This window comes from Mytilus trossulus, chromosome 5 (genome assembly GCF_036588685.1).
Source record: "Mytilus trossulus isolate FHL-02 chromosome 5, PNRI_Mtr1.1.1.hap1, whole genome shotgun sequence".
Lineage (NCBI taxonomy): Eukaryota > Metazoa > Mollusca > Bivalvia > Mytilida > Mytilidae > Mytilus > Mytilus trossulus.
The window spans coordinates 7,877,477-7,949,565 of record NC_086377.1 but is presented as its reverse complement, the minus strand read 5'-3'; the positions used below and the strand labels follow the sequence as shown (position 1 = coordinate 7,949,565).

The window sequence follows — 72,089 nt, the reverse complement described above, 5'->3', positions numbered from 1 at the left end:
ACACAAAGCAATACTAAACGATAGGTTACCATCCACTTTACCTACCATCTCCGTCAGAAGTAATCGAAAATAAATTGACTAACTTCTGGTTGCGTTACGTTCAGTGGCAAATATTGCATACATGTTCATTATGTAATGTATGTAGACAATATTGGGTTTTTAATTTGGCAAGTTTTATGATCAATTTAGAAATCAAATCTCCTTACGTTGATAGAAACCAATTAAGTTAATTTAAATTAATATACCTTTATGAAAAAAGAGGCCCATTGGAATAAGCAAATGAAAAAGAAGAGCGAGACAAAAAGACAAGAAAATAAGTTCTTTAACAATAGACAATTTTCGATACAAGATGATCAGCTCAAAATTTAATTCTAAACTATTGGTGAATGAAATCAAAGAATGTCAAAGATTGACGACTAATAGCTAATTATCTAAATGATGAAAATAAATTTTAACGTATTACAGTAATGGAATAAGTTCTTCATTTGTAACAGGTACATGGCAGAGGATTTAACTATTTTTTTTTAGATCTAAATTAGTGGAAAGTATTTTTTTAATTGCATTCAATGCTCTAAACTTCTAATTTTATTTGGCTTTTTAACTATTTTTTTATTCGAACGTCACTGGAAATTCTTTTATAGATTAAAATTAAGATATTTGGAATTTCTTTTGATTTTACAAGTACTTGTTGTATTCGTAGAAATCGTAATTTTGTCTGTTTGTGTCATCATTCAGTACAATCTTTACTCAATTAAAAATATAAGATGGCCAAACATAAATATAGCTCTGATTGTTTAGACCAGATCCCCCTAAATATACCTGAAATATTAAAATGAATTGTTTTACACTAGTGGTTTGGGGGCCCTTTATAGCTTGTTGTTCGGTGTGAGCCAAGGCTCCGTGTTGGAGGCCGTACATTGACCTATAATGGTTTACTTTTTTTTTAAATTGTTATTTGGATTGAGAATTATCTCATTGGCACTCACACCACATCTTCCTATATCTACTCAGTAGAACAAAAATCAAGTTATATAAGGTATATAGGAAATTATTTTTCTGCGACAAGTGCCTGTGGACCTGGCAAACACATTGCTGCTCTCCACTAATTTCTATAAGTAGTTATATAGTGAGAGTTTATATTTTTATTTATTTTTTGTATATTAATTTATTATTCTTATGCTGCGTGTCGGGTTTCTGTCCAATTAAAGTAACCCCGCATCACCTACACTTAATGATGAATAAAAAAACATTTCAGATTATATCTACATGCAACAATAAAATAATATTCGCCAATAAAGTGATATTATTAAAATATTTGGCGTGATCCCATGCCATCACCGAAGTCATAAATCTACAAATTATCTCCAATCTATTTTAGTTTTATGATATCTCTGTCTTACTGGTAATTTATAAGATATACTCCCAAATTAGATCAAGTACATACAAGAATAAACTTTGCTAAATATAGCAATATAATATTGCATGGGCACGAGAGGTTATTGTTCACTTGTATCAATGTATAGTCAAGTACATAGATTGTCCTCTGCTTCAGACAGAACAGATTTTTTTCATCAATTTTGGAATTGAAAATTTTTTTATAAAAAAGAAAAATACCATACCCTCTCCTGCCTTTGAAGTTCAATGACCGTTCCCTAAACATTTTCCATCTGAACATATTATTTTATTTTAGACAAAAATATATGCTTATGAAGCCTAGGACATTCTTCCTGAATATGCATGAAATATTTGCCACTGAACAATAAGCAAACAACAACCAATCAATATATAGGACAATGTCTTAGTATAAAGCTGGCATTCAAGGTAGCGCCTTCCTCATATTAAATATATTTAAAAAAAAAAGTCGGAATCAACAACAAAACTTCACAGTACAAAATACCACATCATACACAGCACCTGCCTCTTCTAGAATTTAAAACTAGACGTATAAAAAGGAAGATGTGGTATGTTTGCCAATGAGACATCTTTCTACAAGAGACCAATTAACACAGTAAATAATTACTATAATAGGTCATCTTATGTTGTTTTATTTCTTCCTTTTTTCACGTAAGTTTCGAATCTAACTTCCTATGCAGGACTATCATAGGCTTACTATACGATGATAGAAGCAAAACATGGAAAGTGGAGAAAATATTAAAAAGTAGGTCCGGTAAGAGCCGATTTTGACTTCAAATTTCGGAATCATCTAACGAAAGATTTTTGACACTTTTTAAACACTTCAGTGTCTATTACAATTGATTCAATTATTTTATTTGAAAGATTTTAACTGATTTAGTCATTAACAACGCTCCTGTTCAAGCTTAAATATGAAAAATCTTTCAAATATGCCAAAAACGTCACTTTTCAGATGTTTTTTGTAAAAAAAAAATGAATGTGGCCGAATCCGTGTTCATCTTCAACCTTCATACATGTTATGTATTATCCTCAAAGACAACATTTCAATATTATGAATGAACACAAATGCGGCAACTTTCTTTTAAGACGGAAACTGTCTAAAATTTCACTAAAATGCTCAAATTGTGAAGATTTCAGTAATTTAGCATGACTTTATGATGCTAGTACCCGATATATGTGCATTGTATTTTTTAAAGCAGCCCATATTAATGTAGCAAAAGCATTCTTCTTTCCAGTAAATAGCTAAAAAAATACATTTTCACAATTTTGTAAAACTGCTTTATTTTGGGGCCAAAAGGGGTCTTACTTAACCTACTCCTTTGTCTGAAATTAGAATTTTTAGCCTTAACAGATATATCAAATCAAATCAAAATCAAATAATTGTATTGCCATATAAATCAAAAGCATGATCTGTGACAAAAATAACATATATACAAAAATACACAATACAATATTAAAATACAAAATGTATCAGTTCAAATTAATGTTTGGGGTCTCCCGTCCTCAGTTCTAATGATTGTCTTATAAAGGAAACTGTATTTTTAATTTGACTGTGAGATGTGGGGTTTAGTATTATTTTAAGCATGTCATCTTTAACATTATCTTTCCACTCTAAATTGGTTTTCATTAAATCAAAATATTTGTTTCTATAAAAGTTATATTTAGGGCATTTGAGAAAGAAGTGTTTTTCGTCCTCTATCTCATTACAGAATTTGCAATATCTCTGATCTCTAGGGATCTTAAGATGTCTACTCTTTTCTATTAAAAGAGTGTGTTCGCTAATTCTGAATTTTGTAAATAGTTTTCTGGAGTCAGAATGGTTATGTTTTAGGTAAAATTCTTGTTTCAAGTTAATCTTAATATTTTTGTAAAGGAAAATTTTATTACTGTCATTTAAGTCCTCTATCTTTTCCCCAATAGATTATTGAAAAAGACATTGCAATAAGATTTTATTTGCTTTTTTATGTTATTTATTGCTGTACCTGTATTTTGTACAGTTGTTATTATTTCTGGATCAATATCTAATTCTGTTAAAATATCAGTAAGGTAAATATACCAGATATATAATCCTTCTGAGTGCATTTTTTTACACATTTCAGACGCCTCTTTTAATAAGGGGTTTACATTTTGGGTTTCCAGACGGGAAAAATATAGCAATGTTTGTGAGAGTATATACTTTTCAATAGGGAGTCGACCAAGCTCTGTTCGTGTCGCTATATTTGACGAGGATTTTCTTACCCCAAGTATATGCTTACAGAATGAAAGATGGACTTTTTCAATGGGACTTTTGTCAATAAAAGATAACTTATCAACTGTCTGATTGGTTTTCTTTGCTCTCTCTCTAGCTCTATAATAGGTTATATATGTGTCCTAAACATACTTCAGAGTTGTATGTTAACACTGGTTTTACCATTGACAAGATGTGGTTTGAGTGCGAATGACACAACTCTTCATCCAAGTTACAATGCTACACGTGAGTTAGCACGTAAACGTCTGAGTCATGTGTTAGCAAGTACAGCGCAGAATCTTATAAAGTATGACTTATATTAGAATATAGTCCAGACTAGCCATATAATATATCACGCCAGAATTGAGCACCAATCAGTAAAATCTATAACATAGAGTACTTCCTGGTTAGACCCTATCGTATTATCATATTCTTTTCAAAATTGTAATAAGTCTAGAAATCATTTAACCTCTTTGACCAATCCTAGGAAAATCCGAGCCAACTATGAATGGTAATACCGAGAACACGTTGACATTCGATGTTATAATGTGTATTATACTTTAACATAACTGCTTAGTCAAGGAGTGTTTTAGTTATGAAACTACAAAAATAGAACTTTTATGAATGAACCTCATTTTCGTAATCTGATAACCTTATAACTACTTTCCAGTTCATTTGAACAGTAAAGAAAGTCCCCACACCAATTATGTAAATGTAGGATATTTCTTGTTCACATTGTACGCAATTTACATATAGTTCGTCGCTGGTCATTGACTTCCGCAATCAAGTAAGATTAATTAAATGGTCAGTTATTGACCATATTCATTATTGATAATAGTTGATGGGGGAGGCTGATGTCATATTTGCACTAGGTAATACATTGTGCGGGTTTTTTCTACATTATCTAGAGATACAATGTACATTGTATAGGGGGAGCATTGAGATCTAAAACAATATGTTTAACCCCAACGCATTTTTGTCTCTCGCCTGTCCCAGGGTAGGAGTCTCTGGCCTTCGCTAGTCTTGTATGATAGTTAATTTTAGTGTCTTGTGTATAACTCGGATACAGTATGGTTAGTATGACGTCCGTTATCACTGAAATAGTATACATATTTGCTTAGGAACCAGCTGAAGGACGCCTCCGAGTGTTGGCGTTTCTCGTTGCATTGAAGACCCATTGGTGACCTTCTGCTGTTGTCTGTTTTATGTTCGGGTTGTTGGCTCTTTGACACATTTCCCATTTCCAGTCAAAATTGTATTCCTAGTAACATTTCAGTTTATAAACACAGACAGGTTATATTGACGGGTACTCTTGCATAAATTTATAAAGGATCAATTTATGTGTAATTTCATTGTATTATTCCGATTTGTAATTATTGGTTAAATACAATACAGGGGGGTGATACCAGGGGGATATTCAAAAGTATGTCGGTAATACATTGACAATGGCATGGCAAAAAAGACAAACGACCAAAAGACAGAAAACAACATGCGCACGCAACATTGAAAACTAAAGATGGAGCAACATTAAAAAAAACGTTACGTAGTCTAATTCGGTACGTCATGTTCTCAGAAAAGACGACTATAATATTTACAATCATTGTATACATTGTATTTATTTTTAACGGGAAAATATCCGTATAGAATTTTGATTCTTCAACGAAGAAAAAAAAAACAATAATTATCTATCAATATATCCAAAATTGGTAATATTCAACCTTGGGAGTATTTTTTCCCGAGTTGATGGGGTTAAAATATTTCAAGAAAAAATAAAAAAATAAATGTTTATGTAATACAGATATTAATCAAATGCAAATTACTTACTAGACGTTTTACATAAAGAAAATTACAAAATTCACCCATAATAAAAAAAAAATGCAGATCATTTGTACATGTAATCTAGGATGACGGTAAAATTTGTAAACTCCCTCGCCATATCTTAAACAGTCACAATAATTCTATGACGTTGTCAAATTATAGTGCTTGGTTTTTTTAATAATTTTTTAACGAATTCCAACGCGTTGCTGGAAGATACCATAAAATCTGTTCATAACTTCATGGCATCGGAAATTAATGTCTGTCCTACTTGTTTTTTTATATATTTGTAATACGTGTGATCATACAATAAAAACAATGCTATTTTAAATATTAAAATGATTTGATATCCTGAGTTCAATACCAAAGTTAACCGAATGATCATGTCTCCCATTTCAATAGGCTAATAAAAAGAAATTGAAGATACACGTTTAAAGCATGTGGTATTGTACAAGGACAGTGGAACTACAAAACGCAGAAAATTGTACCACAAATACAGGTCATTGTTTTACCAAATATAGCTCATTGTATTATCAAATACAGTACATTGTACTACCACATACAGTACATTGTACTGCCAAATCCAGTACAGTGTACTACTAAATGCAGGTCATTGAAAAACCAAATACAGGTCATTGCACCATCAAATTCACGTCATTGTTCCAACAAATATAGGTCATTGTAACACCATGTCATTGTGTCAGATTATCTTAAAAAAAAATTTAAATAAATTGTGCCCAATTGCATTTCAGTAAATCTGTGATCGATTACTTTTTATATAATTATGTTTCGAAATATTTTTTAATTGATTTCTCGTTTTTTATATATAGATTAGACCGTGGTTTTTTTTCCCGTTTGAGTGGTTTTACACTAGTACTTTGTGGGATCCGTTATAGCTTGCTGTTCGGTGAGAGCCAAGGCTCAGTGTTGAAGGCCGTACCTTGACCTATAATGGTTCACTTTTATAAATAGTTATATAGAGTTGTATCATTGGCTTTCATACCACATCTTCCTATATCTATTCACGGCAGTCATATGTAACTTTGAGAATAGAAATTAGGAATAATTATATGTCAAAGACACAACAACCCGACCAAAGAGCAGGTACCAGCAGTCAATAAGGTAGCAAGTGAATTTGAATTGGTTTATGTTAATTGGATCTAGTTTCCCTGTCTATTTTGCATGACTTATTGATTTACATGGTACATACAAATATCGACTCGGGTACTTTATATAAGAAATATGTCTGTCATTCGTCTTGACTATGAATTTATTACATGACAAGATGACTTCCTGTTCAGGTGACATGCTCATAAGATGATTGACAGTTAATGAAAAGAATTAACTCTGATAGCCACTTTAAAAACAATATGATGTATAGATATGTGACGATCGTTTGCCTCATTTAAGGTGGTACCTAACACTACAGGGAGATAACTCTGTAATATCAGCTAAACGTTTTGATTACGTTGCTTTGTGAAGGCAATATAAAGCTTTACAATGATCAAAATTAGTGTTTGTCAAACTGCTATATAACCAATTTAATTTTTCTGACTAAACGCTTGGTTCAATTTTTGTGATTTTTTTTTATATTTTGGTAAAAGGGTCAAAGTAAATAATTTGTCAAAATTTTGTGAAAATTAAAAGAGCCAAATTAATTTTAGTGAAAGTGTTGGGTACCACCTTAATCGACAATTATAAAGTTTGTACCTTAAAGCAGCGGTAGGCGCAACACTTTCCATTGGTAACATAATTGACACACATTAAATGATGTGGCATGATTATTGTTTGTGGACAATTATCCATATATGGCCAAAGAAAAAAGATGTCCTCAAATAAAGGTCACCATATTGAAAAACAAAAACAAAAAGAAAGAAAGAAAAAGCAATCTTGTATCGTTTGTAAGTAATATGGTTACAAGCTAGTTTATAACTAATACACAGGTTTTCCCATTCTTATAAATAGACGATTTTCGTTTGAAGTGAATCCAAATTTAAACATCACGATATTGGTTAGTTGCTTGGTTTTTATTGTTTTAAGTGCTAGTATTTATTTCCTGCCGGAGAGATTTAAGGTGGTATGGGAGTCTAAAATAAAAATGATAGAATTTGTTCATACTTTGCCTAAACGTAGTATCTATTGATATATGTTGAAAAAATATAATAAAATGATAGGTCACCGCGCATTTTCTCATGCTACAGGACGTGACAAAATGACACATTTTGTATGGATTATACAGGAAAAACACCATTTTGTGATTAGAAACTAAACAAAATGATAGAATTGTTAAATATTTAAGGAAAGATAGCTTTCAGCCAATGCTTTGAGAATATCAACAGAAAAGATAGAGTCACCGTACGTTTTTTCTGGCTAAAATACGAAAAAAGGGAAAATTCCATGTAGAATCCTTCAGAAAATGCACTGTTTAAGAGTTACCTCCCCTTAAAATGTCAACATTAAAAAGAAAGAAAAACACCCAAAAATAATCAACATTTGCAAAACTATTAATATTTATAAGTAATATTCTTATAAATCGGTTCTTTTAAATGAAAATTCACATTAAATATCTGCATTCCTGCATCAAATTTTGCTAACTTGATAGAAAATCTGGACCTTTGGTTCTCTGTTTTTTACAATCCAAGATGGAGGAAGACACCCATACCACCTTAATAGGTAGATGTAGCCAGATTTCTATTAAAATATCCTTGATCGTCAGCTGGAAACTGGCATTCTAATGCAACAACGTAACGTTCATTTTGATTGGATAACGTCACTTATTTACACGGCATTAATTGACAATGAATGCTATGGGACGTATGCGCAAGCCTCGGGCGCAAGCGCAGACGGCACTATGGCCAATTTTAAAAATATGTTTTAACGTTGTTTTCTATCAGTTTCATTAGAATGGAGACAATAATTTAACTTTTGAAGAAGCAATAACATTTGGATCATTCGTGTCCATTCGTTTTTGATGCGTTTTGTTATTTGATTTTGCCATGTGATTATGGACTTTCCGATTGATTTTCCTCTACGTTCAGTATTTTTGTGATTTCACTTTTCACATACTTGTATGTACTATTACAGTGTACATGTACCTATAGTCTAGATCTGCGACATTACAGCTTATATAACGAATATGTTAATTCTCGAAATATTTCCTGAACAAGTATTGTTCTACAGTTTCCGGACATACCAACTAGACAAACAAAAGAAAAAGTTAAGGAATGTCACATATTGTTACATAGCAATGTATTATTCATCAGCGATTTAGTGATTGAGTACATGTATGCAAATGAGAAAACGTAGGGGTAAAAGATCAATTGTTTAAAAATAGAACACATTATATTCAGAAACGATCTAGAAATTGGGTATATAAAGGGGAAATGCCGATTGCGTTAAAATAGTACAGGTGTAAAAATAAAACACAGTTTCTGTTTGAAATATTAAGGGTCTGGATGGTTTGTGAGATTCTTAGAATAATGAGTCGATACTATTGAGCAGTCTGTAAACAAAATAAATAAATAATCAATCATCGACAAAACACATTATAGGGCGCTTATATGTTAAGAAAACGGAATAAAGGGCAACATTTGTAATGAGTAATTATAGCCAAAAGAAATAAAGAATATAGAAATACCTATCGCCTTTCCAGACCATCTTAGATTACGTCGTGTACTGAATAATGGTTTAAGAAATGAAAGTATTATTTATTTTTTACAGAACATATTCTTCTCTAAATTAGTTTAATTTTCGTTTTGGTGTGCAATTTTCTTTTTATCTATTCATTCAAAGTAATGACCATTGTGTTGCAAATTAGTTAAATTTTGATTTTAACTACTTTTTATATACCATAAAATCTATTTCTACATACTGAATATAAACATAAACCATTGTTTTCACCGACCGTGCAAGACACATACATTAGGCCGTTAGTTTCTAATGTGAATTGTTTTACATTGTCATTTAGGGGGCTTTATAGCTGACTATGCGGTATGGGCTTTGCTTATGGTTGAAGGCCGTATGGTGACCTATAGTTGTTTATGTCAGTGTCTTTTTGGTCTCTTGTGGAGAGTTGTCTCATTTGTAATCATACCATAACTTCTTTTTTACACTTATGCACATTTAGACCACACTATTTTACTACTGATACAAGAAGGACTGCTTCATAATTTGATCTTTTCCTTAAAAGTGACATAGACGGACGACTGCACACCAAAAATTTATGACAAACTGTATAATTGTACTTCCCAATTATCAAATTCCCATTTCTCAGCAGTAACATACCATCTGCCCCGTCTTATGGTGTTGACATGTCTTAATTGATACGTTATGCACTTGCGTGTTCACACTATACTGTACTTACTTCATATACAGAGTGTGCTCCATACGCAGAAACTATTCCAATAGAATTGTGAGGAGGAAAGATTAAAAATAACACTCAATAAATTTATAAACACTATCAAGGTTGATCTATACATTTATATAAGTTTGGCTAACCAATTTACCAGGTTGAGTCCACCCTTTTTTTCTTAAAATGTCATGTACCAAGTCAGGATTATGGCAGTTGTTATCAAATATTTATATGTTCGTTGGCATTTGTTTTTGGTGCAATTCAGTGTTAATGTTGTACTGTTCATCTGATAGTTAATTGGCCGTGCACTTTTCTTTTAGATTTATTCTGATATTTTGAAACAGACATACTATATAACCATTAATATGACTATGCGGTATGGGCTTTGCTCATTGTTGAAGGCCGTACGGTGACCTATAGTTGTTAATGTCTGTATCATATTGGTCTCGTGTGGACAGTTGTCTCATTGGCAATCATACCACATTTTCTTTTTTATATACATAATTGTTTTACACTATCATATTTATTTTGTTTAAATTGAATTAGTCCCCCCACACAATTCAATATTGAAACTGATGATATTTCAAATACAATAAGATGCAAAAACATAAACATTAATATCCACTTTAAGATGATCACATTTACTAAAAGTGTTTTTAAAATAGATATTTAATTATGTTTTTCATTTCTAATCTATATTTGTCTATAAAGAAATCCAAGTATGCTAGTTATTGTTTTATAAAACAGATCTATACGACTTGAAGATGTCTCTGTTTTTATATAATTGTTTAACTAACCTGAAATTATTTGCCCTTAACGGTTAATTGAAAACTGTTATATGAAAAATTAGGATTGAAGGATCATTTAATGTTAGCAATAAAACAACAAAATTGCAAACAACAACAAACCTAAACAAAAACTACAAAGTAATGACAAAACAAATCAGCAACAAAAGAAACAACACATACTTACAAAAGTTGTTTTATTGTGAGAGAATGACAAAACAATGTTTGTAAGAACTTGCCTAGGACAATTTCCTGTACTTCTTTTGTACACGAGATCTGTTAATACAACTTATAACCGGATTTATATTTTTCTAATACACAACTTTCGAGTTGATGCATGTTCGTCAAATAACTTTGGTTTTAGTGAACAACAATATTTTTGTGAGTTAATTGTCTTGTCACTTCCGTTTCCATGTTGTGCGAATGGTTGGAAAACTATGATGCTATATTGCACGAATTATTTGGCAAATTGAATTCTTATACTTAACAATCAGCACTTGTGTCATTAGGGAACTATGATTAAGTACCTACAGAACAAACACTATTGCTAGTTTATCCTGCAAAATGTTACCTGTGCAGGGATACAGGCGATCCCCTCTATCTGGAAAATGACCTCATAAAGATGTGCATAGTTGACGATTCTTTTCCAGTGACGGACAAACTCGAAAGTAATTTTCTATTATGTTACATAACTGGTACCACATAACAGACCACTTCATAACTTGACGGTATATGTTTGCTCATCGTTGAAGGCTGTAAAGTGACCTATTGTTGTTTACATTATCGCTCCGTGGTCCCTGACCTATAGTTGTCTAATTGGAAATCCCGTCATATCTTCCTACTTTTATTTTTGTGGGAAAAGTTTACTTGTTAATATTTTAGTAGATGTCAATAAAAAGTACAATGGAACTTAATGAACAAATATAAATGGTTTCACTAAAATCTCATTCTTCTTTGAACGTTTATTTCTTAACATCGTTATGTTCCGTTGACATTAAATTTTAATATAAACCGGTATTAAATTTACTACATAACTAATGAAAAAAAAGACGCCTTATTATATGGAAAAAGATACAATCAAAAAAATCTGTTTCTCTTTTTTCTAATACACAGAATTAGAATCGTCATAGAATATGAATAGTCATTGGATGTGTTAATCTAAAAGTCTAAAAGCGACACAAACAAATAATAAAATAAACATTATACAGTTTAATCTTTTTGAAAACATTGGATTGTCAGCTCACTGGTTAATTCTTAGAAGAAAATAAACAAAAACGTCGAAATCGTAGTGAACACAAGAAAAATGAAAAAAAAAACACGTTAAAATTGAAATGTAAATTGCAATGTGAGCTCACTGGTTAATTCTTAGCAGAAAATAAACAAAAACGTCGAAATCGTAGTGAACACAAGAAAAAACAACAACAAAAAACACCGTTAAAATTGAAGTTGTAAATTGTAAAATCGGCTCACTGGTTAATTCTTAGCAGAAAATAAACAAAAACGTCGAAATCGTAGTGAACACAAGAAAAATAAACAAAAAACCGTTAAATTTGAAGTTGTAAATTGTAATGTCTTCCAGAAGGCATTGTTTGTTTCCGAAGATCAAAGAAAATGGCGTAATTAAACCTCATCAATTAATGTTATTTATTAATGTTTTATCGACAATTTGACTCAGTATGACTGTATAGAAAATCTCGCGTTTCCCGGTTAATATCTCGTAAACAATGTAGTTACAAATTAAATCCTTGTTAACAATAGGAGAACAGAAGTGTTCCGAGTTGTCGTCTGTGTCAACGAGGATACATTAAGGCCAATAAAAATGCGAAAACAATGTACGAAACTAATCATGCAAAATAATGGCTATCTGATATCTTTTCATTAGGCATAGTTAGCCTGTTTTAGAATCGTAATCACTAAAGAGCTTATATTTTATGGTACATTATTGGGTTATTTAAGAGCGTTGAATCAGATAATCCATCGTTTGTACATAAAGGATATGTTTAAAAATCAGATTATATACTAAAGAACACCAATAAAGTTGTCACCTTACGTACCAGGGGCGGATCAAGTCATTTAAAAAAGGGGGGTCCAACTATATGTCCCAATACATATGCATTACTCGTCCAACAAAAAGGAGAGTTTGAACCCCCGAAACCCCCCTCTGGATCCGCACCTGCGTACATTTCTTTTGCTTTTAGTGTGTTTTCTTGGCTGTGCATGTGCTAATTTTGTGTAATTGGTTAGTATCCATTTAATGTATAATACTTCCAATATAACAGGTAAATCAAACACCGCTGAACAATGGTTAAGGGTTTACATAACTGTACACCACCGTATCGGCTACCTTCAACATGAGAAAAACTCATCATCTGCTGTAAATTATAAAAGAGATTTAAAAAGTTAAGGATTAAATTGTGGATACCGATAGATTAATAATATATAAAATTTGTTATCTAAATTTATAAGCTTTTTCACAGATTGTATTTAATGTAGCTACTGTTTAGGTTCTATATTTTAAACTATACATGTTTGTTAAAAAATTCAAGTTAAAAGGTATATAAGCGTACTGGATACAAAAGTTTCCACTAGATACCGTTCGGTTTTGATGATTTTATTTAAAACGAATCTTACAAAGATTTAAAACGAAAAACGTTAAAATTTGTATCCAAAGGTAACATTCATTTCTGGAAAAGTAGAGTTAATTCTGGTTTGTTCTAGTGGGGTTGACCAAAAACTATAACGTGAAGTGGGATAGTCGGACGAACAGAAGGATGGACGAACGGACGCATAGACCAGTAATAAAATGCCAATAAATTGGACATACAAATTTTCTGTTTTAATTTAGGAAAATGAATATATTATTATATAAGCTGTGTAGCTACCTGCTGGAACAAAGTAAAATATCTGTATCTTATTATAATTTGTTTTCAAATACTCTTATCTTTGTAATGGATAGAGATATAAAGTTTTATTTTTGAAAAATAAAGTTTCTTTTCTCTGAGTATCTATTCAATATCAGACATATCGGACGTGTTGAAACATTTGCTAAAGTGTATCAGCTATGAACAGCTTCTTCATTCTATCACCCAGACACATTACATACGTGCAGACCACGACAGGTTTCCGTTAAACTATTATTGAATTACCAAACGGGCTGATCTGATATTTTGTTTTGAAATACATGTGATAAACTACTTTTTGTATCTGCTTTTCCCTAATTTTTCAAATAAAAAAAAAACAACAGTTTAATATTGTTATACAGTTTGTTTTTTTCAGAGTCTTTCTGATGTGCGACTTTTTATATACTTTTTCTTCTGAATGTATTTTCTCGAGGTTATTTATACGTATTGACCCATAATTCGATTTTCATATATCAAATATTTAATGTGAACCCCTTTAACATATTGTTAAACATGATCATAAATTCATTTTGGTTAAAAGCTCGATGTTTTAATGTTTATTCGGTATTACCAAAGTTTCGACTTACTTAGTTATTGAATGGTACAAATTATTACGTTTCCCTCCCCTGTATAATTATAAATCTGCCATGTTATTTTAAGTGTCGATAAGACAAGTCTCAAGATACAAAACGGAAATATAGTATTTTTCTTCACAATAAGAAGCCGATATTTGAAAATAAAGTTTAATTAAAAGTCACCAATTTAATGCATGTACTGTAATCCTATATCACTCCACAATATAATGTATAATTTACTCATTTTAGTTTAGTAATTTCAAGAAAATACAAGAAATTAAAATAACTTTACGGAAAAATAATAGTTTCTTTAATTTGAAATGCAAAAGAAATTGATATTACAACTCCCACGATCTAACATCCATTATTCGAATTGAAGTTTGCAAATTGAAACAATGAAGCGTTGTATAGCATCCATATGTCTCTGTCAGTTATTGTGTAAATAAATTTACAAAATGACCAGTTAAAGGACGCCCCTATGTGCGGGAATTACTCGCTACGTTGAAGAACTGTCGATGACTTTCTGCTGTTGTCTGTTCTATGGTCGGGTTACTGTCTCTTCGAAACATTCCCTATTTCCACTCTCACTTTCATTATCATAGATACCAGAATTGAAATTTTCTTTTAACGTCAGACGAGCTCTTGGTCTTCAATAGGTAAAAGGCCAAATAAAGTACGAAGTTGAAAGGCATTGAGGACCAAAATTCCTAAACGTTTTTCCAAATACAACTAAGGTAATCTATTCCTGTGGTAGAAAAGCTTTAGTATTTCAAAAATTCAAAAGTTTGGTAAACAGTCAAATTAACCCTATCAATAATAATTCATGTCAGCATAGAAGTGTTGACTACCATACTGGTGATACCCTCGGAGAACTAAAACTCGACCAGTAGTGGCATCAACGTGACAGTAGAACAATACAATTTAACTCGTTTTAACTCATATTTTGGTTCTTTTCCGCTTGCATCAAGTGAGGAATATGACAGAGTTTCAATTCGTTTGAAGGTGCTTAATAATATGCCTTTCATAGCAGACTATACGTGTGGGCTTTGCTCATTGTAGAAGGCCGTACGGTGACCTATAGTTGTTAATGTCTGTGTCATTTTTGGTCTTTTGTGGATAGTTGTCTCATTGGCAATCGGGGTCGCCCCGATATTCCGACACCCCGTTAGTCCGACACCCCATTAGTCCGACACCTCATTATTCCGACACCTCATTATTCCGACACCCCATTGGTCCGACACCCCAATAGTCCGACAAAGGTAAATAACCGCCGAAATATAAAGGTTAGAGAATAATTGCAAACAGTATAAAGTATAGAGAAAATTGCATGTCAATTAAAGAATATCTATATGAACGACCCCTCCCCAAATCCCTACACTCCTTCGTAGAATCTTGATATTTGAACTACTCTTGCTTATGAGTATATCACAGAAACAGATAATATCATGTCACCTGTTTGATATTACTATTGAAGAAGTACCATGACTACGTCCATATAAGAAAAACCAAGGTTCTTGCAAGTTTTGGTTAACTAATTTAAGATATGTTCTATATGGGAACACATTCTACTAAAAAAAAAATGTTATCAGCAGTCTCTCATCATAATGAATCGTGTACACGTGATAAGGTCTCGGAGACAGTCAAAATTGGAAAAACTGTCATTTTACCATAAAGAAGGACTATTGATTCCAACCATTACTATTTTGATTCATATATATACAGTACACGAACTTAATTATCGAACACTGAGAGCCATCGAGAGTGTTTTAAGTTTATGACATCTTTCTATACAAAGAAGACTTGATTAAGGTTGAAGTTTCGATATAAATGGATGCAATGTACTGTCAGAATGAACATGAACTGAATAGTCATGAAAGATTTGCCACTGGACATTAGACAAACATTAACTACCAATCATGTATTCAAACCGTCATGTCCATGAATGATGACATACATGTATGCAACAATATTTGTAATTGCATATTCATAAAGCAACAACATTTCTGTAATTATATTTTAGTTATTTTCATTTGTGTTCTTTGTTGCATCTTTAAAAACACAACTTATCGGTTGTTTTTTAAACAAACGAGGCAAACATGTGACATGAAAATAAATCTAGCAACAAACTCCACTTCTCTTCACATTGACACTGTTACAGGAATGTACTTGTTTTCATTATTTCTTTTTTACCAGTACATTTTTGGCTGATTCTTAATGGAGAACGCACCAAACTTTACAAAGTTCTGTTTGGTTCACCCCTATTTTAAGTGTTTAACGTATTTGCTTTAAATAATTCACTCTTCAATAAGTACAAACAGTGTTGCATAAAGACAAACTAAACTTAAATATTCTTCTCAAACAAATTCTGTACACCACACCGAATCAACTGCGCATCTTACATACAAACTTTTATTCAGTAAAGCCTAATTGGAGCCTTAACTTTCTTATTTCCCTCCTTTGGGAGAAACACAAAGTAGAGTATCGCCATGTTAGTTATTCGACAAAACTTCAAAAAGTACATTTAGTTTTACAAAATGTTCGCTACTCGGCATCTGAATCAGATTTTCTGTATTCGGTTTGAGTAAATATATGCCATTATTTTCACTAATACCAACCAACCTTGATATTCCTAAGTTAAATTGCCTTTCCTGTTCTCAGTCATTCGATGGACAAGGTCGATGAGTTTTGATATCCATTTAAAATTAAAGTGGGAATAGAATTATGGTCACTTTTGCCTTTTTCCAACTATCAGTAAACCCTGGGTGCATGGGACGTCCGTTTGATTGGTCGAGGTATATAGTTTTGTCAGAGTGGTGACGTTTTATCCGATGCCTCGTGTAGAGAGAGTACCACGCTCTCTGCAGGTAAAGAAACATTGCAACAAATCTAGGGATCGTCGGTAGCCTTTTGTCTGAGCCTGTTGCAAGGCAAATGTTTGTCCCTATTCAATATACGTTTATCATTCAGCAGCACTCCAAGTTTCATTGACCTTTTTTTTTTACCCCGGATGGTATCTATTACAGTACCTACCTATTGTATTTATTGCTAAATTGATTTCGCATGTAATATTTGTCACTGGACATTAAGCAAAATTATAATATTGAAAGTATGTACTTCATGAATTATGTTATTATAATTATGAGGACTCTCAGGAGGATTAGTTTTAACTAATGATATTATTCTCTTGAAATGAAGATAATGTATTTCTTCGTTCATTTTTCCTAATGTGCTTTGTCTATTATATGCATTTTAAGCTCATCTGGCCCATCATTTGGCGTCCGTCGACCAGCGTCGTTCGTCAACTTTTACAAAAACCTTCTCCTCTGAACCAACTGGGCCAATTTTCAAATTCAACCAAATTTGGCCACAATCATCATTTAGGTATCAGCTAGTTAAAAACATGTGTCCGATTAACCGGCCAATTAACCAAGGCGGTGGCTGGCATGGTTAAAATATGGAAAATAGGGGTAAAATGTAGATTCTGGAATATATCTCTAAATCCAAAATCCAAAGGATTTAGAGCAAATCTGAAATGGGTTTAAATTGTTTACTAGATCAAGATCTATCTGCCCTGAAATTTTCAGACAAATCGTACAACCCGTTGTCGGGTTGCTGCAACTGAAATTTGTAAATTTTAAGGAAATTTTGCAGTTTTAGGTTATGATTTTAAATATTATGATAGATAGAGCTACACTGTACGATCTACAAATTCAAACATGACCAAAATGGTCAATTGGCCCCTGGATTTTTCTTCTCCTCTGAAACTACTGAGGAAATTTTAACCAAACTTGGCCACAATCAGCATTATGATTATGGTATCTAGTTTTAGAAATGTGTTTGGTGACCCTGCCATCCAACCAACATGGCAGACATGGCTAAAAATATAACAAAGGGGGCAATTGCAGTTTTTGACTTATATTTCTGAAACTAAAGCAAAAGAATAACGGTTGCATTATTTCATGCATCAATTATAAATAAAAATATCAGGATATTTTAGACGGTTTCCGTGTAAAACGAAAGTGGCCGCATTCGTGCTCATCCTTAATATTGAAATGTATGTTGTACTTGATGATAATACATAACATATATAAAGGTTGAGGATGAACACGGATGCGGCCACTTTCATTTTTGACAAAAACCATCTGAAAAGTGACATATTTCGGCATATTTGAGCTTAAATCGGATCGTTTTTCATGACTAAATCAGTTAAAATCTTTCACATAACCTAATTGAATCAAATGAAATAGACACTTAAGTGTTTAAAAAGTGGGCAAAATCTTTCGTCAGATGAACCTGAAATTTGAGGCCAAATCGGTCCTTACCGGACCTACTCCTTTACTGGCTTGCTGTCTATATGTAACGTACAAGTTCAAAGGAAATTATCAATTTTCGTGAAATAATTATGAAATACTTTAACTAATTTTACCAATTGTCCTTTATAATATACTATGTTTTTATGTTTCGTCTGTCCTGTCTCGCTATGTATTATCTCATGTCTGTATATATTGTCCTCTTGTACACCTGTATGAGTCTGAGGTTATGAATAAAATCTTGAAAATCTTGAATCTTGAAACTGTATCTATGAAACCAGATTTAAACTACCGTTTATAAGGAAATGCTTTTACCAAGTCAGGAATATGGCAGTTGTTATCCATTCATTTGATGAGTGGGCTTTTGATTTATCCATTTGACTAAAGACTTTCCGTTTTCTTCGGAGTTTGGTATTTTCATATTTTACTTTGTATTATAATATTGTTCAATTATATCCGTGTCGGACTAATGGGGTGTCGGACTATTGGGGTGTCGGACCAATGGGGTGTCGGAATAATGGGGTGTCGGACCAATGGGGTGTCGGACTAATGGGGTGTCGGAATAACGGGGCTGCCCCTTGGCAATCATACCAAATCTTCTTTTTTATAAATTAGTAAGGGGACAATCGTATTTGCCTAACAATGGCGCCAATATTAGCAACCACTACTAGCTAATCAGTATTATAACTATTTATTATCTTATTAAATTATCCTTTTTCTCGACGGTCATTTACCATATGTTAAAAGGGGATAATTTGTCTATTCATTTAATTCATTGGGGTATTGAAGAAGGAGGGGATGGTAACGAACGTTATTGTGATGTTGCAGACGTTCCTATGCTGAAAATTCCGCCATTGTACGCAATTGCAAATATTATAATGACTGAAATTAATTACCATATTTCATTTTTAAATGTGCTCGACCTTTTAGGAATACTAGCAAAGACAGACAATGTTTTAGTCTAGTAACTATTCCTGTGGATTATTTATAGCTTGCTAAATTGTAAACTTACACATATAGATTCGACTAAGTTCGTATATTAAGAACAAAGCAGGTTTTATATTAGTCAACCATCAAAGCTTTTACTACATATCATTAAACACCAACACGTCAGTATACACATCACCATCATCATCGCCATCATCAACGTCAACCCATGTGATAATTGTTCTTTTGATGTCTTTTTAATACTTATTTCTATCTACGTAAAAATGTTCTATTTATTTTAGAAACAAAATCATATTCAAATATTGAAGTTATTTTTACACCAAGAAAGCATAACGTTCTAATCATCAAATTATAAATCTTGTCTTTACTATTTACAAAACATTTTATGGCGTTCACAATCCGATGTTTATTTAAACAATTTATAGTGATTTTGTATCCGGACAAATGACTTTATAAGTATTTACACTTGTTGACAGTCTGAGTGGAAAGGTAATTTACTGGCTAATAATCCCGCCAAATAAATCAAAATGGCGGCCTCCTCAAACAGTCATAACACTGATCGATACTTTATCAGACGAATAGAATTTATTAGGGAAAGATATTTAATTGAAAGATAAGTTGAAATTAAGTCTTTTTATTAAGAAAAAAACAGTGACTTTATACTATCAGTAGAGACTTATCGTTTTATATTTTACAATTTGATATGAAAACAAGGTTTAATATAAAGTGTAAATATGTTTTAAGTTGAAATCAGCAGATAAGTATAAATTTAGAGGTGTTGGTGCTAAGGATACCTTTAATACTACATACGTGTATAATAATAACTGTTGTGCAGCCCCTCAGAGGGATTGTACGTGTCCACAGGTCGTGTAGCTCACGTGTATAATGATAACTGTTGTGCAGCCCCTCAGAGGGATTGTACGTGTCCACAGGTCGTGTAGCTCACGTGTATAATAATAACTGTTGTGCAGCCCCTCAGAGGGATTGTACGTGTCCACAGGTCGTATAGCTCACGTGTATAATGATAACTGTTGTGCAGCCCCTCAGAGGGATTGTACGTGTCCACAGGTCGTGTAGCTCACGTGTATAATGATCACTGTTGTGCAGCCCCTCAGAGGGATTGTACGTGTCCACAGGTCGTATAGCTCATGTGTATAATGATAACTGTTGTGCAGCCCCTCAGAGGGATTGTACGTGTCCACAGGTCGTATAGCTCACGTGTATAATGATAACTGTTGTGTAGCCCCTCAGAGGGATTGTACGTGTCCACAGGTCGTATAGCTCACGTGTATAATGATAACTGTTGTGCAGCCCCTCAGAGGGATTGTACGTGTCCACAGGTCGTATAGCTCACGTGTATAATGATAACTGTTGTGCAGCCCCTCAGAGGGATTGTACGTGTCCACAGGTCGTATAGCTCACGTGTATAATGATAACTGTTGTGCAGCCCCTCAGAGGGATTGTACGTGTCCACAGGTCGTATAGCTCACGTGTATAATGATAACTGTTGTGCAGCCCCTCAGAGGGATTGTACGTGTCCACAGGTCGTATAGCTCACGTGTATAATAATAACTGTTGTGCAGCCCCTCAGAGGGATTGTACGTGTCCACAGGTCGTATAGCTCTATGTATAATGATCACTGTTGTGCAGCCCCTCAGAGGGATTGTACGTGTCCACAGGTCGTATAGCTCTATGAAGTTTGAAGTTTCCTTATATTTGAAAGATAAGTTGAAATTAAGTCTTTTTATTAAGAAACAAAACAGTGACTTTATACTATCAGTAGAGACTTATCGTTTTATATTTTACAATTTGATATGAAAACAAGGTTTAATATAAAGTGTAAATATGTTTTAAGTTGTAATCAGCAGATAAGTATAAATTTAGAGGTTTTGGCGCTAAGGATACCTTTAACACTGCATACGTGTATAATGGTCACTGTTGTGCAGCCCCTCAGAGGGATTGTACGTGTCCACAGGTCGTATAGCTCACGTGTATAATGATCACTGTTGTGCAGCCCCTCAGATGGATTGTACGTGTCCACAGGTCGTATAGCTCTATGAAGTTTGAAGCTTCCTTATAATTGAAAGATTAGTTGAAATTAAGTCTTTTTATTAAGAAACAAAACAGTGACTTTATACTATCAGTTAAATTGAGAATGGAAATAGGGAATGTGTCAAAGAGACAACAACCCGACCATATATATCTGTCTTAAATTTGACGTCGATAAATAATGAGTTATCAACAAACCGAGGTTCAAACTACCCTTGGCAAACGTTACCTTTTTTTTCCCATTTAGTCGTGAGCTCATTACGTATATCAGTTGTTCTACACTGTTGTCTTAACTGGTGTACTGTCGTAAATTCATGGGAGGTATCTGTAGTTATTTTGAGATATGCATGTTGTAGTGTACTATCATATTATTTATTAATGTATTTCTCTGTCCTGAGATTTCTACAGGTGTGTTTATGTGTACTGCATTCAAGTCGCATGTTTAACATTGTAATATAAGTGGAAGGTTTTGCTTGTCATAGAATCAGGATCAACCAACCTTGTTTTTCTGTCTTTAAATGCCCTAGCTGAACGAAGTAAACAATATGGCAGTTGTTGTCAAATATAAAAAAGAAGATGTGGTATGATTACAAATATGTCAACTATCCACAAAAGACCAAAATGACACAGACATTAACAACTTGATGTCGCCGTACGGCCTTCAGCAATGAGCAAGGCCCATACCGCATAGTCAGCTATAAAAGTCTGTTTTCATATGTTTTGGATTTGTTTCAATGTTTCTGTTGCTCCATTGTTTTCCCCTTATAAAAGATGTGTTTCTCCCTTTTTAAGTTTGTAACCCGGATTAATTGTTTTCGTTTTATCTAGTCATGACTATTGAACAGCGGTATACAATTGTTGCCTTTATTTATACTAGACCTGTAAGATAGTCAGACGACAATAAGTTTGATGTTTTTATTACTTTATTTTCAGATATAGAACCGTCAGAACGACAAAATACAGAGCTTCAACGCAAAACTCTAATAGAAATTTTACAGAATTTACAAGAATTTAGTTTTCAAGAAGAAAAGCGAAAAATAGATACGAAATCTTCTTTTCAAGTAAAAACAGGTATACATAGTTTATATAAATTGAAGTATGAAGATTCTGTATTATTATTTACTTTGACCTTTTGACTAAAATATCAAAATTTTAAAAATTTTGAACCAACTGTTTTATCAGAAAACTCACACTGGTTATATAGGAGTCTGAAAAACACTCATTTTGATCATTGAGAAGCTAAATATCCCTTTAACAACACAACGTAAAAACGTTTAGCTGATTTTACAGAGTTATCTCCCTATAGTGTTAGGTACCACCCTAAACTTAACTTACAAATCCATATCTCCAATACTTTTATACATGTTACAATCATCAGAATGAGGTCACTGGTATAGCTATCATTTCGTTTTGTTTGGGGACTCGGTGGCCGAGTGGTCTAAGTAGTTACTACTGTAATCACTAGCAAGTCAACATTGAGATTATGAGTTCGAACCCCGATTGTGCGGGTGCACTCGACTCTTATCTTAATTGACCATTATTGTCAGTTTTCCTATCGAATGCCGATTGGTTTCTCCGGGCACTCTGACTTCCTCCTCCGATTAAAACTGGCGGCCACAAAATAGCCTACTTGGGGTGCTTAAAGGTGGCGTTAAAACACCACAAATCAAATCAAACCGTTTTAGTTTTTTTTTCTCTTTCTCTAAATTATATATGTACATACTTTTTATGATAGATATATGAGATCTTTGATATTATTTGAATAAAATCGAGCGCTTTTCATAATGTATAAACACTTGTTTTCTTGATTGTATTATGACCATTTGAAACACGCCTCCGGGTACGGGAGTTTCTTGCTGCATTGGAATTCCATTGGTGGCTTTTGGCTATTGTCTGATATTTGGTCGGGTTGTTTTCTCTTTGACACATACCCTATTTTCAATCTCAATTTTATTTAGCATGTTTAGTATTCAGAATAAGGTCAAATCATTACTTACAATATTGTATACACATCGGTGAGGAGCCAAACAATTTCTTGAATTAAAAGGTTACCATTGTTTGATTATTGGAGAATTCGTGTTTGCTCACAACCAAAATGCCAATATAACATGCGTACTTGACTTATAATGGTTATTACTCTTATGGAAAACTGCAAATCATAAAACAATATTTTGTTCTTGTTTTGGGAAAACTATTATATCATTTTACCGAAATAAATAGTCAATTGTCGTAAATTTATGAGAAAGATTAACGTCTTAAGGAGTGATGTTCCTTTTCCTGTACATTTAATCCTCACTATAAAGTTGTATAATTATACCCATTAATACGATAACGCACGCGCTCATGAATTGTATCTAAATTGATGAACTACGAATGTACTCATATCAGTATAGGTCAAAGTACGGTCTTCAACACGGAGCCTTGGCTCACACAGAAAGGAAAGAATGTATTTAGGGCCCACAAAATGACTAGCTTTAAAACGATTCAAATGAGAAAACCAACGGACATGTCAAAGGTTATCTGGGTATAGTTCTCACCATATATTTTTTATAAATGGCATCAAAATAAGTTTCAATTGTTATTCTTACAATTGTTTTGTTTTTATAAATAACGTCAAAATAAGTTCCAAAAACAATTGCCATGTAAATGAAAAATGTTTATGAACGTTTCTTTTACAACCACCGGTTCTTACTAAAAATTGAAAATACCGTCCTTCTATAAGCAAGTACATCCGCAATTGTACTTTTGTTGTTTATTCTTTACTTTTCTATGTTGTGTCAGGTGTCCTATCGGTTGTCTGTTTGTCTTTTTCGATTTTTAGCCATGGCGTTTTCAGTTTATTTTAGATTTTTGAGTTTCACTGTCCCTTTGGTATCTTTCGTCCCTCTTTTTTGAGTTAAATATGTACAGATTATGTTGATTTTTTTAAAACTAAGGTTATGGCTTTCACATGATAATGATATTCATTATCAAATCTGTAAATGTGCTTTAGATTATTGTAAAAACTGATTTAATGCTAATTCCTAGAAAGTTGCATCAGAATTTGACTCTTTTATGAGTTTTTGTAGTACGGGTGGGCGGGGGAGGGGTCGTTTTTGCTATAAACAAACGGGATTACCACAGATATAAACAAACAAAAAATCCCAGAAGAGATTTTACGTTTATTTTATTATTCTATTTAGTTTTGGTGCTATTTCTGTAGAGTTACATTAGTGTTCATATTAATGCTGTGATGTTCTTAAATATTTTAATAACCCTTTCAAAGATTATAACTACATTTTCATAAATTTATTCATTGTCATTAAAGTAAAATGATGACGTCATTGTTCTCCATCAAATATATCAACTTTGTTAAAAGAAACAGATTAAACATTTTATGGACTCCGATCAATTTAAAGCAAAGAAAACCCCTTTTAATATTCTAAAGCTAAATCTGCATTTTTATTTCATTTAACGATCTTAGTGGTACGTCATCGATATTTTTTATATATTAGGAAGCATCTTTTGAGAGTTAATGACTATTTAGCGAAATCATTGTTGATATTACTGTTTTAACGACATAAACATTGAGGAACGTCAATAATTATTCAGCTAAATCATACGTTAAATACAAAAAAAATAAACCGAAGCATTTTACGGATGTTTCTTTCTTCATACAACTCATAATTTTTGTTGTGGTTGTAATTGATTTTATATATGAGAGTCTAACTACGTAAGTGAAAGATCACCATTAATCGAGAAAGGGAGTATACACGCAGTGGCGGATCCAGAGGGGGGGTTCCGGGGGTGCGCACCCCCCTTTATTTTTGCCGATCAATGCATTTGTATCGGGACATATGTTTTGCACCCCCCCCCCTCCTTTGCCCTGGGTTAGCACCCCCCCCCCCCTTTCGAAAATTCCTGCATCCGCCCCTGACATGGATTCCACTGTATCCTTGCATGCACTCAAAGAGTGCTCCGTAAACGGAGGCATCTTCGTTCATACATGAAGTCAGGATAGGTTTTTCATATTAGAGAGAGTAATGGGTAAAAAGTGCATGATGCATTTCTTTAACTTTTTAGACCACATTTCTCTATTTTGTTTGATCCATATTTCTCTATATTTTATATTAATTTCCATTTACAGATAGAAGACAGATGGATTCAGTGGGTGGCTCAGTGAACAAAAGAGATTATGGAATAATGCCACCTTGGAATGAGATGTGCCGCATGATGAGAGTGGCATTTTGCGTCAGACACAGAAAATAACATTATGTCTACGCTGATTTATACTGTCATTAAAATCAACGTATTTCTCACTGTTGTTCATTTGATTTTTCATTTGGGTCAACGTCCTGTCGTTTTTAGCCTCGTTTTAGTCGATTTCAAGGTTTTATTACACACTTGATTATGAATTATTTGTTTCTGCATCTTTCGTTCATTTTGTATAAGTCATTGCCGACAATAAAAGGAAAACTAAACTGAGAAAAAAGTGTGCAATGAAATGTGTAGAATATTATTATAATGTATCATATGTATGCACCTTTCTTGAGTCAGGAACCTGCTGTTCAGTGGTTGACTTTGGTGTGGACAGTGGTTCTTAGATGTCTATTGTTTCTCGTTTTTTATATAGATTATAAAATTGGATTTGCTGTTAAATTGATTTACGCTAGTCATGTTTAGGCTCTTTATAACTTGCTTTTGGTCTGAGGCAAGGAATCGTGTTGTAGGCCTTACTTTGACATATAATTGCTAACTTTTTATGTATTGAGACTTGCATGGATGGAGAGTAATCTCGTTGGCATTTATACCCAATATTCTGCTTTTTAGTTAACCTATTGTTTTTTTCAAAATGAAAGTACATGTACATGTTACTTGAAATATAAAAACATAGAATATGCAAACATGCACATGTCCTTCTTATATATATGAAAACATTCATCGTACTGCATTAACATACTTAATAAACACAAACCCTCCCGGTATCAGTCTGTCTTTTTCATAGTGAAATTATTATTATAATTGACATATAACATGAACGGTACAAATTTAACATCCCCAAATTCGACATTTCGACAATTAATGTGTCTTTAGTGATACAGAAGGAAAACATTTGTAAAATCTAAAGGACAAAATAAACCTGCAAATATTGAATATGAGTTACTAAAATACAGATATGCGGTATGATTGCCAATGAGACAACTTTCCATGAAAGTTCAAATGAAGTTAATATTAGAAATTATAGGCAAGTCTAACGTTTTCAACAATGAAAACGACTTTTACTGGATGGTCGGCTAAAAAATGTTTTGACATGAAATATGAAACAATTCAAAGGAGGAATGTGACCTAATATATAATATGAGAAACAAATATGACAGACATGAACCTACGATAACCACTGAACTACAAGTTCCTGAATTACTAGATGCAGGTACATAATGTAGCGGGGTTGACCATGTTTGTGAGCGCTCAACCCTATCATAACCAGGGCCTGTGGCGTAACACTGCAACACAAGAACAAACCAATAAATCAGTTGAAAAGACTCATCAGATGGATACAAATATAAATACATCAAAAACAGAGTGGACGTGGACGGCTGCTCATACATTGCAAAAACAGAAAAGACATCAAAAACTTATCAGAGAGTACTCGCACTTACTGACAGTTGGCTCAAAGCCAACAACAATTGGTAATTAAAACACATCATGTATATAAGACTTGAATATCAATTAATACATATTAAATATGCAATAGATTTATGTAAAAACGTCATTAAATCCGTTAAAATATTATTGCGACTCTCATACAAGTGAGAAGCTTCGCTAGCTATATAACCTCCATTTTCTACTTTAGAAAATGTCTGTACCAAGCCAGGAATATGACAGTTAAGCTGATTCGTTTGATGTGTTAAGTTGTGAATTTTCAATTTGATTATGGATTTTCCGTTTTGAATTTTCCTCGGAGTATTTTTGTGATTTTACTTGTTTTCAATTTTCATGCAAGTACTTAAATATAGCTACTTGGACGGGGACGCATTCTGGTAAAAACAGTTAACCAGCAGAGGTGCATATTACATATATTTCTGGTGTCAATAAATTGTAAACAATTATAACAAGTATCATTAGAATTGATCATTACTTGAAGAAAAGTAATTACTCAGCTTTAAAACATTACGAAGGTTAGTTTGACTAAGTCACAAGTCAGTGGCGCTGTTCAGGATATGAACTGTCTGATTGTAAGTTAATTGTGTCACATGTCAATTGGTGTATACTTGGTCAGGAAGCTGTGTCAGTGACTGCTTATAATGAGACGTAGCGATTTGTTCTTAATACATGTACAGTGCCCTAAAATTATATTGAAATTTAAGAGCACATGCCCCAAACTTTTTTTCCGGAATTAAAGGGAAATCTATCCTCGAACTAATAGACACCCTTCGACATCAACAGAAGACTTTCAATTTTAATCTTTGTGGTTTTCTGTCCTATTGCCGTAACCCGTTCATAACTTGAAACATATGCAAGAATCAAGAGTTGCATGGAAAGTATATGTTTTATTTATGTATGTCATTTTTCAATGCATTATTTGCATTTTTAAGAGATGATTATTGTGTTTCAATATTTGCTGACAATAACTGTTGCCTTTATGGACTTTCCAATTCGATTTTCCTCTGAGTTCAGTATTTTTGTGATTTTACTCTTTATCAACACAGAGCTTGTAGAGTGTTATCTATAATCATGACATTAACTTGCAGATGTATGACAATTGCTATCAAAATACTTTAATGATATGATATAATGTACCTCTATTCTTAAATAGCGATAACATGTATTTCAGGAAAGACCTTCATCATGAACACTTTGTACAAAGATTTTCAATAATCAAATACATAAAAGCACTAAGTTTAGAAGTAATAAAAACCAATTGAGATAGATAGAACTGCCGAAATACTGCTGGTCAGATATATCATTTTCAAAGGAGATAAACGGTTGATATTAGCTTGCTAAACGCGTCTAGTGGCATGTATATCATGTATATGAGGCATATTTAGGACAAATGATATGAAATGAACGAGACAATAAAACAGTTTTAGACAGATTGCAGTGAATTAAAAGAACATCCTAAAAATATGACACCAAGGACAACATAATTGTTTACCTGTAACATGTGTAATAATGGAAAAATGTCTACTCTGAATTGTCTACATTTCGGCACATTTGCAGATCTCAAACAGAATCTACAATAAAATCGAACTGAAGAAAAATGCGTAACAAAAAGAAAGATATTAAACTGAATTTCAATATTACATTGAACATAATAAACCATTTACAATGCGTTAGTTTTATTATCGGCAATCTCAGATTAGTTATTTTGCAGTGGATTTTTTTGTTATAAAAGGGAGATAATCCAGTTTGAATTATTTATCCGTTCAGATGCTATATTAAACTATTATGGCATACAACTCTTGCTAATAAAAGAGAGATAATCCAGTTTGAATTATTTATTTATCCGTTCAGATGCTATATATGTATTTACTTACATCGATTTTGATTGTTTCTTCTAACTGTTCCAAACTAAGAATTTTCTAGCATCTGATACAATGTCAATAATGAGAAATATACCTTTATCAAACAGGTTTTTATAAAAAAAAAAAAAATACAGGTTTATTTTCTATTTTTATACAATTTTTCATCCACAGTGGGCTTGACAAAAATATTCCCACATATTATTTTCTTCTTTATCAACAATAATGTTCCATTCATGAAATACATCCCGCCAAATTGTTTTTTTCATTATACTTTAATGTTTGACAGATAACCATATCGTAACTTAAATAATATTTCTCAATCTGACAATAAATGGAAAAATGTTTTAGTTTCCATAATAAATCAAGAAAAAATATTTAAGTTAGGAAATGGTTCTCCGTCAATCATTAAAGTATTTTGTCTAACCCATGTAGATTTGAGTGCTATGATGAAGGAGCTAAGATTGGTCATTTTCATTCCACCTTCACTGTACTCCTTTTGTTTAAATGTTTAGCCCTGAAAGTTTTGCATACCAATCTAACTCATTTAAAGTGTCATTCATCCACTACCATATCAAGACATTGGCAAGATATTTTTTAATTTTTGGTCCTCAATACTCTTTGTACTTTCTGTTGCCTTTTTTCTTCGTTTTTTTCCCGAACATCACTGTAAGTCTTTTGTAAACAAAACGCGGGTCTAACGCATTATTTTGTGTATGTTTTTTTTTATTCACTTTAGTGTTAAGTTGTTTTACATGTTGTGTCATGTGTACTATCTCGGACTATTTGTGAAATTAATTCTTACGTACTTTTTTTTAACCCTGTATGCTCACATTGTCCATGTGAAATTTTAAATTTGATTTTATTAAAATTGAACGACAAAAATATGTGACGTATATAATTTTCTGAAGTCAGACACGCGAATCAATGAATGTGTTTGTAGATATATGTGTTTGTTTTATGTTAAATTGTTACATTTAAAATTATTACACGATGATGACTGCTGTACCAATATTTTGACTATTTTATTTATTATGTCTGTTGAGTTCACGCATCATTGTACATTTAACGGAATTTGACGAGGCTGTCAACAGAGTGAGAGTTTTAGCGCTATAAAACCAGGTTTAATCAACCAGTGTTTAAATATAAAAATTCCTGTACCAAGTCAGGAATATAACAGTTCTTGTCCATTCGTTTTTGGTGTGTTATGTTATTTGATTTTGCCATGTGATAAGTGACTTTCCGATTGAATTTTTCTCTGAGTTCAGTATTTTTGTGAATTTACTTTTTGTTTCGTTGTTTTCCTCTTACAGTTGATGTGTTTCGCTCAGTTTTAGTTTGTAACCCTGCTTCGTTTTCTTTTAATCGATTTCTGACTTTCGAACAGCGGTATAGTACTGTTGCATTTATGCATGTCCATAAACAATTCAAAAGTTTCTGATTCGGTTCCATTACTATATCCTCCAGAACTACACTTTAGAAATTAGAAAAACATCATACACAACTTCTACTGTCTCCTTTTATATACCTTGTATGTGTCATTAGCAGTCAAGTAAGTACCAGAATCTATGACAAAAAAAAGTAAAACACAAAAATACTAAACTCCGAGGAAAATTCAAAAAGCAAAATCAAAAATCAAAAGGCAAAATCAAAAGTCCAAACACATAACACGAATGGATAACAACTGTCATATTCCTGACTTGGTACAGGCATTTTCTAATGTAGAAAATGGTGGACAAACGATAGCTATCAAATCATAAATGGCCCCCACTTCAGCAGCAATACCCAAATTTTACTGGCATACGGGATATACATAACCAACTCATACTGTTTCATGACTTTGTAGATGCTACTTAAATTGTATAAAATGTCACCCGTGTCTACGCAGAAAGTTGATAAACAAGAGTTATTTCCTAGAACGTCTTGTCGTTTTTCACATTAAAATTTCATCGGAAGATGGTGATACCTTGATGGTATTGAAATATGGGTTCTAGAGACTGATGTTTTTATCATCTTAATTACGTGTTATGTTGTTCTTTTTATTTGTCTGCGACGATCCGTACTTGTACATCCAGCCGATATTTTATTGTGTTGTGGTCATGTTTTGTAGTTTTGTCTTTTATTTAAGTATTCAAACTTTATCTACATAGTGTCTGTATGTCATTTTATTTGTTGTGGAAATAATCATTAATTTTATAGTGATTAAGATTATAACACACTGTTGATCATTATACCCAATTCTTTTTACAATAAAACTTATTATATCTGAGTGTTGTACTCACACATTGTTGTCAATACAATGGAAGTTTTAAGCAACTGCCATATTTGTGTGAGGCTTGGCCAGCTATCAAACCAGGTTTAATCCACCAATGTTAACATAAGGAAATGCCTGTACCGATGCAGGAATATGACAGTTGATTTTCATTCGTTTGATTTGTTCATCAATTACCTTTTCATATTTTATTTGAAATAAGTATGTTTGTTTTAAATTTTCATTGTAGTTAATTGGTTTTGCAAACCTGTCTAGCTTTGTGATTGAGTTCGAGTACAAGTATGTTATAAAACTAGAGGCTCTAAAGAGCCTGTGTCGCTCACCTTGGTCTATGTGCATATTAAACAAAGGACACAAATGGATTCATGACAAAATTGTATTTTGGTGATGGTGATGTGTTTGAAGTTCTTACTTTACTGAACGATTTTGCTTCTTACAATTATATCTATCATGAACTTTGCCCATTAGTAACAGAGAACTATATTTGGTAAAAATTTACATAAATTTACCAAATTAATGAAAATTGTTAAAAATTGACTATAAAGGGCAATAACTCCTTAAGGGGTCAATTGACCATTTAGGTCATGTTGACTTATTTGTAGATCTTACTTTGCTGAACATTATTGCTGTTTACAGTTTATCGCTATCTATAATAGTATTCAAGATAACCAAAAACGGCAAAATTTCTTTAAAATTACCAATTGGAGAGCAGCAACCCAACAACCAGTTGTCCAATTCATCTGAAAAATTCAGGGCAGATAGATATTGACTTGATTAACAATTTAACTTCTTGTCAGATTTGCTCTAGATGCTTTGGTTTCATAGTTATAAGCAAAAAACGGCATTTTACCCCTATGTTCTATTTTTAGCCGTGGCGGCCATCTTGGTTGAATGGCCAGGTCATCGGACACATTTTTCAAACTAGATACCCCAAAGATGATTGTGGCCTAGTAGTTTCAGTGGAGATTTTGTAAAAGATTACTTAGATTTATGAAAAATGGTTAAATATTGACTATAAAGGGCAATAACTCCTAAAGGGGTCAACTGACCATTTTGGTCATGTTGACTTATTTGTAGATCTTACTTTGCTGAACATTATTGCTGTTACAATTTATCTGTATCTATAATAATATTCAAGATAATAACCAAAAACAGCAAAATTTCCTCAAAATTACCAATTCAGGGGCAGCAACCCAACAACCGATTGACCGATTCATCTGAAAATTTCAGGGCAAATAGTTCTTGACCTGATAAACATTTTTATCCCATGTCAGATTTCCTCAAAATGCTTTGGTTTTTGAGTTATAAGCCAAAAACTGCATTTTACCCCTATGTTCTATTTTTAGCGGTGGCGGCCATCTTGGTTGGTTGACCAGGTCACGCCACACATTTTTTAAACTAGATACCCCAAAGATGATTGTGGCCAAGTTTGGATTAATTTGGCCAAGTAGTTTCAGAGGAGAAGATTTTTGTAAAAGATTACTTTAATTTACGAAAAATGGTTAAAAATTGACTATAAAGGGCAATAACTCCTAAACGGGTCAACTGACCATTTTGGTCATGTTGACTTATTTGTAGATCTTACTTTGCTGAACATTATTGCTGTTCACAGTTTATCTCTATCTATAATAATATTCAAGATAATAACCAAAAACAGCAAAATTTCCTCAAAATTACCAATTCAGGGGCAGCAACCCAACAACCGATTGACCGATTCATCTGAAAATTTTAGGGCAGATAGATCTTGACCTAATAAACATTTTTATATCATGTCAGATTTCCTCAAAATGCTTTGGTTTTTGAGTTATAAGCCAAAAACTGCATTTTACCCCTTTGTTCTATTTTTAGCCGTGGCGGCCATCTTGGTTGGTTGACCAGGTCACGCCACACATTTTTTAAACTAGATACCCCAAAGATGATTGTGGCCAAGTTTGGATTAATTTGGCCAAGTAGTTTCAGAGGAGAAGATTTTTGTAAAAGATTACTTTAATTAACGAAAAATGGTTAAAAATTGACTATAAAGGGCAATAACTCCTAAACGGGTCAACTGACCATTTTGGTCATGTTGACTTATTTGTAGATCTTACTTTGCTGAACATTATTGCTGTTACAATTTATCTGTATCTATAATAATATTCAAGATAATAACCAAAAACAGCAAAATTTCCTCAAAATTACCAATTCAGGGGCAGCAACCCAACAACCGATTGACCGATTCATCTGAAAATTTCAGGGCAAATAGTTCTTGACCTGATAAACATTTTTATCCCATGTCAGATTTCCTCAAAATGCTTTGGTTTTTGAGTTATAAGCCAAAAACTGCATTTTACCCCTATGTTCTATTTTTAGCGGTGGCGGCCATCTTGGTTGGTTGACCAGGTCACGCCACACATTTTTTAAACTAGATACCCCAAAGATGATTGTGGCCAAGTTTGGATTAATTTGGCCAAGTAGTTTCAGAGGAGAAGATTTTTGTAAAAGATTACTTTAATTTACGAAAAATGGTTAAAAATTGACTATAAAGGGCAATAACTCCTAAACGGGTCAACTGACCATTTTGGTCATGTTGACTTATTTGTAGATCTTACTTTGCTGAACATTATTGCTGTTTACAGTTTATCTCTATCTATAATAATATTCAAGATAATAACCAAAAACAGCAAAATTTCCTCAAAATTACCAATTCAGGGGCAGCAACCCAACAACCGATTGACCGATTCATCTGAAAATTTTAGGGCAGATAGATCTTGACCTAATAAACATTTTTATATCATGTCAGATTTCCTCAAAATGCTTTGGTTTTTGAGTTATAAGCCAAAAACTGCATTTTACCCCTTTGTTCTATGTTTAGCCGTGGCGGCCATCTTGGTTGGTTGACCAGGTCACGCCACACATTTTTTAAACTAGATACCCCAAAGATGATTGTGGCCAAGTTTGGATTAATTTGGCCAAGTAGTTTCAGAGGAGAAGATTTTTGTAAAAGATTACTTTAATTAACGAAAAATGGTTAAAAATTGACTATAAAGGGCAATAACTCCTAAACGGGTCAACTGACCATTTTGGTCATGTTGACTTATTTGTAGATCTTACTTTGCTGAACATTATTGCTGTTTACAGTTTATCTCTAACTATAATAATATTCAAGATAATAACCAAAAACAGCAAAATTTCTTCAAAATTACCAATTCAGGGGCAGCAACCCAACAACAGATTGACCGATTCATCTGAAAATTTCAGGGCAGATAGATCTTGACCTGATAAACATTTTTACCCCATGTCAGATTTGCTCTAAATGCTTTGGTTTTTGAGTTATAAGCCAAAAACTGCATTTTACCCCTATGTTCTATTTTTAGCCGTGGCGGCCATCTTGGTTGGTTGACCAGGTCACGCCACACATTTTTTAAACTAGATACCCCAATGATGATTGTGGCCAAGTTTGGTTTGATTTGGCCCAGTAGTTTCAGAGGAGAAGATTTTTGTAAAAGCTAACGCCGGACGACGGACGACGGACGACGGACGACGGACGACGGACGCCGGACGCCGGACGCCAAGTGATGAGAAAAGCTCACTTGGCCCTTTGGGCCAGGTGAGCTAAAAATACCATTTATACAATGTAGTTGTATCCTTTATATAAGCCAAATTCCATCTTTAAACTAAATGGATTATAATCTGCTAATCATTATCACTTACTCGCATTTTAATCCTGCAAAGCCGTTTTCCTTTTTGGCATACGTATATCGCTTCGTGTTATCTATTCACTTGTATTTGCAGGTTAGACATTTCGATTGAAGGATACATAAGAAATATTTACGTATCTAATATACAATTTATTAAATTTAGATATTAAAATGGAAGTGACAAAATGGATGGTATATTTATGTGTTTTTTGTATAGCAGGTATGACAAATTCATTAACTAATTATAACCTAATGTCAATATTTGGTTCGGATTTAAATGTGTACTATTTCAAAAAAAAAATAGCATTTTACTTTAATGATATTCGCTCGTCATATTTTGGAGTTTTTGTCTGATTTTTGGAATCCTGTGGTTTTACCATTTGAATGCATTAAACAAAAATACCATCGACCTCCATTGTTTTCTTTTTATAAATCTTTTACATGTATGAATTTAAGCCGTCTGTAAAAATCTTATACAATCTTTGTTTTCAATAGTTTTTGAGAAGTTAAACTTGTTAATGATAAAACTATAAAAAATTAGGGGAGAACGTTTTCCTTCGAAATTTCAATTGCTTATATCTGGAAAACATGCACATAGTCCTATACTTTGTTTTTGCTCTTTTGGTTCCTTTATTAATTCCCTATCAATATTCACTAGCGTTATGAAAGACTTGGTTTTTTTTAAATGAGTAACAAGCTTCCTAGAGAAACTTATCTTTGTCAGACGAATTTCTTTGAGCACCGATTTTGCAATCATACAGTTATCATTATACAATTCATATAAAAATATCTTAAACACCTATTCTAAACTTTTAAGTTTGACTGTCCCTCTGGTATCTTTCGTCATTCTTTTAAATGGGATTCAAAAGCGGAAAAGTCTACTCTGTTTGATTGTCTGAAACTAATATCTTTTTTTTATAAATTGAAAACTACTATTGAGTCTTTGATTTTGCATTTTTTAGTAAAAGTATCCATCCTATACAATATGACGCAATTTTGAATCAACTAAGTGAGATCCCAACATACTGTGTGTTCCATTTTTAGATCCGTCGCTCAATTGCCTTCTGTTGACACGAACACTTGCAGTAGTATTATCATAAAATTAGCAATAGCTCAGAGGTCATCTTGTTTATTATAAAACTAATTTGAAGCTTATACCATTGGCATTTATTTAAATCGAAATCGTTGTGTCCTCTCATCAGAGTAACTGCCCTATTTTCTTTCAAAATATTATTTAATCCCTTGACCACTAAAGGGAATCGGAGTACCTTATCGACAGGCCGCTCTAGTTTCAGCTCTATCTCTAGGGACGAATTTTTTTATTTTTGTTATTGTTACCGCAAAAAGATTTTCAAAACAATGTCAAATGATTACAAACTTTTATTACGTGAAAATGAATTTAATGTGTTTTGAAAGATTCTTAAAATTCAAACAAAATAAAGGTTTGTTTGACAGATTTCTCGTCAGAAATTACAATTTGAAGACGTATACATGTATAAAGTTTTTCGCACAAGATAAAGATATATTCTTTGTTTGACACTACGTTCATCCTTAAAATGTCACAATCAAAGGGCTTATCATTGAATGTTTAACTTTCATACAATAGATACGAGTACATTCTCAAGATTTTGTAAATGTTTATCAAACATTCCTAGTTCTCTAGTTTACTCCTGTTTATTTCTGATTTGTACTTTTTACGATAACCTTGATAGTTGGTTATCATTTTATTATCTACTTTCATTTATCTGTATCTTGAGTATACACGTACTGAAGGAACCTTTTAAACATTGTTTGAATCCAAGTGATTAATATGCCTTTTTGCCCCTTGGTGGGTGGATTTAATATTTCGGTTGCAATCCAACCACATCCTCTTATTTTCACATTGACATATTTGAATATAAAGAAAATAAATGTTCATTGAATGCCGAAATTAAAAACAAATTATACAAAATATAATGTCAAATATACAAAACAATCAATATTGCTGCAAATTAACTACATAAGTTAGTAACGTTTTTATTTGTAAACATTGTATATCAGAACATATTTCCGGCACTGCAGCATTAAATGGCAATATTTCAAATGAGTACACAAAAGGAAATTATTTTTTTGCCACTAGCATTATCATCAAAATCAAAATAGAATAGGAGTATTCAAGCCAGGGAATAGTGTTGATTAATTTTTAATGTTAAGAGATTATGTTTCAATAGTAAATCTTCAATATTTCAATATCATGAACATGTTTATTACTGACTTTATACCTTAGTGAATAACGATATGTAGATAAATGAAGATGTGGTATGAGTACCAATGAAACAACTCTTCATCCAAGGAACAATGTGTATGAGTAAACCAGGTTAAAATACGGTTTTCAACACGGAGCATATACTCACGCCAAACAACAAGCTGTAAAGGACCCTCAAAATGTACTAGTGTAAAACCATACAAACAAGAAAACAAACGGTCTAATCTATATAAAAAAAGAGACGAGAAACACGTATGAAGTACATAAACAGACGACAACCATTGCAAATCAGATTCCTGATTATAATAGATGCAACATTTGCAGCGGGATTACAATAAGTATTCATTAATTGTGAGATTAATTTTTTTTTTTAAATCAAACTAGACATCATTTTTGTCTTTTTTCTGTATAGTCTAGAAGATTTCTTACTTGTATACATTAATCCTTGATACATGATATAAATATTAAGAAAAAAAAAGAGAATTGCATCGAATAAAATTTGAGAAATTTATGTTTCCCAACTACAGGGCCGTGGTACTATGGAACCTTGCATTTGAAGAACATATTAGATATTCATCTCTCAAAAAAAATTATCCTTATAAATTAAAAAAAAAAATTAAAAAAATTATAATGTATTTCATAAAATAAATTAATATTAACTAAAGAGATATTTAAACGCTGAATTATATTTCATTTTCAAAAAACATAATTAATAATTGTTATTTTATTGCAGGTGTTGTCCATTCACAGATAGTAACACAGTCCAATCTTAATAACATCGCTGATAATCTTGAAGTAAAAGTAGACGTTATTAGAAATTATGACAACGGTAGTCTTCATCTCATCAAAGTAACATTCAACAACCAGGCGTCCAAATATTTGTCGGGATATAACTGGAAAATTTATTTTTACAGTTTTTTCATAGTTGAACCTAGTCACATTCTATCAAAAGATGGTTTGTATACTAAGCCAGAGGGATACACTCTTCCGAATGTCAATCTCAAATTAATGCATGAAAATGGATGTCTCTTTTCAATGTCACCTACATCCGAGTTTGTCGGGCTTCCACATAATAAAAAGAGGGAAATTACTTTTTCTGCAGCCTTGTGGGCTATTTCTAAAACAGATTTTCCTCCAAACTGGTATATGACAGCAGATGGGTTAGACGCACGTGTTATCAGTAGTACTAAGGCGAATTTCGTTGGTGAGTTTAAAAGTGACAAACAATGGAAACGCAAGAAGGCAGATAAATACGATCCATATTCTCCAAGGTTTCGTTATCATCGTTATAAAACAACAAATGCAAATATCCAGCAAAAAGTTGTTATACCTACTCCTAAAGAAATAACAAACCAGGACAACACCAAGTTACTTGATGTGAGCGGTAATGTGACAATAGTACACAATGGATTCGATGAAGAAGCTAAATGTATAACAGGTATGTGCAAAAGAGGGAATCAAGATACCAAAGGGACAGTCAAACTCATAAATCTAAAACAAACTGACAACGCCATGACTAAAAATGAAAATGACAAACAGACAAACAATAGTACACATGACACAATATAGAAAACTAAAGAATAAACAACACGAACCCCATTAAAAACTAGGGATGAGCTCAGGTGCATCTAAAGGGCAAACATGCAATGTGTGTGACATTAGTAGGTTATTTGAGTCGAAATCGTTTCATAAGAATGATAAAACAGTTCAGCACTTCGGTGGTGACATGATAATTATGGTCATTTTTATAAATTTCCTGTTACAAGACTTTGAAATGTTTAGGTAAACTAAGGATTTTCTTATCCCAGGAATAGATTACCATAGCCGAATTAGGCACAACCTTTTTTGGAACGTTGAGTCCTCAATGTTCTTCAATCTTTTACTTGTTTAGCTTTATAACTGTTTTGATATGAGCGTCACTGATGAGTCTCATGTCGACTAAACGCACGTCTGGCGTATTTCATTATAATCCTTGTATCTACTTAAATATTAGATTAAAATTGACAAGTACCGATTTATATATCAATACATGTAATTTTAAAAATAATAGATTATAAACTAAACATAAGACCACCATTCTTAAGTAAGGTTGTCAGCTCTTTGAACTTTTTCGAACTTGTAAGAAATCCGAGTTTTTGGGATTCAGTTCTTGCTTGAAAGTTTCATAAGACACGAATTGCTTAACTTTTTTTGTCATTTGAAATAAAATACCATCTTATTGTATATATATCTTTATGTAACTGTTTCAGCAATAATTTACTCACTTGACCTAAATATTTTCAGTACATTGTTGATCTTAGCTTTACACTTCAGATAAAACAGTAACGGCTGCTAATATATTCCGAAACTTGAGTTCCTCCTAATCTATTTTGCAGATAAATATAACTTTGATATTGGTAAGACAGCTTCTACTAGTGGAGTCAATATATATTTGTCAATTAATAACTCATTATCATCTAGTGAGGAATATACACTGTCTGTGAATCCGTTAGCAAGGTGTGTCACCATAAGCGGGAAGACAAATACAGGTGTGTTTTATGGCGTACAATCTTTACTGAGTCTTCTGTCACAAGGTATTAATTTACCACAAATGACGATCAAAGACGAGCCTCGTTATGAATTCAGAGGGATGTATGTTGATGTTTCAAGAAATTTTATTTCAAAGACAGTTCTGGAAAAATTGATGGACGCAATGGCAATGTATAAACTGAACAAATTACATCTCCACCTGGCGGACGACGAAGGTTGGAGAATTGAAATCCAAGGTTTACCAGAATTAACTCAGGTAAAATGAAATATAGATTCTCAATTTGGAATGGTAAACAATGATTCATTACTCAAATTTTGTTTTAAGAGTCTCTACTATGTTGCATATCATGTTGGCTACTATCAAGCATACTAAAACCAGTGATGACAGTTAAAAACATACAGTGAAGCCGCAAACGTGTGGTTTTCAAATGCGTTTCAATTTTTCTTACTTGTTGCTTTTCGGTTGTCTTTTCCCTTCGTAATTGCCTGATTGATCCCCTTATTACTTAATCTAGCTTATATTCGATACCCTGTGATTTTCAACATCTGGTATTTCAAATAATTGTCGATTGAATGTCTAGAAACGTTCCATATAGCAAACAGTAGTCCTGAATAGCTGTTATAATATGTCAGCGAAGGTGGGGATTCAAATTTGTATCCAAAACTATAATATGGTTCATACTCGATGAAGCGTTTTGCAATAAATCAGTTGTAAGAGTAGTCCTACAGGCAATATATTTTTTTGGCAACAAGCAAAAACAGACACAAACAAACATATTGCTAAAATCAATTAGAAATATTTGGTTCTCAACTCTTCAACTTCGTACTTTATTTGGCCTTTTTGACATTTTTTTGCTGGTTTGTCTTTTGTAGACGTAACGTGCGGCTGGCAAAAATAATAATTGCAAACCTGGTATATATCATGAGTTTATTATACCAAAACTTGGATGAAATTTGTGTTAAATACTAGTACTACATACAGTTTTTATGTGTTGTAAAAAGAGCTTCGTTGTATAGAAGATTTAGATAACGTATACATCAACATCCATTCCCTCAAATTCTATGATTCTATTGGAGATCACAGAATACTTCTAGTTGAACTACCTATCTTGTAAACTAATATTTCTTCCAGCTTGTGCGGGAATTTCTCACTCCATTGTAAACCTGTTGGTGACCTTCTGCTGTTGTCTGCTCTATGGTCGGGTTGTTGTCCCCTTGGCACATTCCCCATTTCTATTCTCAATTTTATTTGTGTTATTTGTTACGTATTAACGTCAGACACTTCTATATTAATTTATCTTTTTATTCCTTTCAGATTGGGTCTAAACGATGTCATAGTGAAAGAGATGGTATCTGTTTGATACCACAGTTAGGCTCTGGTCCTGATACCACTACATCCGGTTCAGGTTTTTATTCCATTCAAGAATATAAAGATATTTTAAGCTATGCCAAAAAACGTCATATTGAAGTAATTCCGGAAATAGACACGCCAGGACATGCACGCGCAGCTATCATTTCTATGGAGGCACGCTACCGGAAGTACAAAAATACAAATGTTACAAAAGCTGTCAAGTACAGATTAATTGATCCGGATGATACATCTAAATACCTAACGAACCAGCTTTTCAATGATAATGCAGTTAATCCTTGCATTGACTCAACTTACGTTTTTATTGATAAAGTTGTTACTGAATTAAAAGCCATGCATTCTGCTGCAAATCACCCTATGAAAATATATCATTTTGGGGGTGATGAAGTTGCAAGAACTGCGTGGGTAAATGTAACTAAATGTAACGCTCAAAATTTAACCGGAAACGCTGAATCAATAAGGAAAACATTAAAGAACTATTTCACTCAACGTGTCGCAAATATCACGTTTCATCATGGACTTAACATGGCCGGATGGGAGGATGGGTTTAACGCTGGGGATGGTATGCCGTTTGATAGAGGCATGTATCAGAACCAACACATTTACAGTAATGCCTGGGATAATGTATGGGAATGGGGAGAAGCCAGACGTGCCTATAACTATGCCAACGCTGGTTACAAGGTATGTATAAGTACTAAAAACTTTGTCTCTTTGGATTAATACGAATAAATACTTGACGATGTACCTTTAAACCCATAGAAACTTTATAGTTGAATATTATTTAACAATACTTTTGCCAAAGAAACATATAACCTCATTGAGAAAAAAAATAATTGAAAGATATCAGAATGTTTCATACAAAATATCAACATCATACATATTATCTTTTTATTCCTTCCATTTTTTTTTAACACATATTGCATTTACACATTTTGACTTGAATGAAATGTTGTCTCATTGGTTCATATTTTAAGACTACATATGTTATATAAGATCTTTAATTAGTTGAAAAATGTTAATAACTAGTTTATTAACTTAGAATGTGTATAATATTGATCCTTATATAATTGTTTTCATATTTATTCCTTGCACACTCAAATAGTTTGCAAACTACGGATTAGATTTTCAATTAATAATCTACCTAAAGTCATCAAGTGAACAACTGAGCATTGACACCTCTTTATTTTCACGATTTTTTATGTGATTTAAAAGGTGAAATGAAAATAATTTTAATTGAATCTTTTTGTTTTAATATGTACAAGATGTAAATCATCAGAGGTTAATTATTCAATGTAAAACATATATGTTTATGTGTCTACAGGATAAGGCTATACATCTGTACATTTTGTCTCACCAGGTAATAATGTCACATGCAACTCATCTGTATGTTGTCTCCCCAGGTGATAATGTCACATGCAACTCATCTGTATTTTGTCTCACCAGGTGATAATGTCACATGCAACTCATCTGTATTTTGTCTCACCAGGTAATAATGTCACATGCAACTCACCTGTATTTTGTCTCACGAGGTGAAAATGTCACATGCAACTCACCTGTATTTGTCTCACCAGGTGATAATGTCACATGCAACTCATCTGTATTGTGTCTCACCAGGGGATAATGTCACATGCAACTCATCTGTATTTTGTCTCACAAGGTCATAATGTCACATGCAACTCACCTGTATTTTGTCTCACCAGGTGATAATGTCACATGCAACTCATCTGTATTTTGTCTCACCAGGTCATAATGTCACATGCAACTCATCTGTATTTTGTCTCACCAGGTGATAATGTCACATGCAACTCACATGTATTTTGTCTCACCAGGTGATAATGTCACATGCAACTCACATGTATTTTGTCTCACCAGGTGATAATGTCACATGCAACTCATCTGTATTTTGTCTCACCAGGTGATAATGTCACATGCAACTCATCTGTATTTTGTCTCACCAGGTGATAATGTCACATGCAACTCACCTGTATTTTGTCTCACCAGGTGATAATTTCACAGTAACTCATCTGTATTTTGTCTCACCAGGTCATAATATCACATGCAACTCACCTGTATTTTGTCTCACCAGGTGATAATGTCACATGCAACTCACCTGTATTTTGACCATCCATACGAACCTGATCCAGAGGAAAGGGGATTGTATTGGGCTACGCGATGTACAGACTCTTACAAAACATTTGGATTTCAGCCGGATAACCTATATCAGAATATAGATGTAACCGTTATGGGAGCTTCGATTAGTAGAGCTGATATATGCAAAACAAATAACACTTGTCCTTCGCTGCATAAAACTAAAAACATAGCAGGTATGTTCTACTTTATATATTCTAGAGTATTCATAATTTGAAAAAAGAAAAAGGGAAACGCGTAAAACTAGAGATAGGGTGTACGTGTCAAGTGGTCCAGTGTAAATATATGGTATTTTCTTTATTATTCAACAAAATGTAACATTTCTGTTGGTATCATAATATTCAGTAGTCAAGATGCCAAGTCATGTTTTTTTATGTTTCGATTAGCAGAGCTGATATATGCCAAGGCAATACCACTTGTCTTTTGCTGCATAAACATGAAAACATAGCAGGTGTGTTGTCTGTTATATATCATTGAGTATTCATTTACTGAGAAAATGATAGTAAAGTAAAAGGAAAACGTGAAAAAAAACTAGAGATAGGGTGCCCGTGCAAAATGGGCATTGGTAAATCAATTGTATTCTTTTAAATTATTCAACAATATATATTAAATTTCTGTTGGTACCATAATATTCAGTAGTCAAGATTTCCAGTGATGGTTATTGGTGTTTCGATTATCAGAGCTGATGAATGCAAAGAATATACCACTTGTCCTTTGCTACATAAACCTAAACACATAGCAGGTGTGTTTTCTGTTTTATATAATTGAGTATTCATTAATTGACAAAATGATAGTAAAGAAAAAAAGAAAAGTCGTTAAACTAGAGATAGAGTGCCCGTGGAGATAGAGTGCCCGTGAAGATAGAGTGCCCGTGACTTTGGCCAATGGTATACCGATAGTCTTTGCAATATTAAACAATATTTTGCATTTCTGTGGTAACATTATATTCAATAGTCCAGATTTCCAGTGTTGGGTTAATACCATAAATCAAGGTTGATAAAATTGAGAATGGAAATAAGCACAGAAAACAACCGCAGAACACCAATAGGTCTTCAACACAGCGAGTAAAGCCCGGGCTTCAGATGTCCGATAAACAAAATGAATTCAGTAAAAATTGACGGAACACTTATCCCCAAAACAAATCAACAACCTAAAATTAAAAAAATATAAAAACAAAATAACAAAGACCATAGGCTTCTGGTTGCTTGGTAAAAGCGTAGAAATGTGTAGAAAAACTTGTTTAGGGAGAACTGACTCCCCTATACTTCTAACTAATCCAGAATCTAAACAAACATACAGCACTACGCACAGTTAAAGTAAATGACAATGGTACATACATTAATAATACATTAACAAAGGACTACTAGCATGTCACTAGATTGTATTTTAGTTTTAACTTATTTCAATTATAATACATTCACCAATTAATTGAGTAAATAAAAGTTTTAACATTTGGAAATACGATGTATAGTATCGTACAAATACTAGTTTACTCTTGAATGTTCAGTAATATATAGATATAGATACACAATTTGTATAATAAAAAATATTATTGAGAAAATATTTAATTTACAGGAATGCAAGGTCATCTTTGGTCGGAGACCATATTAAATGAAGATAATTTCTATTATATGGTGTTTCCAAGGTTACTGGCCTTGGCAGAACGTGCCTGGCACAAAGCATCATGGGAGAATGTTGTGGACGAAACATTACAAAACAGTATGAGGAAGAACGATTGGGATAACTTTGCAGAAACAGTTGGAAAAAGGGAGTTAAAGCAATTGGACGACATGGGAATACAGTACAGAGTCCCTCCTCCAGGAGCAAGGTACATAACATAATTAATGGGACTCAGTTATCAATTGTCACTTATTCAAAATTTAACAACATTGTATATATCCCAATGAGAGGGAGAGCAATCTGTATGGAACAGAGTCCCTACCTAGGAGCAAGGTAAATGACTCATTAATTGTCAACGTGTTGGACTCAGATAAAAATCATTTAAATAAAACATGTGGTTTTAAATCTCCGCTGGAACAAGATAAAATTTAAGAGTATAGTATATATCTCCTAAGGAGCAAGGTATCTTGGTAAAACAAAGCGCTGATTTTCAAAGCTATCAAAATTTTTACACATAGATTACAGAAAATAGTAAACAGTCCCTAATAATTCACCTCATGCAAGCATTTAGACCGGCACACCTCTAACAATATTAGAATATAAGGAGTTGTATTGTATTTTTACGAACAGTGTACTGCACTATTTGTCTATTGTCAATTGTGAATGAATGAATGAATGAATGATCTTTAAAATGTACGTCATTAAAAAAACAATCCATTGATTTCAAATTAATTGATAACTTGCTTGTTACCAAATAGTATTCAATTTGGAAAAAAGAAATAATCGTATGTTTAATTGTTCAGTATGCACTGTTTTATTGTAAGTAAGAATATGATTTCTTACGACTACTTAGTAATTTTCGTTTGCTAGTTTTTATACATATTTGTTCAAATGTGATTTTGCCATCTCGTAATTTCTTCTACGAAATTATATGCGACTGTTATACAAGTGAGCCATTAGCTAGCTATACAATGACACCAATTTAATCCACTATTTTCTACATGAGGAAATGTCTGAAGTCAGGAGTATAAAAGTTATTTTCAATTCGATTGATGTGTTCAAGCTTTTGAGACTGCCATTTTGTGAAGGACTTTTCGTTTTAAATTTCCCTTGAAGTTGGGCATTTTTTGTAATTTAACTTTTTACATTTAAAATGTTGACTTCCAGTTTATCACTGATGATCAGAGAAAATGGTTAAGAATGAACTCGTGTATAAATAAAGATAAATCCGAACACATGGCTTCCTTTCATGTATGCCAAATCGTCCAAAAAATATGATAAAAGTTGAAAGTGCATTTGTTAAATTCAATTTCGTTTTTACAAAGATAATTTATAAGATATAAGTTATTGTCATTTCTTAAAAAAAAATTGTGTTACTTAAAAATAAAAATTCTATATGCATTTGAATTTGATAATAAAACTGTATCTTTACACTTGCTTACTAACTTACTTGCAGTAACGAAGAAGGCGAGATCAAACTAAATACTGTGTTCCCAGGACTGAATATAGAGTTTAGTACCGACAATCAGATTTGGGAGACAGGAACGATACGAGACACAGAACCAACTGTTTTCTTACGAACGAAGTAAAGATTACTTTAATGAATATCAACCCTCAGTTTTCACACATTAAATAATATTCTGCAAATAACACAACAATAAATTTAAACTTAAACTCACAAGGCGTAGATACACTAACAGCACTATGAATAGCAAAACAAAAACTCACAATTCCTACAAATACTAACAGCGCTATGTATGACAACAAAATTGAAAAGTCGTACAAACACTGATAACGCCATGCATAGGGACAAAATCACAAGTTACAAATACTGACAACGCCATGTATCGCATAACACAATAAAAACACAAGTCGTGCAACCACCGACAACGCCATGCATAGGGAAAATACTCACAAGTCACAAACACTGACAACGCCATGCATAGGGAACATACTCACAAGTCACAAACACTGACAACGCCATGTATAGGCAAAAAACTCGCAAGTCACAAACACTTACAAAAGGCCATGCATGTCATAACACAAAGCCCACAAGTCGTGTAATCACTGACAACGCCTTGCATGAAAAGTTAAACAAAAACTCGCAAGTAGCACGAACACTGACAACACCAAAAACAAACGCACTAGAGCAACAAAAAACAACCTAAGGCATTATAATGTGAGTCTAAAATGAGTTTGATTCCAATTTAGAGGCAATGGTAATTTACTGATACTCAAATTTTACATATTGATTAAGGAGATACAAATCAAGAAAAAAACAATAATTATATGAACTAAATACGAAAGAATGTGGACGTCTATAAGGTAATACAAACCATAGAAATCTGAGTTTTATTATGTTTCAATAAATTTTGTGTATATGTACATGTCAATGTTATTTTATTTCATGTTAATTTACAGATCTGCAGATGGCAGAAGAACCAGTAGAGTCGTCCAGTTTAAAATAAGAACCTCAACAGCATGGAATGTACAGTGGTCAATTACAACAATCATGTTATGCTCCTCTGTTCTGTATATAAGTTTACTCAGGCATTAAGGAACTAAATATGTTTCATATATTTTTTTTTAAAGTGTTACCATCACAGAAGAATTATGTGATATTTGTTGCGTTATGAAGTCTCAAGTTTTGTTGTTTTAGGCGCGATACAGTTTTTTGTAATGATTTTTTTTATCAATCTGAAAATGTTGCAACGTTCCCAAATCATAAGCATGTCACAACATGGAGTTAACTGGCAATTATGTTTGTGTAAATACCAGCCCATTATTTTAAGGCAGTAACCTGGTTTTGGTGAGTTCTTTTTGGTTTGTTGACTATTTTGATGTTATTTCTTCACAACGGCTGCTTTCAGGGATAGTTAGGTCAGCTTGACAGCCCACTAACTCGATGATGGAGTATACTAATTAATTTTTATAATTTCACAACTTCCGGTTCAAAACGTGTGAAACAATTCCGGACAGTATAAATTAGTTTACCTATTGTTGTTAATTTCTGTGTCATTTGCGCTCTTGTGAAAAGTTGTATCATTGGCAATCCATACCGTATCATGTTTTATTTATTAACACCGTTAAAATTCTGAATTATTGAATTGTTTAATATTTTTCCTGTCGTTGCCTTTATAGCCACCTACATGGTATAGGTTTAGTCTTATTGTTTAAAGCCGTACGGTTGTCTTTGATTGTTGACATCCACTTCATAATTATTGTGGAGGACAGATGTCTCATCGGCAATAATACAACATCTCCTGATTTTGGTATTTATAGATGTTTCATACTCCATTATAATCTGTGATTTGGTTTTAGAACAAATAGTTTAATCCTAGGGTAACATTGTTTCAATTAAAGGATTTTGTTTCATTCTATAAGTACATGTTCATGTTTTTAAACTTAAATCAACGAAGAAGAGTTTTCGTCACAAAAATCCATACGTATGCGAGTCTGGTCAAAGGCTGTGTGCCGAACGTTACTTGGCACGAATTCAAGGTATGGTGAAGGGAAATGTTCAGCTTACAACAACCAACAACAACATGACTTTTGTGCAAAATGGGATTTTTTTTTATAGTTTAAAAAATTATCTGAAAAAATCCGTAGTTAAAACAACTGAGGTATGGTACGGAAGCCGGTTATTGTCAAGGTAGAGTTTTATTTTTAAGTCGTTATAACGACTTAGCTAACTTGTTTAAACAACGTAGTCAATAGATATAGGAAGATGTGGTGTGAGTGCCAATGAGACAACTCTCCATCCAAATAACAATTTAAAAAGTAAACCATTATAGGTTAAAGTACGGCCTTCAACGCGGAGCCTTGGCTCACACCGAACAACAAGCTATAAAGGGCCCCAAAATTACTAGACGTGTAAAACCATTCAGACGGGAAAACCAACGGTCTAATCCATATAAACAAAACGAGAAACGAGAAACACGTATATATTACATAAACAAACGACAACTACTTTACATCAGATTCCTGACTTAGGACATGTGCAAACATTTGCAGAGGAATTAAACGTTTTAATGGATCAAAACCTTCTCCCTTTTTCTGAAACAATAGCATAACATCACAACATAGAAAAACATACGATAAAATATCAATTGGCAGACTTAACTCAATCAAAAAACGTATGATTACACAATGAACGAATAAATTGGATCTGCGATATCTGAATACAAATGCACAGTTAATTAAATATTAGAGACAAACATTCATGACCAAAAATCTAACAAACAAATTCAAACACAGGACATCACTGAGAAATATTTAACCAATCAATGTTCACTTTAGAAAAAAAAACGTTTTTTTTTAATCTTGAAGTTTATACAAATGTTGTAAGAATAAGTGAAAAATTGAAGATATTACAAATAATCAAAGCTGGTGTACAGACAAGATCCATATAAATAATAAATAGCCAAGTTGTTTTAACGACTAACTTGACGTTATAACGAGTTAGATTAGCTAAGTCGTTATAACAAGTTAGCTAAGTCGTTCAAACAAGTTAGCTAAGTGGTTTAAACGAGTTAGCTAAGTCGTTTTAACAAATTAGCTAAGTTGTTTAAAAGAGAAAGCTAAGTTGTTATTACGAGTAAAATTAGCTACGTCGTTATAACAAGTAGGCTTAGTTGTTTTAACGAGTTAGTTAGGTTTGATAAATTAGCTAAGTCATTATAGCAACTTAGCTAAGCCTATATAACGACTTAAATATAAAAATCCCCCTGACACTAACCGGCTTTTATAGTATTGAAAATGTTCAATGTATATGCATTCTTACCTTTCTTGGATCTATCTTTTTTCATTGAGATTTTCAAAGTGCGTCTTTCTTTGTTTTTAACTACGCTATTGTTTAAGGTTGAAACCCGCTGTATTGTTCACGGTCATAAAACTTTCGAGTATATTTTTGTACTCAGACTCGAAAATCAACCAATCAAATTGCTGGATTTCATGTTTCGAGCATGATTTTTGTGCTCCGAGCACTGAGCAAAGTTTTATGCCTTCAAGGTCTACGTCAGGAACCTGGTGTTCAGTTGTCGTTTGTGCGTGTGGTTCATGCATGTTTCTTGTTTTTCATTTGTATATGGATATTAGTCCGTTGGTTTTCTGTTTAAAATTTTTACACTTGTCATTGTTCATGCCCTTTAGATCTTGCTGTTCGGTGTGAGTCAAGGCTCCGTGTTGAAGACCGTACTTTGATCTATAATGGTTTACCTTTACAAATTTTACTTTGATGGAGAGTTGGCCCATTGGTACTTTTTTTGTTCTTTTTAGTTTTGTGCTGAATATAATTTAAGTCGAAATTGGTCAATATGAACTTAACAGATAATGCCCCTTTAAATGGTGTGTACTACATTGAAATGAATAAATGAATTTGTCAGTTCAATCAAACGGAAGATGGTCCGTTGCTAGATATAATTTATGATTGTAAATTTTGATTTACAATGAAGATTTTTTTACATTCTTTCGTGCGTTTCAACCTTGAAATATTTAACAATAAATGCGTAGTTACATTATTATGCAACGAAAAGATTAAAACCCAAAATAGATTCACATCCGGCTTTCTTTAGGTCACACATATAAGGTTGTGCGTATGTAACCGGAGAGCATGAATTTCATTATAAAATTGCGTGTCTCCACCGGGAAACGAACACGGGACCTCTGTTACAAGACAGCGCGTTAATCGACTGAGCTAAAGAAGTACTGCAGTTACCCAAACGCTTACGACTGACTTAATATCTACCAAATTTTCTAAAGGGAGCAATCCCGTCACACATATATCAACGGGACAGTAATCCTGGAAAAGTATAGATAGATAAATCGATTTCTGATAAAGCATCATCATAAAACATTACAAATAAAAAAAAAGAAGATGTGGTATGATTGCCAATGAGACAACACTCCACAAGAGCTAGACTTGACGATACTTAAACATCTGTAAATAATAATTACGGGTTTCTTTAAGTACTAAACTACCAACAAGCATTTTGGGAAAGTACTTAATGTGTAACCCGTGTTTTCTCCCTTTTTACGTAATAAAACGTGTTGTGTATGTGCATTACTTTATGTTGAATGCAATGTGAATTTAATATTCTTTACTTATTATGAAATAGATTTATTGAGATGATAACAGGCATTAAATATTGCATTAAAGATAAAACTTCTCAATAGGTCAATGTCAGAAATATATATAATGCAATATTATTTTTTGAAATTCAATGTCTTTAAGGTATTTTTCTCCACAACTTTATACAGAAAACAATTTTATTTTTCATTTCATTTCTGAAACGCAAACATTATTTTAAATTTTTTTTTTTTATTTTCCGGCGCTATCAATCAATTTTTTTTTTCTCCAAATTTAACCTTCAAAGGTATTGGGAACCTCTTGATTCAAAATATATTTTTTGTTCATCTGCTTTACTACACGTACATGACTATTTTCTCCATCAAACATTTGTAAAATTTGAAACTGATTTTTCCCCCATTCCCCCGTTCTTGAACTTTAATAATCGTACCTTAGTCAATAGATAACATTACCGTGTATACAAATTTTTTTTAGCATAAGAAACTTTATTTCATTTTCTTACAGATGATACAGTGTATGTCAACATTTACCTGTAATTTGATCAAAAGGTTGACATGTGTAAAAGTTCATTACATTTTGTTGACATGTAATTTGAGACTATTATAGGGTTATCAATGTTTACACGTTGTTTGCGTAAAATAGCCACAACCACTTAAGATTTATTACTTATTTTTGTAATTTTGTAATGTGGGACTGAATGCACATGACGTATTGACTTATCTGTGGCTTTTAACATTCACGGTGAAACTAAACTTTTAAAAGCATACTAATTCATTGGTTGTACGGACTTAAAAATGGAAGCTAAAAACATTATGGTACATGTTTGTGTATTTTTGATGGCAGGTATGTTATATTTATATATAAATGTTGTTTATATAGGTTTTATAAATGTTAAATGTTGTTACTGTAATAAACGCACTAGAAAGTTATTGTTGTTCTAAATTAAAAATATGTAAAGCGGACAGATCTTTGTCGTACGAAGCCCTCGGGACACAGCTCATTTGCATAAAATTAAAATGATATTTTACATCTTACTATTGTTATTGTATAAATTAACATGATTTGATCGATTTGTGTTGTCCTAGTTCAGAGGGAGGCTTGGTGCTCTCAAACGTGTTTAACCCGCCACATTCTTTATGTATATGTACCATGTCCGCTAGGAGTCTGTAGTCCAGTGGTTGTCGTTGGTTCATGTCTGTCATATTTTTATTCGTAAATTGTTTTGTTATGAATTTGGGGCGTTACTCTCTCAATTTAATTGTTTCATATTTTTATTATGCCTTTTATATCTGACTATATGGGTTTTTCTCATTGTTGAAGGCTCTACGGTTGACTATTGACTACCGCGCCTCCGGGTGCGGGAATTTCTCGCTACATTGAAGACCTGTTGGTGACCTTCTGCTGTTGTTTTTTATTTTGGTCGGGTTGTTGTCTCTTTGACACATTCCCCATTTCCATTCTCAATTTTATGATTGCTTACATCATCTTCATTTGAGTTAAGGTGGTCTGGATAATTGTCTTTTTAACAATATTTATAAAAGGATTGAATATACTATTGTCGTATATACTTGTTCTTTTGATTTCTATCTTGTTTAACCTGTATATGTCAAATTGATCTTAATAACCCATGTTATCGCTTGTGATTGATAATAGATATACAACCTACATAATTATGTTCATGTTCAACCATTTCATTGTCTTTTTTCAAATTGTATTTTTCATAGAAATGAGTGGTATGATTGTCAATGAGACAACACTCCTAAAGACATGACACAGAAATTAACAACTATAGGTTGGGTTATTGTATCTTGTTCTCTTTCGTCTTCTCAAACCAATGTAACGTTTGGTATATCAGCTCGTCTTGGATTTACATTGAAGAATTATTACACTGTATAAAATACCAGAGACATACAAAGTACCCTCTACATATATCTGGAAATACTAATATATCGTTATGGTATTTTAACTTCATTCATCAGATCTGAGACAGGTCTTATCAGCCTATCAGTATGTGATAATACGACCGTAACATTTACTTTAGAACACGCGATAACATTTCTAATATTGCAACCAGCTACAAATGTAACTATTGTACACATAATATAACATATAACAGGTAATCGTTAATATACTTTTGCAAATAAAGTATTATGTTACATGTACCCTACCTCCATGTCGAGCAAGCAATAATGAGTATGTTGTTATTTTTTTCTCGTTGTTTTCGTAACAGTTCATTTTGGGGTCCTCTTTACGGTCCGCGTTTAAACTGTCGATTGCTATGAAAAAATAGAAACTAATTTGGATTTCTACAATTATTGCTTCATTTAAGTTGCAAAAGTATTATTTTTTTGGAAACTTTTTTCTAACTCTGAAATGCCGATTCATTAATCTACTCTTCTGCATGCGTAACCAAACATTTACATTTGTTGTTTGCTCTTGTCGTTATTCATTTCATTCAATATTTCCTGAAACACTAGTCTACTGTTTAATTTTGAATGGAGCCCATCCAATATCACCATACAAAAACACATTAAGCAGTTATTGGGCAGATTACATTGTCATGTAATGCATTACATTACAATAACTTAAACAAAACCAGCATGATATATTACAATAAGTTATGTACATTTGTATTTTGGACTATTACTTTACCAAAGTTATGCGTTATATTACAAATTATATTACATTTTATACATTTTACTATCAAAAGAAATATACATACAAAAGTGTATACTGAAATCTTAGTACCATTAAACAAGGATTCATAAATCCCTTTTCTGACTCGAATTTGAAAATGTTGGGTTAATAGATATAAGAAGATGTGGATTTAGTGCTAATGAGACAACTCTTCATCCAAGTCACAATCTTTGAAAGGCAAGTTTACAGGGATTATATAAGATACAATAGTGAACAGCTGAACGTATATACATGGTCAGTAATCATAAGGAGACTGACAAAATGGGATAGCAGGAACCAACATAATTTCATCCTAATTCTAATTATTATGTTTTTTCCTTTTTTTCTAACTTTTTTTTACTTATACAATTTTCTAACTATCTATCTATTATCGGTATTGTCAGACGTAAACTTTATAAATTTGAAATACATGAAATGTTTCTGTCTCCTTATCAAACAAAGACACCAGACTGACCAGTATTTACGTCAAACTTTAACACATTAGTGTACAAGTCTTAGATATTAAGGTATTACGCATCATTCTCCAATCCTATAGTCCTCCCTTACTTCCGTCACAAATAGTCTTGTTGATTAAACCGAAATATTTCTTATCTTTTTTTTTATCCGTTTCCTTTTATATAAGTAACGTTTATCCCGGGTTTATGTACCAAAGTCGTGCTAATAAAAAGTATGACCGAACCTAATTTTAAACTCGGAATTTTTTAAACTATATAATTAATGAAATATTACAATAATTAATAATATGTCAAAGTTAAACAAATATTGGATCCTGTTTTAAATTATTAACTATAGTAAATGAAACGTTTCAGTGTTGTTTCTTTTTTGTATAATGTTTTAGAGAAATTTTTTTTTCGGTTTTTGTTTTATGGTACAGTATATGATTATTATATACATGCATACTTATAACCGTTCTATTTCGCATTAATACATGTAAAAATAAAATCACACTAACTGAACAAGTTTCTATTCTTTTATACTTATAATTCCTTACTTGTATTATAGATCAGTGTCCGTATATAACTTGAATCAAAAATATACATGTACATGATGTTAAAAAAAATAATTAACAAATCTGTTATAAGGTACAATCCGAGCTACATGTAGCACGTACATTCAGGGAGAAAGTAGGAACATTTGCTCTAATAAACCGTTTCCACATGTTCGGGCATACTTCTTTTTTGTACATAATCTTTTTTATTTGGCTTATTGAAAAGTTTCTTTTCAAGATGACAAGTAACACGCTATTATTTAAAAAGCGTCATTTCTGGCAAAGTCTAGTAAATATTCTTAGTTTTGTCGTATGACAAGTTTAATAGGAGATCCTGAAATTCTGATATGTTTACCAAACGACCGAACAAAAATACAAAAGTTTACAACACACGTAGAAAACTAAAGACGGAGGAACACGAAGCCCGTCAAAACCAGGAGATGAAAGGGCAAACAGATCATGTACGTTTCTTCCAGGGTATATATACATTGCTGTTACCGTATACAGCACTATTTTTGTTTAATAATGATCATAAGATATCGCGGTGTCTCTAAACCTCTGTTTGTTTAGAAGATCGCTATCTCATTGACGATCACTCCAAATTTCTGTTTGTTCATAAGATCGCTATCTCATTGACGATTACTCCAAATCTCTCTTAGTTCATAAGATTGCTATATATCTTATTGACGATTACTCCAAATCTTTGTTTATACATAAGATCGCTTAGCCTATATATCTCATTGACGATTAATCTAATCTATGATTAATCATAAAGTCATTGTGTCAGTAAGCGTTTACTCCAAATCTTCGTTTGTTCATAACCTCGCTGCGTCATCTATAATTACAAGTAAACTGAACCTCTGTTTGTAGAAATGTATATAAGATCGCTGTGCCAGTAAAAATTACTTTAAATCTCCGTTAGTTTATAAGATAAATGTGTTATTGACAATAATCCAAGTCTTAGTTTGTTGATATTTGTCGCATTGACAATTTCTCCAAGTCGCCATTTAATTATTAGATCGTTGTCATTGACGATATCTCAAAATCTCCGTTTGTTCATGTCGCTGTGAACTTGACGATTACTGTTAATTTGTACAACTTTCTGTACGATACCTTTTCAAGAGTCAAACCCTTTTTTTTATGTGTAAGAAAACAAGCTGAACTCAGTCATGCGAAACAGTTATGATACTACTAGATGCAAAATACTATAGAACACAGGATAACATATTATATCCATGAAACTACAATGATTATTGCCGAAAAGATATTGCAGTCTTGTCATTGCATCTTGTTCCCTAACATGCCATTAGAAAAAGGTTTTCTATTGTATGCTATGTAAATTCACAAATAGTAACACAGACCGATTTAGTTCAAATCGCTTCTTGATTTGAGTCTGATTTCAAATAAAATTGTTCCTCAACATTACATAACAAAATGTGTTTCTATTGTAGCATGCATAAGATAAGATAAGATAATTTTTATTAACCAATCATGGTGCCCAAAATTTGAGCTATACAATCAAATGAATGAATTACAAAATAAAGCACAGAAAATGATTAGAATGATTGAAGTACATTTAGACAAAAAAAAAAAAAAAAAAAAAGGCAACACATGAATACACATTTACACTAATTAACCTGATATACACCAAGTTATTGACAAAACATAGTTGTTATGGGTGCCACTGTGACCTGGAGAAATTACATAATTCTTTATAGTACTAGGTCTATGGGACACTACTCCTGTTAAATTTTATTTCCTATATATATCTATCTATATTTTTCTTCTATTTTTTTCTTTTTTTTACCTGCATATGTGTAGGTTATGTAAATTCACAGATAATAACACAACATGACTTAGTTCAAATCGCTTCTGAGTTCGAGTCTGATTTTAGATCAAATTGCTTCCCAATATGATATTAAAACATTTTTTTCTATTGCAGGTTATGTAAATTCACAGATAGCAACGCAATCCGATTTAGATCAGATCGCTTCCGGTTTGGACGTTAAAGTTGATATGGTGGAGAACCTTGATGATGGAAGTCGACATCTCTTTAAAGTGACCTTCAACAATAAGGCATCAAAGTCTCTGTCAGGGGTCAACTGGAGAATATATTTTTTCAGTTTTTTCATAGTAGAATCTAAGCACATTCTTTCGGAAGATGGTCTGTATACTAAGCCAGAGGGATATACGCTTCCGAATGTCAATCTCAAAGTAATGCACGAGAACGGCTGTCTCTATTCAATGACCCCTACAACCGGATTCAAAGAGTTACCTCAAAATGGAACGAGAGAAATAACATTTTATGCCGCTAATTGGGCTGTGTCTAAAACAGACATTCCACCTAACTGGTACATCACAGCAAACGGACTAAATGCACGTGTTATCGATAGTACTAAGGAAGGATTTGTTAAGGACTTTACAAGCGCCAAACAGTGGAAGCGAACAAAGGATGATAAATACAACCCTTATTCTCCACAGGCACGTTATCAACGTTATAAAACAACTAATGCTAATGTCCAGATGAAAATGGTCATACCAACCCCAAAAGAAATAACTAACCTTGACACATCTAAACTGCTCGATATGACTGGAAAGGTGACAATAGTTCACAGTGGACTGGACAATGAAGCATCATTTCTTACAGGTAAGGGAGAAATCATTTAACTTCAGCGGAGGGAGGGAAGGGAATGTCATAAAATCAATTATTTTTGAAAAGTTTTTAGTTTACCTAATTGAATTAAAATATTTTCCTTTAATATACACTAAGTTATGGGGTATTTTTTGCAATGAAATTGGTGATCAGAATATTGTTTTATGAAGAAAAAAACACACCATATTATGCTCTGATACAATATGTTAGTTCACGCATCATTGTAAATATAACGGAATTTGATGAGACTGTCATCAAAGTGAGAGGGTTATGGTTATAAAACCAGGTTTAATCTATCATTTTCTACATTTGAAAATGCATGTACCAAGTCAGGAATATGACAGTTCTTGTCCATTCGTTTTTGATGTGTTTTATTATTTGAATTTGCCATGTGATTATGAACTTTCCGAATTGATTTTCCTCAAAGTTCAGTATTTTTGTGATTTTACTTTTTTCAACGCTTCAACATGATAATCATATGGAAATGTTCAGTATCTATATACATTTATATAGATCTTAGTGTTATGTTCCGAATGACAATTTGTCTTGAAAAGTGGTTTCTGTTAATCTTGAGCAATTAAAACAGAATAAAGGCGTACGTATGTTAATATTATTTAGAATAACAATGATATATTTTCTTTATATCTAAATAATGTTTTACAAAATCACTTTGCAGATAAATATAGCTTTGATAGCAGTGTCATCGCTTCGGCTAATGGAGTCAATATATATTTGTCTATAAACAGCACTATACTTTCTGCGGAGGGATATAGTTTAACTGTGAATCCGCCAGCAAAAACTGTTACCATATATGGAAAGACAAATGCTGGTGTGTTATATGGTGTACAGTCTCTTCTTAGTCTTTTGTCACGTGGTCTAAGTATACCACAGATGGAGATTCGAGACGAGCCTCGTTTTGAATTCAGAGGAATGTTTATTGATGTTGCAAGGAATTTTGTTTCAAAGACTGTTCTTGAAAAACTGATGGACTCAATGACAATGTATAAACTGAATAAATTACATCTCCACCTGGCGGACGACGAAGGGTGGAGAATTGAAATCAATGGTTTACCAGAATTAACCCAGGTTAGTAAAATATAGAACCATTTCCAATGTTAAATGTATAACCGATAAATGAACTATTTTATATGTTTCATTGTATTGATACTTGACTAATGGCGTTTGGTGACAGCTAGGTGTCATTTTAATTCAATATTCCATATGTTGTCATATTAATTTGGTGTTTATAACGTATTGTAACTGGATGTCGTTTTAGTTAAATTTGAATCTGCGAGAAATAAAAATTTTAAAGTCACATTACATTGTAAGTTTTAAGCGCATTGTGGCTTATATGTGTTTTCAGGTTTGATTCAAGTTAATATAAGGTTGGTCACTTATATTTATTTTGACTCCATGCTTATCATGGACAGACTTTATTGAGAATGAAACATTTTCTCCTTCTCGCCAAATGACTAAATTATTCCATCCTTAAGCAACGTTTGGTCTTCTCAGTATATAAGGCAAACAATACAGTCAAGGTTTTCAGGTGCACTACTGCTTGAATTATGTGAATTTGATAATAATACCTCGATATTATACTTAACCGACTTATTTGTGAAAATGAAATTATTTATGATGTCTTATAAAACTACGAAGATTCAATGACACTCTTGTTATAAGTTGTGCAAATAAAAGTTATGCAACTAAAATGAAATAAATCAGTTATTGTTTGACAAGATAAAAAGAAATTGAAAACAAAAATATGTGAGGTTGTACAGAGAAATGAATAAACATAAACTAGGCCGACATTTTCTCGTTTGAATTGTTGTAAATTGTGATTTCGGGGACTTTTATAGCTGAATTTGCGGTATCATATCGGTCTCTTGTGGAGACTCTCAGAGTTGTTTCATTGGTAATCATATCGCATCTTTTATATATATACAACTGTGACATGGGTGACGAAAGTAGAAAATAAAATAAAACTTAGAAACAAACGATGGAATAATGATGTTTTTTTTCAGAATTTGTGAGTCATTCCCCCTACATCAGTCCTCAATAGCTGATATCACTTTTTTTCGAGGACTGAGCATATCTACGCTTTACTCTCGCTCAACGAGTACCTAAAATCATATATCTTTGAATACTGCCACATGTTTTCCACTCTGTCTTTTCAGGTTGGCTCTAAACGATGTCATAGCGATACTGAAGATGTTTGTTTGATACCACAATTAGGCTCTGGTCCTGATACCACTACATCCGGTTCAGGTTTTTATTCCATTCAAGAATACAAAGATATTTTAAGCTATGCTAAAAAACGCCACATTGAAGTAATTCCGGAAATAGACACACCAGGTCACGCACGCGCAGCTATCATTGCTATGGAGGCACGCTACAGAAAATACAGCACCTCAAATATGAATGAAGCGGAGAAGTACAGATTGATAGATCCAGATAATGAGTCAAAATTCTTATCTGTACAATATTTTAAAGACAATGCAGTAAATCCGTGCATTGAGTCAACTTATGTTTTTATTCAAAAAGTAGTTTCTGAGTTAAAAGCCATGCATACTGCTGTTGGCCATCCATTGAACATATATCATTTTGGAGGCGACGAGGTTGCAAAAACTGCATGGGTAAATTCAACAAAATGCGACCAACTTAATTTTAATTTTTCCGGAGACGCTGCATCAATCAATAGCGAATTAAAGAACTATTTCACTCAACGCGTAGCTAATATTACTTTTACTCAAGGACTTAACATGGCTGGTTGGGAGGATGGGTTCAACGCGGGAGATGGCTTGCCGTTTAATATAAGCATGTATCAGAACCAACACATCTACAGTAATGCCTGGGATAATGTTTGGGAATGGGGAGAAGCCAGACGTGCGTATAACTATGCCAACGCTGGTTACAAGGTAACTTTTACTTATCCTAAGTCAGGAATCTGATGTTTGTTTATGTGCTTCATAAGTGTTTACCGTTTGCAGGTTGTTGTTTTTTTTTAGATTGATCGTTGTTTTTTTTCCGGTTGGATGGTTTTACACTAGTAATGTTTGAGGCTCTTTATAGCTTGCTGTTTGGTGTGAGCCTAGGCTCCTTTTTAAAAATCGTATTGTACCATATAATGGTTTACTTTTATAATTGTGAGTTAGATGGAGAGTTGTCTCATTGGCACCCATTCCACATCTTCCTATATCTATTATAAGTACTATACATGTCAGATTTTTCGTTAAAAGCCATAATAGCTCATTGAAACATTGGATCAAATGTAAATCAGAAAGATATTATAAAATTTCTAAAACTCTGTAGAACACAAGAAGTTTGAAGCAATTCGTTACTGACATGATTTATTTCATATAATTGTTCTTAATTCTTCGTGCATATAATTATTAGAAACTTATTGAGAAACTATGATCCAGGCTCCCTTAATTTGATATAAGGGTACTGTTGTGCAGTTATATATTTTTTCCCTCCTTTGTTCATATTGATACAGTTCTTTTCCTGAGTGAAAATCACCAAAGATCCTTTTCCATATTGATACAGTTCTTTTCCTGAGTGAAAATCACGAAGATTTGAACCACTTTCGTTTATATTCACACTAATTTGTCTTTCTCTTTGCATATATTTTTGGACCATTTTTCTGTAATCGAGATTTGTTATGCCCCATTTATTATGCCCAAGTTCTAGGAATTATGTTTTCTGGTCTTTGCGTCCGTCCGTCTCTTTGTTCGTCCGTAAATTACCGGTTCGCACCGCTTCAGGTTAACGTTTTAATCAACTTAAAACTTCGAATACATGTTCCCTATGATATGATTCTATTACTTTTAATGCCAAATTAGATATCCCCCCCACCATTTTCACGGTCTACTGAACATAGAAAATGATAGTGCTTTAAAAAGAAAAATCACAAAAAAACTGAACTGAAAATTCAAAATAGAAAGTCCCTATAATCATATAGGAAAATCAAAGGATAAAACACATCAAACGGTTGGGCAACAACTGTCATATTCCTGAGTTGGTACAGGCAGTTCTAAATGTAGAAAATGGTAGAGTGAACCTGGTTTTATAGCGTTAAACTTTTCACTTGGATGACACCATCTAATTATTCTCTAATATATTACATTCATATTTTTTTGTCCCTACGGAAATATTGTTGACGCGTTATTCTGCATATTTTGCAAATTATTTTCCATTTTTTAAACCTCCACTTTTATTTTTTGTCTATCTGATTAGATAAGCCTTTTTCAACTGATTTTTACAGTTCGTTCTTATGTTGTACTGTTATACAACTGTACCAGGTTAGAGGGAGGCCGGTTGGGATCCCGCTTACATGTTTAACCCCGCTACATTATGTATGTACAAATGTATGTGTCTGTCCCAAGTCAGGAGCCTGTAATTCAGTGGTTGTCGTTTGTTTATGTGTTACATATTTGTTTTTCGTTCATTTTTTTACATAAATAAGGCCGTTAGTTTTCTCGTTTGAATTGTTTTACATTGTTTATCGGGGCCTTTTTTAGCTGACTATATGCGGTATGGGCTTTGCTCATTGTTGAAGGCCGTACGGTGACCTATAGTTGTTAATGTCTGTGTCATTTTGGTCTATTGTGTATGTACAGTTATCTTATTGGCAGTCATACCGCATCTCCTTTTTTATATAACAACTACAACATTTTTGTATTTTGTAGGTGATAATGTCACATGCAACTCACCTATACTTTGATCATCCATACGAGCCTGATCCAGAAGAGAGGGGATTGTATTGGGCCCCTAGATTTACCGACTCTTACAAATCATTTAGATTCCTTCCTGATAACTTATATGAAAACATAGATGTAACTCGAATGGGTGTTCCACTTAGTAAATCTGAAGTTTGTGGTGCAAATAACAAGAAATGTCCTGCTTTACAAAAACCAGAAAACATCGCAGGTGTGTATCTCTTTTACATTGTTAAAATGATTTGAAATCTTTGTCTTTCGTTAATCAATTTTAGAATACAAAACGTACTCATGATCATTATAAAAATAAATCAGAACCGTTTCCCGCAATTTTTGTTTTAAAATTTGTTTTACCACTTGTAACTACTTGATAGTAAATAAACTCACCATAGCGACCAGGACTAAATGTAGTATATACGCCAGACGCGCGTTTCGTCTACAAAAAACTCTTCAGTGACGATCGAATCCAAAAAAGTTAAAAAGGCCAAATAAAGTAATAAGTTGAAGAGCATTGAGGACCAAAATTCCTAAAAATTCTGCCACTTACAGCTAAGGTAATCTATAGATATAGGAAGATGTGGTGTGAGTGCCAATGAGACAACTCTCCATCCAAATAATAATTTAAAAATTAAACCATTATAGGTTAAAGTACGGCCTTCAACACGGAGCCTTGGCTCACACCGAACAACAAGCTATAAAGGGCCCCAAAATTACTAGTGTAAAACCATTCAAACGGGAAAACCAACGGTCTAAGCCTGAGGGAGTAAACATCATTACGTTTTTTAATTGCTCAACACACGTTGAACCTTGTATATCAGAAACGTGTGTCTTCCTAGCAACAGATGACTTGATGTACGTACATTTTTAGGATCCATTTTATCCAAAATAAATGTATATTTTTTTTATATATCTGTTAATAGCTTTAATTGAAAGGTTCTTTTATTATTAGGAATGCAAGGTCATCTTTGGTCAGAGACGGTGTTGAGTGAAGACAACTTTTATTATATGATATTTCCCAGATTACTGGCCTTGGCAGAACGTGCCTGGCACAAAGCATCCTGGGAGAGTGTTGCTGACAAAACAAAACGAACCATGGATATGGACAATGATTGGGATAGTTTTGCGTTAACATTAGGCACGAATGAGTTGAACCGATTAGATAGCATTGGAATAAATTATAGAGTCCCTCCTCCAGGGGGAAGGTATGTACAAAATATATCTTATTCATACACACATTTATAGCCTTCAAAGGAAGAAGGAAATATCCTTCTCAACTATTATTGAAGACAATGGGAATAAATTACAAAATCTCTCCTCCAGGGGACATGTATTTTGATTAACCATACACACTTAATTGTTCATTACTCCCAGGAAAAAAGTATATCTCTCTCCAAATAAGTATAGAAAAGAGTAAATAATACCCCGGTGAAAGATATGTAGCCCATCATAAATAACAGAACAAAGTGAAAAATCGAAGAGGAAAGTATGTATAATAGAATAACGGAAAAATTCCGTTCTCCATGTTCTTTGGAAGCTTTCATATACAATAATTAAAATAAAGAATCCACCCACAAGATAGAGGTATGTACACATATAGGTTACTCATATAATAGAATACACACTATCAATCGATCCCCATTAGTACCTAACTCTCTAGATTAATGTAAAGAAAGGCTTTCCCAAAATGAAGGTAAGTGCTTGCTCAATAGCATAAAGTAAAGATTCCCTTTCCAGCAAGAAGGCACAGAGCTTGCTCATAGCATAAAGCAAAATGTCCCTTTCCAGCAAGAAGGCACAGAGCTTGCTCAATAGCATAACGTAAAGAATCCCATTCCAGCAGGAAGGCACAGAGCTTGCTCTAAAGAATAACGTAAAGAAATCCTTTCAAACAGGGGAGGGATGTATTTAGCTTATTAAATAGAGGAAGGCATTTAGCTACTCTATAGAATAAAGTAAAACAGTAAAGAATACTTTCCCCAGATGAAATATATGTAGCTTACAAAAAATAATAAAGTAACAAATCCTTTCCCATGAAGCAGGCATGTAGCTTAGTAATATAATACTCAAAAGAATAAAGTAACAATCCTTTCCCATGAAGCAGGCATGTAGCTTACTCAAAAGAATAAGGTAACAAATCCTTTCCCATGAAGTATGCATGTAGCTTACTCAAAAGAATAAAGTAACGAATCATTTGTTATCCATTTATATGTTTTTGTTGAAGAAAAAAGTATGGATATACTTCATTATGTGTATATAACATGGTTCTTTCGTAAAACAAAACAACACAAATATAACAGTCATAAAAAGATCGACTTCAAGGTCGGTTTACAAAATGTTTAAATAAACAAAATTGAATGACAGACACGAGTGCATATCCGTTAGTAGTGTAGTACAGAAATAAAATTACATGTAATCTAAAAGTCACTCATTTGTTTGTAGTCTTGACGGTGACGAGGTCAAAACTAACACAGCCTTCCCAGGACTGAGTGTAGAGTACAGCACCCACTCTCAGACGTGGAAGAGTGGTACGATACCATACACTGGATCAAATGTGTACCTAAGAACAAAGTATGTATTATTCATATGTATATTTATATATATATCAGTTATTGCTATCCTTTATTTGAGAAGAAAAAAACAAACAGACACTACCATGGCACAACACGAAAACTAGCAGACAGACACAAGTCTAAAAACTATATCATATAAGATTTAAAGACAAAGCAACTCAACTCTAGATGTGCTTCAGATCCTTCAGAAGTGAAAGTAGATCGTGTTCTGAATGTAAGTTTAAAACCCGGGATACGAATTTTTTGAGTAAGTAACATTCATAGAAAAGAGGATTTTGGTATGGAAAACATTTCCGACGTCATTTGTACAACATATATTTCATAAAAGTCAACTTACTTGTGTTGGCTTTCATAATTGTTTTTAAAGGGATTACTTTAAAACAAAACATTAAACGATGGGCACAAGGTTTGTACTGAATGTATAGAAATTGAAAGTTGACAAATAGGTGCAATCATCGCTTGTGGCATATATTGTTTTTGAAAAATAGTCAATATATATAAAGGATATGTGGTTAAATAAGTAACAGTCTATCATTATGAGAAAGCGTACTCCATCTTTAAATTAAGCATGCGTGATCGTAGCTTCGGAACCGTAGCTATTAGGTCCTTATAATATTTTTTTTACTATTTGCATACCATAGATATATGGTCCCCAAATAGGCAATATATAACATAAGGAACTAACAGTTCCACAGCTAGAGTAATCAATGTGTAAAGACTTACAACATCTAACGTTTTAATAAAACTAACTTTTGGGGTTTGGGTGGGGGCTGAGTGTGAATGAATACTTATCTGTTTGCCAATCACACAATAACTACCACATAACGTAGTGTATTAACCTATTAAGTAAACTGACCTCATCGTTTCATTGTTTTTTTTAACAGATCTGCAGATGGCAAACGAACCAGTCGAGTTGTCCAGTTTTCTCCAATAACATCGTCCGCTCAGCTGACACAGATGTCTTTTAAAACAGTTATATTGTGTTCGGTTTTTCTATATATATTTCTACTCAAGGATTAATAAAATATGTTTCTCCTTGCAAATTTTACAATCGATTGTATGTTGTTTATTACTTTTATATTAAAGTTCTTAGTTTGTGCACATTTTTTACTTTTGTTTTTGTTTGATAATACTGAAAACACTCAGAACCAAACTATTTTAGTATTTAACTCATGTTTTTGTGTATGTTACATTGTCGTTTGTATTTTTTGTTACATGTCAGTGTTCTGTGGTTTAGTTGTTTTCCTCTTATAGCTGATGCGTTTACCTTGGGTTTAATTTATAAGGATGTTTTCTCTCAATCGTTTTATGACTTTTGAACAGCGTTATAATACTGTTGCCTTTTTTTTCAAATCACTTTGAAAGTTTATTATTTGAATACCAATCGTTTCTTAAAAAGACTTAAGTGTTTGTTATCCTTTTTCCTTTAATGTTCATTTAGAATGGGTATCATTTTGGACACTCTATTAAAAGACACAGTTTACAAAACACAAAATCAAAACTAAACACTGAGCAAAACGAAGCCTTATAAAAAAAACACGATGATGACCCCATGTGCTCTTGATATATAAGACAACACCTGGTATTCCAGGGAAAGAGAACGATGTTGCATTCAATAATCTTAGGTTGTTGCTAAATCTAAAAATGGTATTATAATAAGACAAAAACAATATAGGCATTATCTTTGTTAAATCCACTTGTGATTGTTAGGTTCTCAACTCGATGTAAAGTTAAATATACCATTGGTATAACTTCAAGTAAAACATACATTTAAAATGTCTGGTTGTGTTTGTCTAATGTAGAGCGACCTATAACATATGATCAGTATATACCTACATGAATGCAGACGTTAGATTCTTGGTTAGTGTAAAGTTATGTAGCTATTGATTTGTATAAAAAAAAATCTCTCAGAAATAAACAATGCAATTTATCGTGTCTGTTCATTAACTGTACATATTTTAAATAAAATGGTACATATAAAAATGTTTTGATTTGCAAATAGACAAATACCCACCAGACAACAAATAGCCTAGAATTCACCTATCATAGGTCATCATATAGCTGAAACAATGATAAAAAAAAACCGTACCATTGCAAGCTTTAAAAGGCATAGATATGTACAAAATATTTATGAAATGTATAATATTACATTTATCATATTAAAGAGTTTTATCCAAACACCGATGTGCTAGTATTCAACGACCAATCAATCTTAATGTCACCTTGAAAGATGTAACAATTGTACAAAATCATGTCATTTATTACAAAATAAATACATTACTTATAAGTAATACATTCAGCTGAAATAAATTTGTGGTACAGGTGTGTTTAATCATTTGATTTTGCTATTTGATTAGGGACTTTCCGTTTTGAATTTTCCTCCGAGTTTTCAGTATTTTTGTGATTTTACTTTTTGTTATTTTAGGAAATTCTTTGTTTATGAGCAACTCGAACTACTGTACAAAACACTATCTCTCTTGACCTAATCCAACAACGCAATAAACTGATACGATATTTAATATATGATCCATATTTATATTGCTCAATTTGTGTTATAAATCAAATAAACGAATATGTATTTTTCAGTTTAAAACAGTAGTGAGTTAAGATTGTTTATTGATTGATATAACACTGATCATTTGTTGACTACGCTACGTTATGCCAAAACAAACAAACAGTTTGTTTTCCAGTTTGAATGGTTTTATACTAGTAATTTTAGGGCCCTTTATGGCTTGTTGTTCGGTGTGAGCCAAGGCTCCGTGTTGAAGGCCGTACAGTGACCTATAATGGTTTACTTTATTTTTAAATTGTTATTTGGATGGGGAGTTGTCTCATTGGCACTCACACCACATCTTCCTATATCTATAAACACACGTTTTTGAGAAATGCTTACGTTTCCCTATACAGTACGTTATAGTTATCAACACTTTATGGTAGCTACTCGGGTAACACATTTTTGTTGTAATCATCATACTCAAGGTTACAAAATTTAAAGAGAATTACAAAAATCCCGCATTATTTTCTTACAAAAGAATGCCTTAACTCATTTTGTTTTACCAACTGAAGGCAATTAATGTTACAGTGTGATATGTTTGACTGGGCCATACTCAGGGATGTCACTGATCATGCTGATGTCAAGTACACAAAAGTTGATAGAAAAATAGACTCAATAAAAAACATTTAAACACAATATGTGCGTGCAAAATTACATAAATAAAATATGTTAACGTCTTTCTTTCAATTATTTCATTATAATGTTACTCATACCTATAAAACATTCGACAAACAAAACAACTGACATGTTTATAAATTACATACAAACAGTAATAATCAACTTTACCTGATCTAAATAAACATCTCATATCAATTATAAATACCCGTTTACGTAAACAACAATTAATACTTAAGATGCATTACATTTTTTTATAAACTGGGACAAAATGTGAATATAGCGTAATTCGAATTACAGAACAGTAAAGATTCAATTAAAATACACACTCATGTATTTTATACAAATATATCATGCTTACAAGGGGTATTCGCCAAAAATAAAATACCGGTTGAGAGGTACAAATTTCCAGAGTCGATAGGCGAAGGAAATTTGATTACCTCGAAACCGGTATTTTTGGCAAATATCCCTTGTAAGCATGATATAATTGTTTTAATTCCACCGAATGTTCCATCCCCCGTAAGTTTATTATAATCAGGTATCATATGGAATTTCTACTTGATGTATACACTGCAGCTGTGCTATTTGCGCAGTCAAATTGCATTGACTGTATAATCATTTCTGATCATTTTTTATGTGCAGTCACTAGCTGACCTTTTTATCATAATTTGCTGGTTCTCGGCTGATTACTACACGTAGTTTGAGTGAATCGTTATACAAGTGGATTCCACTGAGTTTTATGTGACCAGTTGACAATTCATTTCGGTTGAGTTTTATTTATGACGTCATTAAAAGTACAGGTTCGCGGAATTTTTACGTCATTCAATAATGATACTTTTTATCCTTTTAAATATTTTATCTGGAACCGTATATTTAAAATCACGTTGAATTTGTCATATCAGAATAGAAATAATTCATTGAGTTATTTTTAGACATGCATGGTGTTCCCCATCTGCCATGATATTTTCTAGGGTATTCCCCATTTACCATGGTATTTGCTAGCAAATACCCCGGCACATCGAGTTCCCTTATGGCAAATACACCGGCAGAAAAAAGAAAATCTCAAAACATAGAAATTGGTAAAAAAATACCATGTCTCTCATCCAATCAAAATACAGCATTATTACATAAGGTGAATTATAATATATATTCGTTAGATTGTGGGACTAGATAAATTGAGTGTACAACTTAAATGGTACATATAAAACTGCGCAGAAGTGTTTGTATTGCCAATTAGACAAATACACTACAATCACCAAATTACGAAGAAGTCACCAACCATATATAGGTCATCGTACGGCCGATAATAATGATCAAAATTGGAATCATATATCAAGCTTTAAAAAGCATAAAGGTCACAAAAGTAAATTCGAAAAAGACAAATAATGACCTTTTTTATGAACAAACCAATACATAAATATCAAAACAAAAATACAGCAACAGTATTTTGTGCCCATTGATTCTATATTGACAAATGATGTAATATATACAAAGTGATAGTCCATGTTGTGAAAAATGAAGATGAAGGCATTCCATTGGTTGACTTTCCAATGATGAGGATGATGTTAACCAATCAAAATTTCATATAAGGTACATTAAAATAATATTTCTACATTAGTGGCCTACATTTCACAAATCATTTTTTTTGTACCTAGATTAATATAACAGTTTTAAATATTCTTTTGTCATGCGTGATGGATGCGTAACAGTTACCTTGAGTTAAAAGGTACAAACTAGTGCTTAAAATATACAACGTCTATGCATATATATGTTTGCCACCTGAACTAGTTGTAATCCATACAAGTTCAACTAAAGTAATGTGTCATGTGTTCATCCACCATTAAGGAAAATGACAAGTCAATCAGTGATATACAAATGATTTCAGAAAACAGTAATACACATGACAACAGATTCCACCATTATTGGTAAATCTTAACAAAATCGTGAGATAAAAAGCATTTTAGCAAAAACATAACTGTCATGTCAGAACTGCTGTATACCCTATGTTTTACATCTTGACATATGTCCTGTTTCATTCAGCTAACCGGGCTGGTTTACCTAGTCAGGAATATGTTTCACGTTGTGTTTTTTTTTTATATTAAACTTCTATTGAAATCGGGCCTTTAGAGGAGTGTGAAATAGTCCTTAATTATATATCTGACTTGGTCTGCTACTCTATAGTGCGGTGTTTTCTAAATAAAAAGTAGTACAAATGTATCGAGTTCTGGAAGGCCTTGCCTTATCAATTAAAAAAATGAACTGTTTTTAGTGAACAAATATCGTACCACCCTAGGTGGGGTGAGTAATGTGAACGTATTGTACCAAACGAGACGAATTTTACTTTTAAATTACAAAATTCCCAATCTAAGCAGATACGATTACCAATTTAACTTTTACTATTATTTACATATGTGTGCTAATGACCTAATACGAGATATATGGGAATAGAAAATAAAAGGTGGGGTTCAAAGGTACCCCATATGTAATTAATTGAACCCATACATGTTGTATTCAGATAATAGCACACTGTGTAAAAAATGTATCCTCTCTTATAATCAACGTCCGGCATTCAGGCCTATCAAAATGATCAAATCCTCCACTTTAAGAACCTATTTCTATTTATCTATACAAGAACAAATGCAAACAACAGAAACTTTTGTTAACTTTTAATGTATTTTCAGTATTTATATCAATCTTCCATCTTCAATTTCTGCGTCTGTTGAAACCGTTCGGATTATTCCTCATCTCCGTATTGTTTATACAAACCAATCATATCCAAAAATATTGTTTAGAAATTAAGCTAAATGGGATAGTCAACACCAACTAATTCGATAATCAAGAGCTTAGAGGTGATAATCGGATCTCATAAAAAAAATCAGTAGTGCCTTTGCAGATGTTAATGAACCAGGGTGCAGGGTTATTTAAAGGAATGGCAAGTCCATTTTCTAAATATAAATGTTTATTCAAAGATTCAGATATCTTGTTTATGAATATTCCGTATAAACTTGACAAACAAACGAATGACGGTCCATAAGTAAAGATTGTAAACACTGGCCTTGGTATCATGTTACTTATTTGTCATAGTGTTTTTTTTTGTTTTTTTTTTTTCATTGTATGTTTGACATTTACTGTTTATACCATTTATTGTTATATCTATTTGGTGTTACCGTTGTTTATAATATGCATCCCCCTTTTATGTAATTGTGTAATTGTCTTTTTTTGTACTATTACCCTTCATTTGTACTGATGCATATATGCTTTATAGTGTATGCATGCCAGTTTTGTCTGGCATAGATGTTCGTTTTTATAGTGATTTAATAAAGGCAACATCACATGTAGTATACCGCTGATCGAAAGTCATAATACGATTGAGAGAAAACAAATTATGGTTACAAACTGAAACTGAGGTAAACACGTCAACTATAAGAAGAAAAAACCGAAACAACAGAAATATTGAGGTGCAATAAAAAGCCAGAACGACAATGTTACACACACAGACACGAAGTACCAGGTACCAACTGCCGTTTCCTGATTTGACGACTGAAATTATTAGAAAAATACTGAGTTAATCCTGGTTTTTGCGGCTATAGCCAAACCTCGCGCTTTAATGGCAATGATCAATGTCACACTAAAATGAAAACATTAAATGACGGGACTACAGTACACATAAATGCAAGAACATTTTGGACAGAGAAATACACAAGTAAACATTACAATAGGACAATTCGACATGCTAATAATATTAGTGCTCAATTTACCACAATATTGACCGTTTTTGTACCCCTATGTTTGACATTTTTAACTACTATGTTTTGTTCAGGGATTTTTATAAATATGATAAAAAAAAAAACATGTGCAGCTATCAAACTAGTGGAAGGTTTAGCTAGCTATAAACAAGGTTTAATTAACTATTCTACACAAGGAAATGTCTGTACAAATTCAGGAATATAACATCCGTTTTACATTCGTTTGATTTGTTTTCATTTCGTTTAGAATTTTCTTGAGAGCTCTATCTTTTTTGTTATTTTGCGTTTTGCTTAGTTTAAACATATTTATTTATAGTGGATTTGGAAACAAGTTAATGCAAATTATATTAATTCCTTTTAACTTTATATAGTTTATATTCCATATATATATGCACTGCAGGTGGCACGGTAGTATTTGCTTTCCAGAATTTAGGTTGCTCTTTTGTGTACCCTACTTAGGTAAATGTATCTAAACAGTGTGATTGGACAAAACATACAGTATCAACTGAACATACTTTCCCAAACTGAGTGATGAATCAGGTGTAGAAAAATATGAAATAATTTTATATACAGATGAAAATGATTTTTTGAGAATTTTTGAGAATTTTGCATTCACTGCACCATAAAAGACCTAAAAGTACTAGTGGCCTTAGGATTTTAAAAATAGCAAAAAAAGTAAACGGTCATGGTACATATCCAAATTCATTTCTGAATGGTAAAATGAAAGT

At 32.7% G+C, this 72,089-nt stretch overlaps 2 protein-coding genes across 2 annotated transcripts in view; both read left to right on the top strand.

The window, feature by feature from the left end:
* The window catches only part of LOC134719387 (uncharacterized), a 31,089-nt gene extending 5,418 nt beyond the window's left edge, over positions 1-25,671 (top strand). The window contains exons 2-3 of the mRNA XM_063582394.1: positions 22,307-22,444; positions 25,500-25,671. Coding sequence (XP_063438464.1) covers positions 22,307-22,444; positions 25,500-25,621 — 260 coding nt within the window. The 3' untranslated portion in view covers positions 25,622-25,671. The remainder of the gene's footprint in view (positions 1-22,306; positions 22,445-25,499) is intronic.
* A 9,255-nt stretch (positions 25,672-34,926) lies between these two features.
* On the top strand, positions 34,927-65,545 carry LOC134717553 (uncharacterized). Its single transcript, XM_063580043.1, has 16 exons — positions 34,927-35,044; positions 37,803-38,507; positions 39,445-39,854; positions 40,914-41,648; positions 43,054-43,291; positions 44,691-44,943; positions 46,192-46,320; positions 47,157-47,285; positions 47,877-48,007; positions 56,451-57,155; positions 57,838-58,247; positions 59,336-60,076; positions 61,847-62,087; positions 62,826-63,078; positions 64,316-64,444; positions 65,331-65,545. The coding sequence occupies exons 1-16, from the start codon at positions 34,996-34,998 to the stop codon at positions 65,464-65,466; spliced, it is 5,394 nt and encodes a 1,797-aa protein (XP_063436113.1). The 5' UTR covers positions 34,927-34,995; the 3' UTR covers positions 65,467-65,545.
* Positions 65,546-72,089: the final 6,544 nt, after the last annotated feature.

Bases quoted from the DNA above. Each gene is read 5' to 3' on its own strand.
- LOC134717553 (XM_063580043.1), top strand. From the start codon at position 34,996: ATGGAAGTGACAAAATGGATGGTATATTTATGTGTTTTTTGTATAGCA. The intron at 35,045-37,802 runs GTATGACAAATT...ATTTTATTGCAG, and splicing joins ATGTGTTTTTTGTATAGCAG to GTGTTGTCCATTCACAGATA. The intron at 64,445-65,330 runs GTATGTATTATT...TTTTTTTAACAG, and splicing joins AATGTGTACCTAAGAACAAA to ATCTGCAGATGGCAAACGAA.